The sequence below is a fragment of the Macaca nemestrina genome, chromosome 13, assembly GCF_043159975.1.
Source record: "Macaca nemestrina isolate mMacNem1 chromosome 13, mMacNem.hap1, whole genome shotgun sequence".
Classification (NCBI taxonomy): domain Eukaryota; kingdom Metazoa; phylum Chordata; class Mammalia; order Primates; family Cercopithecidae; genus Macaca; species Macaca nemestrina.
The window spans coordinates 5,764,235-5,836,323 of NC_092137.1; the positions used below are offsets into that span (position 1 = coordinate 5,764,235).

Here is a 72,089-nt window from a genome sequence, read left to right on the forward strand (position 1 = left end):
AGCAGGATTTCCACAATTGCTCAAAGGAAAAGGGCATTTCAGAAAGAGAGAAGAGCACATTCATGTGAGCCCAGGTAGGAGCACGGGGGACACGCATGAAACCTACTGATGGCAGAGTTCATGCGCACGGTGGACGCAGGCTTGGCAGCCCTCAAGGCAGAAGAGGAGACGGTGCAGGAACCGTGACTGCTCCAGGAAACTTGAGCTCCATTCTGCAGGCTCAAGGTTGAGATGGAGTAAGAGGAAGGATGCCCTGGGTGCATTGCTCATGGGAGGACAGATTAGAAAGGCTTTATCTCATGGCAAGAAGCCACTTCCAAGTAGGGAAGTTGGAGAACTTGTCAGGTGGCAGAAAAGAGAAGACCCTTGAAAAGCTATCCAGGAACGGGTGTGCGCACACATGGAGCGTATCCATCATGCTGTAATTCTGATCCAGGTCCTTGACTTAACTGCATTGCCATTAAGCTTGTGAAAGGAGGGCAAAGCCGGTACCAGACATTGGTTATATGTTCAATATGTGTTTGAATATTTGTTAGAGGTATTACCTACGTTATTTTATAATACTCTAAAAGCAATTCTATGAAGCCCATTGCTATTTTATAGAAATGAAATCTGAAAACGTAGAGGGTCAAGTGAACTAAGAAATCTAAACATAACTAAGAAGTGGGGCTGCCTGACCCTAATCCTGCACTCTTGGCTCTTTATGACTTCACTTGTGAGCACACTGAACTAAAAGTATGGACGTCTCCAGGTAGAGGGCACTAGGATGCAGATGAGTACCTGAGTCTGGAACTTAGGAGAGTTCCAAGCAGGGCTGTGGGTACGGGATGGGTGCATGGGAAGGAGGTAGTCAAAGCAAAGCAATTGGCAGCTGTTTGGGGAGGGGGCACAGGAGAGTGGCCTGGCCCTTCTTAGATCATTGTCAACTCAACTTGTCTAAATGGCTTTTATGACCTCAGTTATCACCTGTATTATTGCTGGCCTATGGTATTTTGCAGCTCTTCGGGAAATAGTGATCCTTTGCTTCTGACAAAGTTCATCTTAAAGGGTTTATTGTCTTATTTACTAGGAATCACCGGGGAATAGAGAGTTGCACAATGTAATTTTTTCCCTAATAAATAAAGCTTATTTTTATAAATTCCAGGGCTTTTAATTTGAATCATGCTTAACTATTTTTCTATATTTTGTTACATTGTTTGATTCCTCCCTAAAGACAGTATATTGTAGTATTTTCACAGAAAAATGAGAAGCCCTCATTATGAACATACCTGATTAAGTTGAGCATTTCCAAGTGATGTCCACATCATTGCTCAAGTGATATGAGGCCAGAGGATGAACTACTGCCCCCTGAATGAGGCTAGAATGCTGTGCCTTTATTTATTTCATTGGACAACTCATTCATTTTTATTCAACAAATATTTATCAAGTGACTCCTATAAGAGTGACTAAAATAGAATTTCCTGCTTTTGTAGACCTTACGCTATAGTGATTCCATAGTGTCTAGTGTTTCATGAAATTATACAAAATTCCACTAAATCTAAAATACCATTGATAATGACATACACTTTTAATGCATTCATATTAAATAATGTTGAAATTAAGTTATGCTTATCTAATGTAAGATACATTGCCATTTCAGATACTAAACTTTGAACAAGTAAACAAATGTTTCTCTTGAAATCAATGAAAGCTATATCTAAATCCCTTAGAATAGAGTTAGCATATAGTATTTTAGGAAAGCAAAGCTCTAACTGTTATTGTTGGATTGCACCCAGATTATGTTACTATTTAAATTTCTACTTTATGTAAAACACTTTTTCATATGGATATTCTTTATCCTAACAGTAGTCCATTTGTTACACCAGAAGTAACACCAGATATTTCTGAATAATAATGGCAGTTAAATCTGTGGTTTTGTGGAATTTTGCTTATATACGTCACTGTCGATTCAAACAATATAGTAGCTCTAAGAACATCTGTGCTTCCAGCCTCTGTGTTTCAACCATGCGAGCGTCATTTCTCTCCATGCTGCTTAAATTAAAAACCTAAATGTTTGGTAAATTTTACGCTTTTCTGGAATATGTTTTATTAATATTATATTCTAGTAAAAAAAGTAAATGTTCTTAGCCTGAGAAAGATTTTACAGAAAGGCTTTAGTAAACATTATACTTTATAATGTACCTGTACTACACTAAATATATAATGTACTTATACTAAAGAGTATAATATATTGTCTTTGAGTTTAGGGATAAGATGAGTAAATATGTAAACATAATAATGAGAAACTATTAAAATGCAGTAGTTTCAATATGATTATTTAAATAGAAAATCCAAAAATTTATACATGAATTACTTAAATTAATAAAAAAATTCAATGAGTTACTAGATACAAAATTCATTGTCCAATGGAATTGTATTTCTTTACACCAGCAATAATGTTAAAAATAATAATTTAAAAAATTAACTTCATATTTCACGAAAAGTATAAAATTTAAGAATAAATTTAAAAAGTGTACAAAGTCTTTATGTACAATAATATAAAACTTTTATACAATAATAACATCAAAATGAGGGGTGATATGTACTATGTTCATAGGCTAAATGTCTTGCTTTTTTAATAATGTTAATTCTCCTCAAACATATTTATATTATCTTTGAGTTTGACAAAATTAAACAGGTTTGACAAAATTCCAGTAAATTCCCAATATATTTTGTGGAACTTATAAACTATATAACAAAGGCCAAAACAGTCCTTAAGAAAAACAAGATGAGAAGACTTGACATATCATGAATGATTTGAAATATATAAATTTCAGAAATTTTCCCTTTATAATATAAGCATTATTACATTTCCCCAAATGGCTACTTTATGTGCATCCTACAAATTGTGATATATTCTGCTTTTGTTTTCATCTTTGTTCTCTTTGAAATACTTTCTAAGTTCATCTGTGACTTCCTCCTTGACTCAGGAATTTTTAGAAGTATGTCGTTTCATTTCAGAACATTTGGAAATAATTTATTTCTAGTTTCATTTAGTTGTGCTTAGAGATCATACTGTGTATGATTTCTGTCCTTTTCAATGTATTGAGACTTGTTTTTATAGCCCAGATTATCATCAGTTTTAGTGAATGTTTTAAATGTGCAGTTGATAACAATGTCTTTTATATTGCTGTTTGGTGGACTGTTTTAGAAAAGTCAACGAGGTAAATCTGATTAAGAGTATTGTTTGTCTTCTACCCTTTGACTGGTTTCTTATCTCATTCTATTAGTTACCGAAAAAAATGGGTTAGAATCTACAATCTCCAACAGTAACGGGATTTATCCATTTCTTTTTTCTGTTGTATATTTTTTCTTTATATATTTTAAAGCTCTATGGTTAGGCAATATTTAGTATTGTTGTGTCCTCTTGTTGAATTGACCCTTTTAACATCATGAAATGTTATGCAATTCTGGTAATATTTCTTATTGTAAAACTTACTATTTCTGTCCAAATCTATGCCCTGTCCCTTTATAAAATAATGATGATAACAAAGACTACATAATATTTATTGTTTTTTAATCTCCCATTTTTAAAAATTCTGGGGGTTTAGATTATTTAAATTTGTATAATTATTGGTAAAACTAAAATCAAATCCACTATCTTTCTATTTGTTTTCTACTTGCTCCATCTTACTTCTTAATTTTTTTATTTTTTAAATTTTTATTTCACCTGGAGTTTAGAATACACGTCTTTAACTTATCACAGTTCTATGTAGAGTATAAAAAATGTACAGCAGCAGAAGTCAGTTTTTCTCTTCTGTCTTTGCACTACTGTTATCATACATTTTACTTCAAATGCATACATTTAACATGTGCCACAAATCCTATAACATTTTATTGTTTTTGCTTTAAACAATCAATTATCTTTTAAGGAGATAAAACAATAAAAAATTTTTACATAATTTTTATATATTTTTGGGGCTCTTAATATCTTTTCTTTTACAGATCAAATTTTCCTTCTGGTATTATAATTCTTTTACTAAAGAAATTTTATTTAACACTTATGTGCAAGTGTACTAAACATGAATTAGCTCATTATTTGTTCTGAAAAGGCTGTTTGTTTTCGGAAGACGTTTTTGCTGGTTAAAGACTTCCAGGTTGGCAAAAAATGTTTTTAAGTACCTTAAAGAACAGCTCTTTATAGTTCCAGGCCATTTTTTTCGGACATAGATTTCAATGAGGAGTCTGCAGTATTCTTTCTTTGTATGTAGTGGATTTTCCCCTCATGAGCTGTTCTGCCCCTCTCTCTCAGTTGTCTTCTTGTGGCACTCCAATTACATGTACATTTAACTCCTTGACATTTTCCCAAGTGCAGTGCTGGAGACTGAAGATTTAACTGCAGTGAGCTTGGACTGTGAGAATTGAAGCAGAGCCAAAAACTGATAGACAGTTAGTAATCATTGCAGATGTTTGCCAAACAATTGCAATGTAGCAGGCACTATTCTCCTTTTTACTTGTATAATTTTGACTTATCCTTAAGATTTATCTTGAAATTTTCCAGAAATCCTTCCTATACCATTCTTTCTCACCCTAACCTCTGCCTCACCTGTCATACTAGGTTAGGTATCCCTCTTTTTCAGTTTTACCACATGCTGGGTTTCCAGTGTTTTAAAATCTATTACTCTTTATTCTATTATACCTTTTTATTTTTAATCTCCATGGCTAGGCTGTGAACTCCGTGAGGGCAAAGACTTTGACTATTATCTTGTGTCATAGTCAAATGACTGCTCCTTTGTCCAGGGTGCATTACATTCTCAATGGGTGTTTGATGAAAGAACGGATGAATAAATGGTGTCTCCCACTAGACTGTGAGTTCCTCAGAAGCAGAAATTATACTTTTTCCATTTTTTGGTAATCCTGGCCCAATATATAATGATTGATGAAAAAGAGTGTTTCAACAATTGCAGTTTTTGTTTGTTTTTTGTTTTTTGTTTTTTGTTGCGACAGGGTCTCACTCTGTCTCCCAGGCTGGAGTGTAGTGGCACGGTCTCAGCTCACTGCAACCTCTGCCTCCTGGGTTCAAGCGATTCTTGTGTCTCAGCCTCCCAAGTAGCTAGGATTACAGACACAAGTCACCATGCCTGGCTTATTTTTGTATTTTCAGTAGAGACGGGATTTCGCCATGTTGGCCAGGCTGGTCTCTGACTCCCAACCTCAAGTGATCTGCCCGCCTTGGCCTCCCACAGTTCCAGGATTACAGGCATGAACCACTACGCCTGGACCAATTGTGTTTTAAAGGCACCATTGAAACCTTGTGTGAACAAAAAACTTCACCACCACTCTTGACATTTCCTCCTTAACGTTAAAGGAATGATGGTAAAGCCCAGAAAAAGAGAAAAGCATATCTTTTATAATAATCTGGTTCCTCCTTTAGAAAGATTTCTGCATGAAAATCTGACATATTTGCCTTTAGTTTTCCAAACGTATCCCTGGCCTATGGCCTTGTTGTTAGGTGAGAAATATTCTTCACGGGTTAGCCATAAAACAAGAAATGAAGGAATTACTTGCTTCATGTCTTGATTCATAGCACTATTTCTGTCAACATTTATGCCCTATTCCCCTACAAATAACAAGGCTTTAAAAAAAAGTCATAACATGTATTTAGTGCCAATGGTGCCAGACACCACTATAGGAATTGTACAAAGATTATTCTTATCATTTCCCAGGCTGGGAAACCGAGACTTGGAGAGATTGTTTGACTTGTCCAAGGAAACATTAGCAGGTAGAGTAGCAGAATTTGAGTCCTTATTAGTTTGTCAATAAAGTCCATATTCTTTCCACTAAATAAAATGCATTCTACCAATTCATCTTATAATATAAAAAGTAAGAACAGCTCTATAGTTACTGGCCAATGCTATATTAGATGCATGAAACCTGAAGTAAGACCATACAGCTTCATGTTCAGGCTCTTCCCTGCTTTGGAAAAATTCTTGAATGCTCCAATCTTCAATGTCTTCATCTGGAAAACTGAGATAATAAAAATACATGTATTATAAGGTTTTACAAGACAAAATGAGATTATATGCATAAAAGATATTTTGTCCATTGGAAAACACTATATACATGCCAGTCATGATCTCAAATGTGAAGTAATTTTAGAAGCGGCAAGAAGAGTCCCCCTTTTATCCCAAAATATGTCTAACGGAAAAGTAATAATTTTTGACGTGTAAATACGCCTTGAAAGTGAAAATACCTTATTGGGATCTATTTGTCAAGTGCCTAGCCATCATTCATAAGCTGGAATGAATTATTTCTGTTCAATTGAAATCCTGACTACTAAATAATATGAGTTTCATCTAATGTTTGGGACATTTTCAAGTAAAGAAGAAGGCAGTTGATGAGCACCGCCTATCACAGGTCTCCTGACCATGTCGGGAGAAAGGGTGGCTAAGATGGAGAGGCCCTGCTGTGCTGGCACTGGGGCCAGGCAGCCCTAAGACACTAAACTCATGGCAGGCAGAGAAGCAACAACTGACAGAAGTGGGGAGGAGGCACTCTAACAATTACATTGAGGGCCATCTTTGTTTAACATCAGAAGAATACAAGACACAGTTATTTGTGATGTAGTGAGCCAGGGGTAGAAATCTTGTTTTGAAACTGATTATCTGTGGCTTCAGCAAATCACAGTATTGTCAGAGCAGTTACCCAAAGCTCCAGTGGAAAGGAAGAGGCAGTTGTGTTTGCACACTCGTCTGGCCCGGATTTTTTCATGGCCTTGCTGCCACCATGTTGCTGAAGAAATCTGCACTCCCTTTGCCTGTGTGTTTGCGGTGGGATTACTGAAGTCCTTCCTGAATTCTGCTTATGTGAAACATTACTCCATGTGGTTTTAATTCCATGAAGATATTTCCTCCAGTGTATGTGAGTTATATAGGTTGGGAATAATTAGAAAAAGAGATGACTGGGTTAGAAACAGGAAATAAAATACAACAAAACAAGGCACAAACCAGGGAGAACAGGCAGAGGTCCTGCAAAAGGGCTTTGGGCAATGGAGGGGAGTGCTGAGAGCCGGGCAATGCTGTCTCAGAAGGGAGCCTGGACATGCATTAGACAGGATGACTGCAGGTCTTTGGGAATCTTCCTCTGTCCCTGTAGTAACACTGTCCATCAAAGGTGGCAGACAGGCTGGGCGTGGTGGCTCATGCCTGTAATCCCAGCACTTTGGGAACCCAAGGAAAGCGGATCACCTGAGGTCAGGAGTTCAAGACCAGTCTGGTCATGGTGAAACCCCGTCTCTACTAAAAATATAAAAATTAGCCAGGCATGGTGGTGCATGCCTGTAATCCCACATACTAGGGAGGCTGAGGCATGAGAATTGCTTGAACCCAAGAGCCGGAGGTTGCAGTGAGCCAAGATGGCACCACTGCACTCTAGCCTGTGGGAAAGAGTGAGGCTCTGTCTCCAAATAAAAAAAACTGGGGGACAGACAGACCTTCACTCCATCAATTCAACCAGGAATCTTGTGGAGAAACCTTCTCGGAAGAAAGAAAACCAAAGGAACGTGTCTCTCAGTGGGTATATGACCCATGAGGAACCAAAATGAATGTACGAGCACCTGGTTGGAACAGACAGGAGAGGAGATCCTGAGAAGATTCTTCTGGCAAAAGATATTAACAGGAAAAGGGCTTCAGAGAACCCAGGACATGAAGATATGCAAAATGCCTTGTATAGCCTTTTTTAGCTTGCCCTTATTGTTGTATTGTAATAGATATTAAAATTGATATTTATGAGTGTCTTCAGGGTGAGTCCCAGCTCTTGTTTCCCAGCCCTCCCTTTCTCAAGTCTTCCATTCCTCCACTGCAAGTTCTCCAGCACAGATATTTTCTGAAGCCGGATTCCTGTGTTGGGGAAGTTGTTCTGCACTTTAATCACCGACTTGTACCTACACAAGGGAAGAAGTTGTAACTGGGGTAGCTAATGTAAAGAGAAGCTGTGCCACTCAACATGTGTATATGAATGTTGTCATTTTTACTTTACATGTATTTATTTGCTTACAGAAAATTGCATAGAGCATCAAACCTATAAAAGTCAAGCCTTATTGTCAAGAAGCTTAGAGTGACCAAGGACAAAGGGAAACCCATAATATGCTCATTACTGCTTACACTTTTAACTTGAGCTAATCATATTCTTATGTTCCCCACATGTACACATTAAAGAAAATGTCAGTAATTAGTGAAGAATTTAACATAATGAATCCATGTAAAAACAAGGTTTTAATTACAGCATTTACACAGGTTACAAACTCTAACTTGCCTTTGTATAAGAGACAATCAGTTCCATACTTTTTTGTTTTCTAAGCCATTTTGGGGAGAAAAAAAAAACAGCCTTTGATATTTGAGTCATGCTAATACACTCGGGTTCCAAGATAGTATTCTGGCATTTTTCAACAAGGTCTTTTTCCTCGCTATGGAGAAAGGGTCAGTCTCACAGTTCACAGTGTGTAGTCACATCACTGAGAAGTGTGCATGCTCTGACCTCACACTGGGATACTTCTCCCTGTGTGACACCAGTTCCAAAGACCTCTTCTCAGTTTAGTTCCAGGACAAGCTACATGTGAAACGCTGACTTTCAGTTTCATCAACTGCTGATGTTGACCACGCTCCAACGACGGAAAGAATTTGAGTTCATCAGTAGTTACTGGGCCATGGAGCCTGTTTTCCTCAGGAACCCCAAGAGAATCAAACCCTCAGTATGGCCCAAGAAGCAATATGGACTTATCTGATCTACAAGATCAAAAGTATTCAAAATGGGATTTATAAAATAGTCAACTTGGTTCTGGAAATAAATTGTGAGAATTTCTGTATCTATTTCTATTCTCTCAAAAAGTAGGCAAATATCTAAGTGTTACTAATAGTGAACACATAGCCTGACTCTGGACTCTCCACTCAGGCTGCATGTCCGAGATTTACATAGGAAATGAGGTCATTGGTTTCCTGAGAAATGTGGGCTCTGCAGAGGGCAAAGGAGTTCCCACAGCCCCACTCACAGGTTCTCTTGCAGCTATTGTTAAGTGGCACAGTCATCTTAACCATGGCAAGTGAATTCAAGGATGAAATTGTCTAATTTTAACTAAACTGACTTCACAAAAGGTTAAGTGGGTTAAAAAGTTTCCTACAAAGAAGTACCAAATTTAGATAATATGATAATTCAAGAACAATAAAATATCAGAGCTACATTTCTTCAATTAGTTGTATATACTCTTGTCAACCACATAACAAAGTTTAAAACAATGCAAGGAGTCAGCCAAAAATCTATATTATCATCAGGAAAGCATTTTGAAACATAGGTTATATCCACTGTCATCAATGCCAACTCACTCTAAGTGCATATTCTCACTCAAGATTTGAAGTTGATGATAGTATTCAGGAAACATATACGATTTGATTACTCATGCTCAAAGCTGTGTGATATTGAACCAGCTACTTTACAAAATTTAATTAAACTTAATGATGAAAATTAAAGTCTCTTTGAAAGATCTTATCAATGAGCAAAAGACAAAAGCCACTTCCTATTGGGGGAAATGTGTTCTTCATAATATGCGAGCTTATTTTTCCCGTCATTTTGATCAAAACAGAAGAAAAAATATATGAAAACATGTAATAACAAGCTTAATAAATAAAACATGCAAAAATATGATGTGTTACATATTTTAACATTAATTTCTATATATTTACACTTATCTGAAACAAATACAAAATAGTTTGGATCCTTGTGATCAGTCACAAACTTAGAAAGCTTGCCCTTTACATGCAGAAAACTTTCAAAATTCTTGCATATAACAAACTTTTAACTGATTAAAGAAATGGCACTCTAGTTATTTATCAAATATGTCAAAAAGTAGATGGTATTTTATTTGGATTGCTAGATTTATCATTTATAAACACATTTTTTATACTATTCATTTTGTCCATAAAGTGCAAAGACTCTAAATCATATACAAACCTTGCCAGGTACTTGATCCAAGTGAGCTGATTTTTGTTTTCTAACTATGTAGAAAGTTAAATTTATCAGTTGCTTTTCTAGATGGACCCATTTCGGGTCCCTTGACTACCATCGCTTATGTGATCAGATGGATTCAGGGGATCCTTGGTGGACTGGTGAAGAATGAAGCATGTGCACCCAGTTTACTTCTACACTTTGACAGCTGTAGAACAGAGACAATGGTGGCGCATGATACATCCATGTGTCTGGGAGTTAATTCCTTTCTGAGGGTATACTACTGAGCTTTGTCATTAAATATACTGTCTTCAGTTTCCTAATCTTGCTAAATGGGAAAGATGTTAATATCTATGATTGTAGCACATCACAAGTAAAGATAAATGAGAAAATGTGTGCTTTGGCTGGGCGCGGTGGCTCATGCCTGTAATCTCAGCACTTTGGGAGGGCGAGGGAGGTGGACCATCAGGTCAAGCGATCGAGACCATTCTGGCCAACATGGTGAAACCCCGTCTCTACTAAAAGTACAAAAATTAGCTGGGCGTGGTGGTGCACACCTGTAGTCCCAGCTACTCAGGAGGCTGAGGCAAGATAATCACTTGAACCTGGGAAGTGGAGGTTGCAGTGAGCCGAGATCGCACCACTGCACTCCAGCCTGGCGACAGAGCAAGACTCCGTCTCAAAAAACAAAGGACAATGTATGCTTTGTAAACTTTAAGCCTGTCAGATGGCTAACATTATGGGGCAAGACTTGGCCAGGACAGCCCAGAAACCACAGGGTGAATAATACCACCCAGAACAGAAGGTCCACCATGAAGATAAGGACATAATCTATCAGGAAGGATTAAATGTAACCGTCAAGAACAGGCTTGATGGAGGAGGGTGACTCTGAATGGAGCCTTGAGCTACAGTGGGGTTTACAGCACAGGCAAATCCTGGTGACTGCATGCTAGATGAAAGGAATTGGACAAATGAAATAACTGAGGCAAGAGAGGTTGAGCATGTTCAAATTCATATCTGTATTACATAGATAACTTAAGAATGAAGTACAACCAGAAAAAGCATACTAGACTCAGATTATGGAACATGTTTAATGCTAGGCTAAGAACTGTATTCTATTATATATGCAAAAAAGGATCCCATGAGTGCTTTTTGAGCAGAAAAATAACCCAACTCATGTGATGTTTTAGGAAGATACTTGGGTAGCAATGTGGGAAGAGGCACTGAAGCAAGCAGATTGAAGGCAGATGCTAAGCATAAGACCACAAAGCTTTTGCACTGGATTTGATCAGTTGCAGTGAAGGCTTGAGTTTGGATGGTGGTCTTGGGAAAGTTTAAGAGAAAAAGGAGAGGAGGGGTCATAACTGACTTATCGTGACTAAGAAGTCAAACATGTTAATAACCTCAAGAGATATTGGAACAAGCAGAAAAAAATCCTCTTTTGTGCATCCATTCTTTTATTAAGAAAAGCTTAACTGAGCTTCAGATACGTATAGAAAAGGCAAGTACCATGAGGAAGGAGATGTGTTCATAAAACACATGTTTAAAATGATAGTGTTCTTTAATGTTAAAATATGACGGAGGATAGTTTTTGCAAAGTTACTAAAGTTTCCAAATTCTAAAACCACATAGTAGTCTGCCCACTACACATGGAGCAAATAACCTGCCCCGATTCTCCCCAGAGAAGAGCCGGCAAGCTCTGTCTCTCCATTCCCAAGGCTGTGTTCACAGACAGCACTGACCAAAACCAGCCAGTTCCCCCCCAACCCCTGCTGCACAGTATCTCACAGATATCAGTGATGGCTTATCTTCACTTACCTTTCAACCCCCTTTAATCTCTACCCCTCTCTATGCACCCCAAAACCGCCAATATCTCTATAAATAGCATGACTCGGATCCCTCTCTATGCACCTCAAAACTGCCAATACCTCTATAAATAGCATGACTCGGGTTTTCCTGGTCTTGGACTTCCATGCGGGTTTGACTGAGGAAGATCGGTGTAAGGTGATGGGATGCCCAGAGGACAGAGCGTTGGGGGTAATTCTCTCCCACTCCTTTTCTGCCTTAGTGCAGTAACGGCAACAGTATTCTCTCCATGAAAACACTCCCTGCCTCCTGCTATGGTTTCAGTGTTAGTGTCCCTCTAAAATTCATGTTGAAACTTCATCCTCAGTGTGACAGGATTAAGATGTGAGGCCTTGAGGAGGTGATTATATACCCTTATAACAGCACTCTGGGGGACTAGTTAGATCCTGTTTGCTTTTACACTCCTGCAATGTGAGGACACAGCCAGAGTTGCCATCTTGGAAGCAGAAAGCACCTCTCTCCAGACACCAAATCTGCTGGCACCTTGAACTCAGACCCCTCAGCCTCCACAACCGTGAGAAATATATACATATTTTTTTCCAGTAGATTACATAGCCTCCATGTCCACGTTCCGTGAACGCAGAGTAAACACATTAAGACATCCCACAGTTCGGGCATTGGCCAGTGCCCTCTTTGCCCACCTTTGCTGCTGGTAGCCTGTCTTGCAGATACCCACTGACTTTACAGAAGGGCAGGTGGCTTCTGGGAGGTTCTAGCACAGTGCGGGCTGAGAGACGGCACCCTGCAGGCCTGAAGCACTCCTCTCCAGCATGCAGAATGGCTTTGGAGCAATGACCAATGTATGACTCTGTCTCTTGTGTGACCATGTGCCCCAGTTTTCCCAGGACATCATAATAATAATTTCTAACGTAATTATTAACAACAACCCCTTTCACTGTCCAAAGTGACCTGACTTGCATAACTGAATTGTAAGTTCACTCTACCTTTTCCACAAAGCCGGAATACCAGAACACATGGTCAGAAAACAAAAGGGTGAAATTGGGTATGACCTCCCTCAGTCGCTCACTGATGGGATCTGTATTTTTCATTCTTACTTCCTTATACTCAGTGTGTTGTGAAGGCCAAGGGAAGAATTTTGCATCAAGAAACATAGTCCTGGTTTTATTCAATGAGAATCTGAGACTGTTCTATAATCGTATTGGGCTTTTCATGTTACCAGATAGAGAATTCCTGTTCTGAACTGGCATTTTACAGTGCCCAAAGGATGTTGGAGTGTTTGTACACAATGGGAGCAAAGAAGATTACATCTAACACATGGGCAATTTACTAGGGTTCCTTAATTCAGTAGTGTCCGAAGATAATGGTTAGTGGAAACTGTAGCTGTAAAGGATTTGCATTCTATTGGAATGAAAATTTTGGTCATACTACCAGTTTAAAATTTCTGATAGGGCAAGGTGTTGGGAGAAGGTAAAGGGAGCATCGATAGGTGATTTGAAAACAATAAAAAAGAGGAGCTATCAACATAGAACATAGACCAACAGCAGAGAGAGAAACCATATCAGCGATTGTATGCTTGTGCTGATTAACGTCTTCCCTCCCTTTATCATGCTGCTTGATCCGAAGAGTACTGGTGGAACTAACATTACAACCTAGGTTCCAAGTAGGGGTATGACTGAGTTGATACCACCCCATCACCATACAGTGGCAGGTGCCCTTTGTAAGTAAGGAGGATAGTAAAAGTTATCCTCCTTACTTTACCATTGCACTGCTAAGTAGGCTTTTATTTCTTTTTTTTTTTTTTTTTTTTTTTTTTTTTTTTTTTTTTTGAGACGGAGTCTCGCTCTGTCGCCCAGGCTGGAGTGCAATGACCGGATCTCAGCTCACTGCAAGCCCCGCCTCCCGGGTTCACGCCATTCTCCTGCCTCAGCCTCCCGAGTAGCTGGGAGTACAGGCGCCCGCCACCTCGCCCGGCTAATTTTTTTTGTATTTTAGTAGAGACGGGGTTTCACCGTGTTAGCCAGGATGGTCTCGATCTCCTGAACTCGTGATCCGCCCGTCTCGGCCTCCCAAAGTGCTGGGATTACAGGCTTGAGCCACCGCGCCCGGCCGGCTTTTATTTCTTTTGCTAGATTTGCCACCTTTAAAATTTATCCTTCACATCATAGTCACAAGTGAGGTAATTAATGAGGCTTTCTTACCTTCACTATCTTTCTTCATCTTTGACATTGTAAAATGTATTATTTCTACATTATTGGGGCAAATGACATTTCCAGCCTATTCGTAACCCTCATCCACATTTGGTTTTAGTCTACAGCAAAGTGCATTCAATACTCACAACTTTCTTTTTGCTGTATTCTGCCAAGGCATCTTCCTTTAATCGGTTGTTATCGTTTTCCTTCCTTCTGTAACCAAATGTGTTGCCCTTTTTCTACACATAGCCATGTTTTTGTTCTCTCAAAAACACTAATGAAAATATTATTTCCTGAATTCCTGCTTGATAAAAACTGCAACAAATTGTAATATATCATGCCTACATAGTGAGACTACCTTGGCTGCACATAAAAATCCTTGGGAGCATTGAGAATCTTGTTGGTCTTCCCTCATTACCATCCAGCGTCACTACTGCTGGGGGAGCCAGGAGGATCAGAACCGCTTTCTTCATTTCTCCCATGAGTGACTTACTCTGTTTTTCTGGCTGCCCAGTAGATATTTTATTTTTTAAGTCTAATACTTTTTTAAAGATGTGGTTCACTCTTTGCCTATCATGAATGGATATGCCTTGCTTCTGATGTGCCCTTTTGAAAGGTAGATTCAAGTCTTCATGCATTGCACAGAAGTGTTTTGAATTATAATTTTGCAGTATTGGTTCTGTCTCTTTTGGTTTCTTTTTTGGATGTTCCAGTTATGTATGTGTTCAGTTCATTTGTCAGTCTTCCATAATTCTCATTGTCTCTCTAATACTTGAGTTTTGCTTTTAAAATATTTCTTTAGATAATTTTTGTATAAATGGGTATCTATTTCCTTTAATTTTTGTAATATATTACTAAATGGTTTGGGTTTTCCTGGATAAGCTCTTTATAGAAACTACAGAGTTTCAGAGACAGAATCAAGACAACCTTCTGGGTCTCACACCACAATAGCTCTTGCCTACTTGGCTGTCACAGGGACACACTGCTTCCTGCAACTATGGCTCCTCTGGTGATTCTCTGTGTGGTTGAATCTCCCTTGTTCCTCCCTTGAACAAAATTGGGTCCAGGAGGGGACTTTCTGGTAGCCTAGGTACACTTGTTCCCACTCCTGTGGTTAGAAAAAAGGGGGTATAGGTTTTGAACATGGAGGCGAATTTCCCACATTTTCAGGTAGTACCTTTTTGTTGGTGTTTTCTGAGATTATTGGCCATTGGCCTCACCACCTCCATACTTCATTTACTCCCGTGTGGCTTGTGCCTGATTCCAACTAGATTTAGTCATCTCTACATACATTTTGAAATCTTCGGATTCTAACTGTTTCTAGCTTCACTGAGGATATATTTGGTTCTTCCCCATCTCCCCATTTTCCTTGTTGCTTTTTTATGTGTTCTGGAATAATATGAGGAAAAAATGCTGACTTTTACAGCCTGTGTATACAACTATCTCTACAGAAAATTTTAAGATATATATTAGTTCTTTATATTCACACAATAACTTTGCAAATAGTCCTAGTGTACAAAGCTTATTCTGATATCTTGCTGTGTTTTTATACAAATATATATATATATATATATACACACACACACATGCTGGGATAGTTAATATTGAGTGTCAACTTGATTGGATTGAAGGATGCAAAGTATTGATCCTGTGTGTGTCTGTGAGGGTGTTGCCAAGGGAGATTAACATTTAAGTCCGTGGGCTGGGGGAGGCAGACCCACCCTCTGTCTGGGTGGGCACCATCTAATCATCCTCCAGCATGGCTAGGACAAAGCAGGCAGAAGAAGATGGAAGAACAGACTTGCTGAGTCTTCCGGCCTTCATCTTTTTCCTGTGCTGGAAGCATCCTGGTCTCAAACATCAGACTCCAAGTTCTTCAGCTTTTGGACACTTGGACTTCCACCAGTGACTTTCCAGGGGCTCTTGGGCCTTTGACCACAGACTAAAGACTGCATTGTTGACTTCCCAGCTTCTGAGGTTTTGGGACTTGGACTGATCCTACTGGCTTTGTTGCTCCTCAGTGTGCAGATGGCCTATCGTGGGACTTTATCTTGTAATCATGTGAATTGATTCTCCTTAGTAAACTCCCTTTCATATGTACATCTATTCTATTAGTTCTGTCCCTCTAGAGAACTCTAATACACATGCATACACATATGTGGTCATGCAGACATGTATACATGCATGCACACATATGTGACCACACAAACATGTATACATACGTGTGTACACATATGTGATCTTTGCCATTGTGGATGCCTAGGATGATTTTTCTCAGGAAAGGTATCTGTGTTATTAGAAAAATAGCCCTGGTTCTCATCCTAAAGTCATAAAAATCAGGAGGTAACTCAGTGAAAGGAGACACACACACACACACACACATATGATGCTATATGCATAAGGGATTTAATATTTTATATATATAATCAAATCCTTGAAATTGCCCTTTGTATTAATCAGGGTTCTTTATAGAAACAGAATCAATAGTATGTGTGTGGGTGCGTGTGTGTGTGTGTATATATATATATATATACACATATAAATAATACATGTGTGTGTATATATAGAGAGAGAGAGAGGGAGAGGGAGTTTATTATAAGAAATTGGCTCTCATGATTATGGGGGCTGAAAGTCTCGTGATCTGCCATCTGCAGCTGGAGACCCAGGAAAGGCAGTGATGTAGCTGCGAAAACCAAAGGGTCGGTGGTGAAAGACCCAGTCAAGAACAGCACAGGGGGCTGATGTGTCAGCTCAAGCAGTGAGGCAGAGGGTGAAGTTACCCTTTCTCTGCTTTCTGTTCTATTCTGGTCTCAATGAATCGGATGACGCCCACTCACACGGTGGAGGGCCACCTGCTTTGCTCAGTCTGCTGATTCAAATGCTAATCTCCTACAGAAACAGCCTCACAGGTACAGCCAGGACCCATGTTTACTTTGGGCACCTCATGTCTAAGTGAATTTGACGCAAAAGTTATCCATCACACCCAGAGTTCTTAATCAGAGTTTTGATGACTGAGGCCAATCCCGGGCCGCTAATGTTCATCCAATATTGCATCTAGTTTTACCATCCCTTCTGTTTGCCAGAAATAGAAACAGAAAATGTTTTACATGTTTGCACCACCAAATCATGAATAAGTAATCAAATTCCATTTTGATTATTGACCTTCTAGCTTTTACAAAACACAAAACTTCACAACTAAGGATACTACTGGAAGCCAAGGAATCTAGAGACACACGCAAATTTTCACTAGAGCACCAGCCTCGGTGTCATCTTTTGCTCGCTGCAATCTGGAGTTGGAATGCTGGACCCACAGAAACTGATGTAGAGGCAGGAGACCTCCATGGTGCAACAAGTCCATGACCATGACCAGGACTTCACCTCCCCTCGATGCATAAAGTATTCATATTTAAGAGTAAATTTCCTCTTGTTTCAGGGAAAGATATTGGCAACTGATATTTTTACCTTCAGCCAACACATACACAGTGAAAGTTATCCCAAACATTGCCATTTTCAATGTCCAAAGGAGCTTCCGCTAATCTCAGAGGCATCTCTATGGTTTATTTGTGTATTTAATATAGAAGGCAGGTCCTAATATCTCCAATTTACAGAAGAAGAAACTGAAGTTCAAAAGATCAACAAGCTTACCTGAAGTCACAGGGCGGGAGAGTAAAGGAGCAGAATTTTCAGCCTAAGTTTATATGATTCTGAAGTTTCCACTACCTTGCTGCTAAAAGAAATTAATCAACTAGTTCTTCCTGTTCAGGTAAGTCAGTTCAGACTTTGATAATTCTGAATAAAGAAGACAGAAGTGATGATACTGTAACGATTTGACAGGGACTGTGTTAGATTAGAGATGAGAGGCAAAAATATGACCCTAGTATATTTGTTTTCATTGATCTCAATGTCATCTTTAGGTTTTTGTATATTTCTTTCTGATTTTAACATCTAATATGATCCTTTTATTTATTTTCTTCTTACTTTCCTCTGCTTCCACCTTTCTCTGTCAAATTGTTTTTCTCTTCCTCCCCATTTTAAAAATTCTCAAAATTTGACTATAAATTGCTTTTTCTTCTTTGCTCCTTTTCACAGCTCTTTCATTGCCACAAGGCATTCAGGTAGGAAAAAAGGCCAAGGTTGTCTGCAGTGTGCTAGCTATTTACCCAATTGACCCACCATATCTTTTATCTAAAAAAATAAATTAACAAGTTATGTAAATAATTTATATTCAAATATTCAGAAGTGTCTTAGACATGTTTAATATGCTACCAGTAAACTCCTTTTAGGAGGAGACCACATGCAACTTTAGAATAGAAAATAGAAGAAAGGAAAAAAATAAACAAATGAAGGTTTTTCTCTGCTCTCTTTATGCCAACAACGACATATTTCTTGAACTCTTCCCTTTGTGGCTATCACTCAAAGACAATAAAGAAGAAAAGCTACTGGCTTTCTAGTTTAAATCACAGTCTCATTATTCTGTGGGTGAATGGGGAGGGGCTTGGAACTATAGATCCAAGTGGGCAGTAACTTGAAGTCAATAGAGATACATACAAAACAGAAGCACAATTATGATCCAGCAGTTCTGGAGCTGCTTTTTCTGCCTTTTTCTAAATGTCCAATAATAAGGTTCTAATGGAGACTGAAGATCCATCACCTGCTCCACATCTCCAGGGGACCCATGTGTGGATCACAGTGCCAGTCGTACATGCTTCCTTCCTCTCCCATGGCAAGGGTGACATTGAATGACGACAACTCACATGTGTAACCCAAGGGTTTTGCTACAGTTTACTGAGGACTAGTGCACAATACATTCTTTGAGTGTTGTAATAACATTAAGTCAATGCATGGATTATAATCCCTATTTCACAAGTAGAAAAAACATACTCAAAGAAATTAAATTCCTTGCTCACCAAATAATTATTGACAAAAAATACAATATTTGTGTTTCTTTTGAAAAATATTATAAAGATTCTCAAATTGTCTAACCAATCATATTATCTCTATTTGTCTCTTCTCAAGCTGCTCTTAAAGACATATCCAATACTGGGAAATTTATAAAGGAAAAAGGTTTAATTGACTCGCCTCGGCATGGCTGTGAGGCCTCAGGAAACTTACAATCATGGCAGAAAGAGGAGAAAATATGTCCTTCTTCACGTGGCGGCAGAAAAGAGAGGTGGGAAAAAGGAGGGAAATGCCCCTTATAAAGCCATCAGATCTCATGAAAACTCACTATTACGAGAACAGCATGGAGGTAACTACTGCCATGATAAAATCACCTTCCACCGGGTCCCTCCCATGTCAGGTGGGGATTACGGGAACTACTGTTCAAGACGAGATTTGTGTGGAGACATAGCCAAACCATATCATTATCTTGATAAGATATTGCTTTGGACTGAATTGTGTCCCTGCAAAAATCTTATGTATAAAAGTTCTGATCCCTGATGTGACTGTTTTTGAAGACAGGCAGGGTCTTTAGTAGGCACTTAAGGTCAAATTAGGTCATAGGGTGGGACCTCAGTCTACTAGGACTGGTGACTTTATAAGGAAAGAAAGAGATGTGTCTCCCCTTGACCTCACTTGTACAAAGGCCACATGAGGGAAAAGCAGCCCAAGCCAGTAAGAGGCCCGCAACAAACACCAAAGCCTTCCAACCCTATGATCTTGGACTTCCCTGCCCCCAAAACTGTAACAAAATGAAATTCTACTGTTGATGCCATCCAGTCTGTGGCATTTTGCTATGCCAGCCTGCACTGGCTAATGCAGATATTCAGAATCAAATGAGTCACCCCAAGCAATTTCTCAGTATACACAGCACAGATATCACCTTCTAAACTCATCCTTGTCTTTGTCATGTTTTTTTTCTTTTTTTTTTTTTTTGAGATGGAGTCTCGCCCTGTTGCCCAGGTTGGAGTGCAGTGGTGCAATCTCTGCTCACTGCAGACTCTGCCTCCCAAGTTCACGCCATTCTCCTGCCTCAGCCTCCCAAGTAGCTGGCACTACAGGCGCCCACCACCATGCCTGACTAGTTGCTTTTTTTGTGTGTGTGTGTGGTATTTTTAGTAGAGATGGGGTTTCACCATGTTAACCAGGATGGTCTCGATCTCCTGACCTCGTGATGTGTCTGCCTCGGCCTCCCAAAGTGCTGCTGGGATTACAGGCATGAGCCACCTCACCCTGCCAGTTTTTCTTAATTATTAAATAATCTTTCATTGATTTAAGAAATATTTTCATGAGGTTCCTATTTGGGCCCAGGCACTATGTGTGTGTGTGTGTGTGTGTGTGTGTGTGCTGGAGATAATGTGTTGATAAAAGCTGCTTAGCCTTATTTGTACACCATGATATTTATATTTGACAAATCCTCTACTTACATGTGTATCACCTCCATAATTTTTTGGAACACATAAATTTTTTGAACAAAATGGAATAGATAAAGAGCTAGATATATACATATAATAAATATATTTGAAACTTTGTACTTTGTTTTACAATTTACAAAAGAACATCATATACAGTGTTCTATTTGAGTCTCTCTTAATCCCTATTAAGAAGAAATTTTTCTGTTTCTGTTGTTCAGTGAAGAAAATGGGCAACAAAAATGTGCAGCAACTTCCCAATATCCCATATTTACTAACATAAAGGAGTAGGACTTTAATGTAGATGCTTGGTGCCCAAGTTTGTGCTCTTTATGCTTCATGGCACCAGGTAAAGTGCAGTGAGCACAGCAAATGTGCCCCCTCAGGAGCCAGCTAAGACTTTCCTGGGGGCTTCTCCTGGAAGTACAGAGCCTGAGACCCCCATCCTAAATACACAAGCATTGGCATCACTGACTCACAGTGAAAAAAAAAACAACAAAAAAACAACAAACAAACAAAAATAAATAAAAACAAACGGGGGCAAAAAAAAAAAAACAAATAAAATCTGTTCAACAGAGAATTTTACATAACACAAAAGAACTTCTGGGAAAAACACAGACTGCATATTGAAACCAGAGGCTCAGTCATGTGAAAATAAAAGGTGTTGTTGGGCGCCTAAGTCTTGTTGTTGCTAACAGCTGTTTTTGTGCAATACCAGTAAACCCAACCAAAGGCATTCTAGTGAGCGACTACAGGAAGACTCCGATACACTTCAATTTTCCAGCAATCCATAAAATTGAAACATAAAAATAGGATTCTATTTCCCTTGGTCATTCTATATCTTACCAGTTCTTATAATATATTTGCATCAGTATAGAAACTCAAGGTTTACAAAGCACATTCATGGTCTTTATTTTATTTGATGCTCCACAAAATGTTGCGAGGGACTCTGATGAAGTCCTGTTTGTACTACGTTACAGGTGAGAATGTTGACATGTAGATTGGCAAGTACTTACCTGATCATGTTGTCTTGGCATGATGAAGCCTCACTTAAACCCATGATCTCGTGTCTTCCCTTAAACTGATGCTCTGAAATACAGTCAAAGTAAAGAGTTAGGGGCACATTTTAAAATGCATTTAAGATGCATCAAATATTTAACCCAATCACGTGTAAGATCTCTATTTGTCAAACTGATTGGTGATCACTGGCATTAGAGGGACCCAGGACAATTGCAAGATTCTAAATAATTTTCGAGCCATAGTAGAGGATACTTTGTTTACTGTTATTTATGTCGTAAATCTCTTTTAATATACTATAGCTTTATAAGAACAGATAATCCATTTTTGGAAAAAATTTGTGTTTTAACCGGCCAAAGAGTTAAATCCATTTTTCTAGATCCTGTGGATAATTAGGAATTAGTAGTAAAAAACAATTGCACTTTTCCAATAAAATAATATGCTCAGTTGTTCAAACCCACATTCTTGATAAAAACAACTAGAAATTCTGGATAAGACAGAAGAAAAAGAAGATTTTTAAGCAACAAAGAGGATACAAGATGGTAAGGAATTATAAGACCAAAATCTAAGTGATGTCTTGATCCCAGAAAAGTAAGCTAAATGTTGAATTCCCTTTGGACCTTGGAGAGTACATGAAAGCAGTGAATTTGGGCTTCAGTTTTTTAGGCTCTATGGAGTGATATGGAAGAAGGAAAATCTCAAGTCCCCACCAACATGAATGTTATAATAGAAGACTTTCCCCCTATAAAATAAGACCTCCAAAGAGCTATAATTTCACAATAAGCATAAACCAAAAGTAAACCCACACTACCCCACTCCTGTTTCCATGTGTCAACAAGGAAGTGTTCACTGGTGCTGAACAAAGCATGGGGAAAATGCTGCTGTTTTATAAATTACAATCTCAAAAGCTCAAGTTATAAATTTAGTTGAAAACAGTTCACAATACTGATGGAAACGAATGTGCAGTTCTTCCTCATCCTGAAAGAATTCTCACAATAATATTCCAAAGAAAATAATGCAGTCACATTATATGTATGTATCACCTATATGTATACGTATATAGCTGATACTTATGTATATATCTCACCATTACAGAGAACTAGAAGAAATAGTGGAGAAAGAAAGAGTTCTACAATGAGCCTAGATTTAAAAATAATCAGAGAAAAATTTTGTAAAACAACTCTTCTCATAATATACACAGCTAGAGTAAACTTGAAACAATCTCAGCAAAAGAAAGCTGTTAAAAATGCCCAGCATGGAATCTCTCTTCCCCACTGTCAGACAACATTTCAGTGGTCGCTGTAACTACTGCTCTGATCCTGAATAAAATATTTCTCACCATGCTTGAAAAAAAAAAAGAATTGCAAAATATGCCTCCAACAAAGGACTAATATCAAGAATCTACAAGGACCTCAAATAATTCAAGAAGAAGAAAACAAACAACCCCATTAAAAACTCGGCAAAGGACATGAACAGACATTTAAAAAAAATTCAAGCAGCCAATGAACACATGAGAAAATGCTCAGAATCACTAGTCATTAGAGAAATGCCCATTAAAACCACAATGAGATATCATCTTATATCAGTCAGAATGGCTGTTATTAAAAAGTCAAAAAAAAAAAAACCAAATAGATGTTGACTTGGATGCAGAGTGTGCAGAGCAGAGAGAAGGCTTATAGACTTTTGGCGGGAACATAAATTAGTTCAACTTCTATGGAAAACAGTATGACGATTTCTCAAAGAACTGAAAACAGAACTACCATTTGCCCAGAAATATTCATAACTGGACACCTACCCAAAGGAAAACAAATCATTATATGATAATATCACGACAATAGCAAAGTCATGGAACCAACCTAAGTCCAACCTATGTGTCCATCAATAATTGATTGGATAAAGAAAATGTGATATGTATACACAACATGTAATACTACACCACTATAAAAAAGAATGAAATCATGTTCATTGAGGCAATATGGATGGAGGTGGAGACCATTATTCTAAGTGAATTAACTCAGAAACAGAAAATAAAATACTGCAAGTTCTCACCTACAAGTGGGAGATAAATAATTGGTACCCATGTGCATAAAAATGGAAATAATAGACACTGAGGTTTCCCAAAGGGGAGAGGATGTGAGGGTTGAAAAACTACCTATTAGGTACCATATTCATTACTTGGGTAATGGGTGAACCAGAAGCCCAGTCCTCACCAGTATGCAATATACCCATGTAACGAACATTCACATGTACCCTTGGATCTAAAACAAAATAAATATTTTTTAAATGACTGGAATGTGTGAAAAAGGAAACAAAGAACATTTCTAAAGAAAGATGCAAAAAATAAATTTTTAAATGCCATAGCTGTTCACTGTTTTGAAATAGCTAAAGTAGGTATTAGTGAATCCAAAGATCAGTCAGAAGAAATTATGCAGAATGCATCACAGCAAAATACATAGGCAGTGAGACATTTTACCATATTTTTACTTGGATTCCTAACCAAAGAGGAGAAAGAATATAGAACAGAGACAATATTTGTAAGTAATATTTTAAGATAATGACTGATTCCCTACATCAAGGGAAAGCCAGTGGGAAGTTCCTAAATCTACAGAGGTTAAACAAACATAAAACTACACTTGAACATGTCAGGATGAGTTGGATGAACCAAAAATAAAGGTAAAACCAAAGAAACAACCACACACATGCATAAATCCATAAGGTAGTGAATAAAACATCTTACTTTCAAGGTGGCAGAATGACATTGACCACTAGGTTCTCAACAGAAATGATGAAAGACGGATGGCAGAAGAATGAGATCTCCAAAGTGCTATTAAAAAATAATTGCCAACCTAGAAGTTCTAGGACCCACTTTTTTTTTTTTTTTTTTTTTTTTTTTTTTTTTTTTTTGAGACGGAGTCTGGCTCTGTCACCCAGGCTGGAGTGCAGTGGCGCGATCTCGGCTCACTGCAAGCTCCGCCTCCCGGGTTCATGCCATTCTCCTGCCTCAGCCTCCCGAGTAGCTGGGACTACAGGCGCCCGCCACCTCGCCCGGCTAGTTTTTTGTATTTTTTAGTAGAGACGGGGTTTCACCGTGTTAGCCAGGATGGTCTCGATCTCCTGACCTCGTGATCCGCCCGTCTCGGCCTCCCAAAGTGCTGGGATTACAGGCTTGAGCCACCGCGCCTGGCCTAGGACCCACTTTTTAAGGGTAGGATGAAATGGAGACATTCTTGGGCAAACAAAAAAAGAGAGTTTATCTGTAGCATAACTTCAGAAAAGATATAATTAAATCAGAGAAAAAGATGAGGATCAAGAAGGTAGGAAACATGCAAAAATCATGACAAATACTTTTTGCCATTAAGAAAAAAATGAAACTAACCAATTCCACAAAGCAAGTCAAGAATAACTCGTGAATTAGAGGGAGCAGAAATGGAGTCGCCATCTTCAAAGGTACTTGTTTTCAGGAAATGTATACAAATTTTGGAAAAACTTGTATTTGAAAAGTTAAGTATGCATTTCGCAATTTTCAGAGAATAAAAGAATAGCAGCAAAATACTTATAAACTAGGAAAGGAAGAATATTGAATAAGAAAATAATCTGTACAAAAAAAGCCACATTTAAGTACTGTTTATTTTGTTAAATTAATTTAAATTTTAAAAATTTATCTTCACTCTATGCAATAATATTTGTGAAATTTTGACTCTGGTGTGTAAATTAACTTGTTTACTCCATTGAGTCCTTTGTCATTTTTGTAATACTTTGATTATCTTCATCTAAATATTCAAACATCACCTCTTAACACAACCGGTGGTACAGTCTCCATGATTTAGATACGGTGATCTGACTGGGGTTGAAACTTAAGAGAAACTAGCCTCAATAACAGGACCCAGGGATAACCATCTAGTTCTTCAGAGAAGGGCCTTAAGCCCTCTGGGGGTCCACCCTGTTGGCTGCTCACTAATCAAAGATGTGCCCTGCCCCTAGTTTTCTCCTCCCTGACTCAAGTTCATGTCATTCAACTCACTGCCCGGTTCACGGACTTATGGTGTTCTGCCCTGCTCGTGCTGCTTGGCGGTCCACCAGTTACCAAAAGCTGAAGTTGATTCAACCACGTGAAATTTCTACAGACTCTCCCCCTCTTTGGGTTCCCATCACATTGTCACTACCACCAGAGGTCATCAGCTTGAGAGAATCAGTGGTGGTCCACAGGAGCATCTTGTTGTCCCTTCCTAAATGACACCAGGGCCACCCTCCTCCCAAAATCAGTGCTCCCAACCACATTACCCACCTTGGCTTCACTTGTGTTCCTAGCAAGCCATCAAAACTAGCACCAAGGCTCTCTCTCGGAAGCTATAAATATATATGTTTTCCTTTTTTTCTGTCTTTAAAGGGTGAGTTCACACAAACAGACCTACGTACACTGGACCCCAAGGTATCAATCTGGATCCCTTCACAGGATCCTTTGGAATTTTCCATTCATAGTACTGAGGGGAAAAAAGCAAACTCTGAAGCCCAGCCCTTCCCTCCTCTATTCTGGAGCAGGCAGCTGATGGGCTGCAAACGGGGCTGCTGAGCTTCAGGGTGGAAATGAAAGCCAGTGCCTTGTGCTCCTTGTGATGTGAAACCTGTTGAAGTTGCACAGAGAAATGAGAGTTTTCACTGGACACAGGGCAAAGAGCAAGCAGGATGCCTTTCATGGACAGAAGCAGCGTCTGTCTAAACTTCAGCCATTCAATTAACAAACATTTCATGATCATCAGTTATTGCTAGTAGATGCTGAGGGTTAAACAAGGAACAAGATGAGAATGCCCCACTCCCGTATGGCACATATAAAAGCATAAAAGTCTTTATGAATCGTTTTTGAAACAGAAGGCCCGTGACATTGTCTGCTGAGTCCACATTGCCCCTCGTTTGTGGATACCAGCACATGTTAAAATTATCTGAAATGTTCAGTTGTGAGCCCCCTCCCCCTGATGTGGTTAGGCTTTGTGTCCCCACCCAAATCTCATCTTGAATTGTAATCCCTATAATCCCTATAATCCCTATTTGTCAAAGGAGAGACCAGGTGGAGGTAGTTGAATCATGGGAGTAGTTTCCCCCATGCTGTTCTCATGATAGTGAGTGAGTTCTCACAAGATCTGATGGTTTTATAAGGAGCTCCTTCCCCTTTGCTTGGCACTTCTCCTTCCTGCCGCCTTGTGAAGAACGTGCCTTGCTTCCCCTTCCCCTTCCACCATGATTGTAAGTTTCCTGAGGCCTCCCCAGCCATGTTGAACTGTGAGTCAATTGAAACCGTTTCTCTTATAAATTACCCTGTCTCAGGCAGTTCTTTATTGCAGTATGAAAATGGACTAATACAGTGAGAAAAAATAGCTCTGGAGGGCTGGGTTACATCCAGGACATGTACTAAATATTTTAATGCACTTTTTTAGCAAGCATGGAAAATGTCTCCCCCAAGGCTTTAAGCTGTCTTTCTACTTCCCTAGAAGTTTCCCCATCAAAAGAGGAAATAAATATTGAAGCTAGAAAAGGGTTGTCCCCTTCAAAGTAAGTAAGGGCATGCTTCATGACAGGCATATCTTTCTTTAGACAGTGGGGGAGGACACATAATTCTTTCACCTAAGGAAAAAAAGTTACAAAACAGCAACCTATGGAACAAAAACATGGAATTAATGCATCTCCTGAAATAACTTCTCTGTAGTCCTGAGGGTGGTGTTTTGTTTGGCTTGTTGTCCTTTGAACCTTTTTATACCCTCCAAGGATCCTCCTCATTCTGTCATACCCAGGGATCCTAGAGAAGGCTGTCAACATTGAAGGGCCCAGATCCCTTCTACCACTTTTTCTTGTGCTTCCCATGTGTTTGTAACTGTGAATCTCTTGCTTTTCAAATAACTCTTCTGCCTTTTGTATGGGTATACAATCAAAGGGGAAAATCAGGGCCTCTTCACACTACTCTGGCAAAATCAACCTGAGCTGCTAGATTATAGGTCTTGGCATCTGGAGCTGCCTGCTTGAGCCCTGGCAGGTCTGGAGGCTTGGGGCTGTTTCTTTGACTCAGGAAGTATTTCTGCTTTCCACCCAGGACCTCGGTTGTCTCCTCCCCACTCCTCCTCCCCTGATCTCAGGACTCTTAGATGTAGCTCAGGTTTGCTTCCACACAACTGACATTGGCAGTGCACGGTCTTCTCCCCTCTAAGCCCTCAGATCTCCACGCCTGTGCCTATGACAGGTGCCACCTACACCTGTGTTGCCAAGCCTGACTCCTCCTCCATGGCCTCTCCTGCCCCTGCAACCTGTCGGTTCTGCCTCCTTTTTGCCTGCCTCCTGCCTATCTTTACTTCACTGATTTCTTTGGCTGGAAAATATTTCTACAGCTTCCCCTCCCACACTCACCTGGGGCTATGACATCATTGTGGGCACTGGTTGGGCTTCGCCCCTGCCTCCTAACAAGGACAACCTACAGGCCCGGGAGGCCATTATCTGTGGTTTTGAATTTCTAGTGTCTCGCACTGTACTGGCCCAGAGAGGACCTCAAATATTGAATACTGAAGTGATTGCTTTCTGCATGTGTTATCTATGCACCCATGCATAAGTCAGTCAAACTTACTGAATCTTCATTTACTCTTCTGTAAGAGGGGAAGTAATCAAAGAAATGCACCTTTATTAACAACAAGAGGATAGCATAGTTTATCTTTTAAACTGATAAAGATATTCTGAAATAAAAATAATAATCTATGTTTTCAAGGGTACAGGACCTGAGTAGTTACACCAAGACAGTAAAGATGCATATTTTAGGAACTTAGTGGAGGATAATTTGACAATACACATCTAAATGTTTACATTGTACATACCCTTTGACTGACACTCTACTGTTAGAAATTTGTACCAAGGAAATAATCAGACATACAACATAAGCATTTAGCTATAGGAATACTGGTCAAAGAATTGTTGGTCATACTCAAAAATTAGAAACAATCTAAATATGCAATAAGAAAATATTTAAAATAAATTATATTGCATTCATCTGATGTAATATTATACAGACATTTAGAAAACTCTTGTAGTCAAAGGATAAGTAGGTTACCTTTGGCATATTAAATGAGTAAGACTAATACTAAGTTGATATACCAATTGTGATATAATTTTCTTTGGTTTTTAAACATTTTTATATACATAAGGAAAAAGATTAAAAACTTATGAAACCAAAATACTCAGTTTGGTTATCACAGTCTAGTGTGATTATGGGTATTTTTTGTTGTTTTAATTTCATATTTTTCTGTTCAAAATTCCATTGCTTATTTAATTAAAAAAAAACTTTAAAATCATATGACCAGCACAGAAAAAAATATCATTAGGCAAAATTGCCATGAGTATAGACCTTTCTCCCTACAACTGTTGTTTCTAAATGCCATGAAGGAATTTAGACTCTCAAGCTATTTCTGGCCTGGGCAGTGCCGGGCTATATCTTACTCTCTGTGGGAGGACGAGTGTGTGAGTTCCATGGTATTTAGGAACCCAGATATCATTCATTTGCAGCCTCTCCATCAGCACGAAGGCCACGTTTGCGCTGTGACAGGAATTTGAAATATGAGTTATTTCTTATTACTTGTGTATTGGGTTTCAAAAATGCACAAGCTCCACATCGCATGCATTTAAAGAACCTCTTTCAAGATATCTTGCACCCAAAAAACATCAGGAGCTCAAAATGCCCATTAAGAAAGAGAAACTATCCATATCCATGACATTTTCAGGTTTCAAATACTTTTCACATGAATGTAAAGACAAAATTAAAAATTAATGTCTATTCAAATTGAATGGAGTAACTCTGTTGACAGAAGAAACTGGTCAGGCCACACTAAGAAGAGGCTGAGTTCTCCAGTGGGACATGGAGCTCCCAGTCTCAGTGACTCCACAGGCCATGGGCTCCTCTGTGTGGCACATATGTCCCACGCCAACTCCCTGTTTTCCTGACAAAGAAGCTAAACTTTCGATGAGTCCAAAATCACATAGAGAGGAATCAGGAGGATGTCCCTCTGTCTCCAAAACCATGCTCACTCTAAAGATGGGGAAATTAAATTAGAGCATGCATAAGTAAAATGTATTGAATATTACTGGCAATAATTACAGATTTCCATCCCTCAAAGGAAGCCATGTCTCATCCATATGCAAAACTGACATCATTAGGAGAAGAACGTGATTAAGCCAAATTATACTATGGGAAGATTGTCACGATGCATAACCAAGTACCTCTGCATGATCAATGCCAATCTTAGGTCAGGGAGCCGTGAGGCTACACACAGGGCAAGTCACACCATGGAAACCCCCTCGATAACCCCTGTCATTGGATCCCACCCGGACCTGCTTCTGCAAGACTCTGCTTGCCTCCTGTGCCTCTACCCACCTCCAAACTCTTCCCATCGCCCTGACCAACACTGAGCTTCTTTGCAGTTCTTCCTCTGCCCTGCACCCTTCAGACTGGATCGTTCCTTCATCTCCTTATTTCCTGCCTGATGCTCCAAAGAGCCCTTGTTACAATATTAGATACTAACAGCAATGTCTCACGGAAGTCGCATACATGGCATGCCAAAATAGAGAAAATAAATTGAGATAATAAAGTCAGGCCAGGCATGGTGGCTCATACCTGTAATCCCAGCACTTTGGGAGGCCGAGGCGGTGGATCACGAGATCAGGAGACGGAGACCATCCTGACTAAAACGTGAAACCCCGTCTCTACTAAAAATTGAAAAAATTAGCCGGGCGTGGTGGCGGGCGCCTGTAGTCCCAGCTACTCGGGAGGCTGAGGCGGGAGAATGGCGTGAACCCGGGAGGCGGAGCTTCCAATGAACCGAGATCGCGCCACTGCACTCCAGCCTGGGTGACAGAGTGAGTCTCCATCTCAAAATACTACTACTACTACTACTACTACTAATAAAGTTAAAACAACAGAAATCTCTAACTACCCTTTAAAATATCGTAAAATCAGTGCACTAAGCTTCGTATTTTGCTTTTTAGGAAGCGCCTCAAACCCTTATTCAGAAACTATATATTTTTACTTTAAATGCAATGTTTTAGGTCCTCATTTTCCCCTTTAATGTTTAACATAATTGCGTTGAACCTTATAGTCTTGTGGAAAAAACAAGCAATTCTTTACCTTTCTTTTGTCTATAATACATTTGATGTGTATATGAATTTTTATAGATAGCTGGATCTGAAATTTTGTGAAGCAATACTATTTAAATATTTGTGCTAAAATCTTTCTACAGATTTCCTTTCTTTATAAATTTTACTTCAGTTAATTCTCATAGTATTTCATACTATATAAGAAATCATATGCATATAGCTCATATTACATATTCGAGTACACATATGTATATGCTTTTGGGTAGTGTGAGTAAAAGAAAAAATAAAAATAATTACTCCCAGTATTATTTCTTATTTAATAGCATATATAAATGCATTTTTTCCGATTTATATTTCTTGTTTATATTTAAATTATATTTTTTTGGTGCTGAGATAACTGGCTACCCATATACAGATTAAAACTGAACCCCTTCAGGCTGGGCGTGGTAGTTCAAGCCTGTAATCCCATCACTTTGGGAGGCTGAGGTCAGTGGATCATGAGGTCAGGAGATCGAGACCATCCTGGCTACCATGGTAAAACCCTGTCTCTACTAAAAATACAAAAAATTAGCCAGGCGTGGTGGCAAGTACCTGTAGTCCCAGCTACTCGGGAGGCTGAGGCAGGAGAATGTCATGAACCTGGGACACGGAGCTTGCAGTGAGCCGAGATCATGCCACTGCACTCCAGCCTGGGCAACAGAGCGAGACTGTGTCTCAAAAACAAACAAACAAACAAACAAAACAAAAAAACTGAACCCCTTCCTTACATCATATACAAAAACTAATTCAAGATGAATTAAAGACTTAAATGTAAAACCCAAAACTATGAATAAACTAGAAGACAATCTAGGCAATACCATTCAGGACACAGGCACGAGTAAATATTTCATCATGATGACACCAAAAGCAATCGCGACAAAGGAAAAATTTGACAAATGGGACCTAATTAAACTAAAGAGCTCCTGCACAGCAAAAGAAGCTATCGACAGAGAAACAGACAACCTACAGAATGGGAGAAAATATTTATAAACCATGTATCCAACAAAAATCTATTATCCAGCATCCGTAAAGAACTTAAACAAATTTACAAGAAATCAAACAACCTCATTAAAAAGTGAGCAAAGGACATTAAAAGACACTTTTCAAAAAAAGACATACATGCGGCCAGCAATCATATGACAAAAAGCTCAATATCACTGATCGTTAGAGACCTGCAAGTCAAAACCACAGTGAGATATGCCATCTTACACCAGTCAGAATGGCTATTACTAAAAAGTCAAAAAAATCACAGATGCTGGCAAGGTTGTGGAGAAAAATGAATGCTTATATACTGTTGGTAGGAGTGTTAATTAGTTCAACGATTGTGGAAGACAATGTGGCAATTCCTCAAAGACCTAAAGACAGAACTACCATTGTACCCAGCAATTCCATTACTGGGTATATACCCAAAGGAATAGAAATCATTTTATTACGAAGACACATGCACGTGTATGTTCATTACAGCACTATTCACAATGACAAAGACATGGAATCAACCTAAATGCCCATCAATGATAGCCTGGATAAAGAAAATGTGGCACATACACACCATGGAATAGTATGCAGCCATTAAAAAGAAGAAGATCATGTCCTTTGCAGGGACATGGATGAAGCTGGAGGCCATCATCCTCAGCAAACTAACACAGGAACCGAATACCAAACACCACATGTTCTCACTTACAACTGGGAGCTAAATGATGAGAACACATGGAGACCTGGGGGGAAACAACACACACTGGGGTCTGTCGGAGGATGGAGGGTGGGAGGAGGGAGAGAATCACACAAAATAACTACTAAGTAATTGGCTTAATACCTGGGTGATGAAATAATCTGTACAACAAACCCCCATGACACAAATTTACCTATGTAACAAACCTGCAGATGTACCCCGAATTTAAGTAACACTACATTAAAAAGTTAATAACAATTTTAAAATTATATGAACTAAAATATTATCAATTATTTCAATGATAGTTTTCTTAAATCCTGTATATATCCCAGGGAGTCAGAGCTATATGGTAGCTACAATAGGGTGGGAAGCATTTCTTCCTCAGACAAAAATAACAAAAATCTCTTTCTTGGCTACTGGTAGTTGCATTTATTATAATTAGGGGAATACTAAGAAGAGTTCATGCACCATCCACACCACCCACTCTCCTTCCTGCACAGATTCTTCAGGGCTCCATGTTTCTGAAACAGGAACAATGCCTTCCATGCACAGTAGGGGACAGGGCTCAAGGGCAGTAACCACAGTCGCTGAATGCAAGAGGCACAAATACTGCCAGTGCAAATACTGCCAGCAGCTCTTCTCTCGAAAACAGTTGTAGTGGAGAAGAGAGAGGAGAAAACAAAAGCCTCCCTGTTGCAAGGGCAGAGGAGAAGGACACAGTTATTTCTGCTTTAAAGACTGGTGACTCATGCCTGTAATCTCAGCACTTTCGAGACCAAAGCGGGCAGATCACTTGAGGTCAAGAGTTCAAGACCAGCCTTGGCCAACATGGTGAAACCCTGTCTCTACTAAAAACACAAACATTACCCAGGCATGGCGGTAGGAATGCAAATTAATTCAACCATTGTGGAAGACAATGTGTCAATTCCTCAAAGACCTAAAGACAGAACTACAAATGGACCCAGCAATCCCATTACTGCATATACACCCAAAGGAATGGAAATCATTTTATTATGAAGACACATGGACACATACGTACATGCCTGTAGTCCCAGCTACTCAAAAGGCTGAGGCAGGAGAATCACTTACACTCGAGAGGCAGAGATTGCAGTGAGTCAAGATCGTGCCACTGTACTTCAGCCTAGCTGACAGAGCAATATTCCATCTAAAAGGAGAGAGAGAGAGAGAAAAGAAAGAAGAAATGATGAAAGAAAGAAAAAAAAGAAAGAAATTAGTTCCCATTCAGCTATATTTCCTTACTAGAAATTCAAGAATTAACTAGAATAAGCATACTGAGGTTGAGGTTGCAAAAAGCAAACAACAAAAAAAGAACAGCCTAAATCGACCTTCAGTACACCCTGAGGGTTTCTTTCTAATTAATGAGTGCATTTCCTCACCCTCTTTTTTAGAGACAGAGTCTTGCTCTGTGGCCCAGGCTAGAGTGCAGTGGCATAATCTTGGCTCACTGCAACCTCCACTTCCTGTGTTCAAGGGATCTTCCCACCTCAGCCTCTGGAGTAGCTGGAACCTCAGGTATGCACCACCACAATTGGATAGTTTTTGTAATTTTTGTTGGGATAGTGTTTTGCCATGTTGCCCAGGGTGGTCTCGAACTCCTGGGCTCAAGCGATTCACCCATCTTGGCCTCCCGAAGTGCTGGGATTACAGGCGTGAGCCACTATGACCAGCCTCTATTATTGTTAACAATTAAACATGCAACTGATAGCCTTCTGCTAGACCTGGAAATTTTACCATAGTCTGTTTTTCCACTCCAAACAAAAACCCTCCAAATTCTACATTTCTACAACCATGAAACGCTGGAAGTTTCTTTTTTTTTTTGACGTGTAGCCAAACAGGCAGACGGTTATTATGAACATTGCTTTTAAGCTGCTCCTGCTCCCTTATACAAATCATTTATCCTAATTTTATTATAAACCACTATATGATATATAGCTTGTTTGCCACAAAACATGCATTTTTCATACACATACACCTTTTCTGTAAATATAGCCCTACAATTTAAAGCACTCTATAAGTCCTGGAGTTAATGATATTAGGGGCCAATTATGTGTCTATTTCTTATTTTGATCCAAAATTCATACCAGTCATGTCTTGCTAAATCCTTCCTAAAAGTTAAAAGAAAATCACCTCTTTCCTCCCCATTTTTATAAGTCACACTACAATCTTCTCGGTTGTCAGTAATCAAAACCTTGGGTCCTCCTATGGTCACTCATGTCCTTCCCCTGCACACCAGTTTTCTCAAAAGTCTGTGCACTTCAGTCTTGCATCTGGTGTCCCATTCCTGGCACAGGTCTTGATCATCTCTCAATGGAAATAGCATGGTGACTTCCTATTTTCCTTACACCGCTTTTTAAATTTTTTATTGAAGCATAATAGTTGTACATAGTTTGGGGGTGCATGCGATAATTTGAACATCGATATAATTTGCAAAGATCAAATCAGTGTACCTGTTATATCCATCACCTTAAATATTTGTCCTTTCTTTATGCTAGATATGTTCAAATTATTCTCTTGTATTTTGAAATGTATGTTTGATTACTGTAAACTCTACTTATCCTACTGATCTATCTAATGCTAGGTCTTACTTCTTCTCTCAAACTATACATTTTTACCCATTAATCAGCTGATCTTCTTCCTCCTTCCCCTCTACCCTTCCTGGTCTCTGATAACCACCAATCTACTCTCTGTCTTCATGAAATCTACCATTTTAGCTTCTACATATGAGTGAGAACATGAAGTATTTGTCCTTTCATGTCTAGCTTATCTCACTTAACATGACCTCCTGTTCCATCCAACTTGCTACAAATTATAAAATTTTATTCTTTTTATGGCTGAATAATATTCCATTGTGCATATTTACCACATTTTCTCTATTCATTTGTCCACTGATGGGCACTTAATTTGATTTCATATTTTGGCTGTTGTGAATAGTACTGCAATAAACATGGGATTGCAGGCATCTCTGCCACATATTGATTTCCTTTCTTTTGAATATATATTCAGTAACAGAAATGCTGGGTCATATGGTAGTTTTTTTTTTTTTTTTTTTAGTTTTTGGACGAACCTCCATACTGTTCTCCACAGTGGTTTTACTCATTTACATTTTCACCAACAGTGCTCAAGCGATCCCCTTTCTCTGCATTCTCACCAGTGTCTGTTATTGCCTGTCTTTTTTGATAAAAGCTATTCTAATTGGGCTGAGATCATATCTCATTGTGGTTTTGATTTGCATTTCTCTGATAACTAGTGATGTTGAACATTACTTCATATACCCTTTGAATATTCGTATGTCTTCTTTGGAAAAATTCTATTCAGATTTTCCCCCATTTTTTAATCTGATTTTCCTATTGAGTTTTGAGTTTTTATATTAAATATATTCTGGTTATTAATCCCTTGTCAGATGGGTAATTTGCAAATACTTTCTCCCATTCTGAGGGTTGCCTCTTCACCTTGTTTATCATTTTCTTTGTTCTGCAAAAGTTTTTCAGCTTCATGTAATCCCATTTGTCTAGTTTTGCTTTGGTTGTCTGTACATTTGAGGTCTTACATAGAAAAATCTTTGCCCAGACCAATGTTCTGGAGCATTTCCCCAAAGTTTTATTCTACTAGTTTCACAGTTTAGCCTCCTAGAAGTAAGGGTTAAATACATTTTGATTTTATTTTTGTATATGGTGAGAGATAGGGTTTCATTCTCCTGCATATAGTGATCCAGTTTTCCCAGCACCGTTTGGTGAAGACCGTCCTTTCCCACTGTGTGTTTTTGGTGGGTTCATCCAAGATGAGTTGGCTGTAAATTCCTGGATTTATATCTGGGTTCAAAGTCATCCACAAAGGTTAGAATTAACTTCTTCCAAATTTCTGTTAGTGTGGATATTTTAACTTACTCTTATGAATTACCAACATTTTTAATGGCAATTGGAATGAGGAATCCTTTCCAGAAGGTTTTCAACTGACTTTACCCAGGTCCATCAGAGGAATCCCTATGCACAGCAGCTATAGCCTGACAAAATGTGTTCCTTAAATAGCAAGACTTCGATGCCAACATTCTGTCTTGTTACCTGGGCCACAGAGTAAATGTTGTGTTAGCAGGCAGGAAAACAACATCAGGGACCTTGCACATCTATGTTGTAGACCTTAAGTGACCAGGTGCACTACCAGTGAGCAGTAATGTCTTGAAAGGAATCTATATCCCAGAGCAGCAGGTCTCAACAGTGGGCTTATAATATTCACTAAACCATGCTGTAAAGAGATGTGCTGATATATAAGCCTTTTGTTCTATTTCCAGAGGACAAGAGGGTTGATTTAGCATAATTCTTAAGGAACCCTAGGGTTTTCAGAATGTTAAATGAGCCTCGGTTACAACTTATAGTCACCAGATGCATTAGCCTCTAACAAAAGAGTCAGCCTGTCCTTTGAAGACTTGAAGCCAGGTATTGACTTCTCCTCTCTAGCTACTAAAGTCTTAGATGTTATCTTCTCCCAAAAGGAGGCTGTTTCATCGACACCAAAAATCAGTGATTTATGTAGCCACCTTCACCAATTATCTTAAGTAGGTCTTCTGGATAACTTGCCACAGCTTCTACACTAGCACTTGCTGTTTCACCTTGCACTTTTATGTCCTGGAAACAGATTCATTCCTTAAACCTCATGAACCAACCTCTGCTAGCTTCAAACATTTCTTCTGTGGCTTCCTCACCTCTCTCAGCCTTCATAGAATTGAAGAAAGTTAGGGCCTTGCTCTGGATTAGGCTTTGGTTTAAGGGACATGTATTAGGCCATTACTATAAAGAAATACCTGATGATGGGAAATGTACAAAGAAAAGAGATTTAATTGGCTCGTGGTTCTGCAGGCTGTACAGGAAGCATAGCACTGGCACCTGCTTCTAGGGAGGTCTCAGGAAGCTTATCATTATGGCAGAAGGTGAATGGGGAATAGGCTGATCACACAGAGCAGAAGCAAGAGCGTGGCATGGGAGGTGTCATATACTTTTTTTTTTTTTTTTTGAGACGGAGTCTCACTCTGTCGCCCAGGCTGGAGTGCAGTGGCCGGATCTCAGCTCACTGCAAGCTACGCCTCCTGGGTTCACGCCATTCTCCTGCCTCAGCCTCCCGAGCAGCTGGGACTACAGGCGCCCGCCACCTCGCCCGGCTAGTTTTTTTGTATTTTTTTAGTAGAGACGGGGTTTCACCGGGTTCGCCAGGATGGTCTCGATCTCCTGACCTCGTGATCCACCCGCCTTGGCCTCCCAAAGTGCTAGGATTACAGGCTTGAGCCAGCGCGCCCGGCGCCATATACTTTTAAACAACCAGATCTTATAAGAAGTTGCTATCACAAGGAGAGCACCAAGGGGGTGGTGCTGAACCATTCATGAGAAATCTGCTCCCATGATCCAGTCACCTCCTACCAGGCCCCACCTCCAATACTGGGGATTATAATATTCAACGTGAGACTGCATCTTCAGCATGAAACTGGGGCAGGACACACACCCAAACTATAATACGAAGGCTGAGGCTTGTTTGATCTTCCATCCAGGCCACTAGAACTTGCTTCATGTCAGCAATGAGGCTGTTTCACTTTCTTATCTTTCCTGTGTTCACTGGAGTAGCATTTTTAATTTCCCCCAAGAATTTTTTTCCTTTGCAGCCAGGTGCCAAAGCACATGCCTATAGTCCAGGCTACTTGGGAGGCTGAGGAGGGAGGATCCCTTGAGCCCAGGAATTTGAGGCCAGCCTGGACAACATAGCAATACTCCATCTCAAAAACAAAAGCAAAACAACAACAACAAAAAAACTTTTTCTTTTTATTCAAAACTTGGCCGTTTGTCACAAGAGGCCTAGCCTTTGCTCTCTCTTGGTTTTCAACATGCCTTCCTTACTAAGCTAATCATTTCTAGCTTTTGATTTAAAGTGAGACACATGCAACTCTGCCTTTCACTCGAAGACCTAGAGGCAACTATAGAATATCAATTGACCTGATTTTAATATCGTTGTGTTTCAACGAATAGAGAGGCCCAAGGGAAGGGAGGGAAATGGGGGAGCAGCCTGTAAGTGGACCACTCACAATGTACAGATGTATCAATTACATTGCCGAATGATACAGGCACAGTTTGTTGTGCCCCAGAACAATAACAATAATAACATCAAAGATCATTGATCACAGATGTGATATGACAGACATGATACTAATAAAAAAGCTTGAAATATTGCAAGAATTACCAAAATGTGACACAGAGACAAGTGAGTCCATGCTTTTAGAAAACTGGTGAGGATAGATTTGCTCAAAACAGGGTTGCCACAAACCTCCAATTTGTAAAAAGAAAAAAATATATAGCATCTGCAATGCACAATAAAGTGAGGCACACTAGAACAAGGTATTCCTGTAAGAACTGAAATCTGTAGTTCACATGAGGGTTAACTCTTTCTGTATTACATTCCATGGATTTTGACAAATAGATAATGTCCACCGTTATAGTACCATTGAGATGACTTACTGCCCCACAAACCTTCTGCGCTCCAACTCTTCATCCCTCCTTCTCCCCTACTCCCTGGTAACCACACATCTTTTTAGTGTCTCTAGCCTCTTCCAGAATATCACATAGTTGGAATCAGACTGGGTAGCCTTTTCAGACTGGTTTCTTTCGCTTAGTACAATGCATTTAAGGTTTCCCATGTCTTTCGGTGGTTTGCTAGTTCATTTATTTTCATCACTGAATACTATTCCATGGTGTGGATGTACCACAGTTTGTCTATCAATTCACCTATTGGAGGGCATCGTGGTTGTTTTCAATTTGGGGCAATTATAAATAAAGCTCCTATAAACATGCATGCACAGGTTTTTGTATGAACAAAATAATTCAGCTCATTTGGGTAAATACCCAGGAGTGATGAGAAGGTAGAGCGTAAGGGATTTTTAGTACAGTGAAACTATTGTATCATATTGTAATGGTGCATACATGACATTTTGCATTTGTCAAAACCCACAGAAAGTACTGTACAACACAGAGTGAATCCTATCAGAAACTGGGTTACATTAATAATAATGTGTTGATATTGGTTTATCAATTGCAACAAATGTGCCACACCAATGCAAGGAGAAACCATGTCTTGAGAAGGATATGGGAACTCTCTGTACTACCTATTCCATTTTTCTATAAGTTCTATAAACTTAAAGCTGCTCTAAAAATAAGTCTATTAATTTTAGAAATGAGTATGTGAAGTTGGTAGTCCAAGAAACTCAAATATGCGATCTTTTCTTGTAACTGATGCCAATAATAGATTCTGTCCATCCTCATCATTAATGATTCCCGAAATATACACCTGCTAGAAGAATCAGGCTCAAGCAAAACCATGAGAAACCTTTTCTGAGATGCTCTCTTCCTTTTGACAGTTCCTTAGTTACAAAAACTTTGGTGACTTTGATAATGTCCCTCCTGTCTCTTTTACTGCAGTTTGATTTAATTGCTAAAAATACCAAATACCAAAGACTGTTTATAAAAAACCTACCAAATACCAAAGACTGTTAGGTGGTTTGCGTATGTTATCTCCGACTCTTATGACAACATTTCGAATTCGGTAGCATTACCACCACTTGACAGGTTGAGAAACTGAGCCAAAGAAATTAAGGAACTTGCCCAGGATTATGCTGCTAGCAGAAGACAATTCAAGAAAGTAAACCCAACTATGATTTCAAAACCTTCCTAATATCTCCACAAAACCTAAGGACCCAATGCCTTTCAACATTATCTCAAATGATATTATTTGATTTAGGAGCCAGTGAACACATAAATATGAAAAATATCACAAAGCTAGCATGTCTTGCTCATAATGTCATAGAAACTAGAGAGCAAACTTCTCATGTTATACTTACGGAAAACGCAGAAATATTAGTTAACTGGATTGTCCAACACTCCGAAGGTGCCTGGAAGGAGAAGCAAGATGGGAGCTCAGTTTCCTTGATACTAAACCCATTGTTTTTCCCATGAAGTCAATGTCCTCTCTAGAGACCTCATCATCACCGCAATCATCTTTCAGGTTTACAGTGAGCTACCTAGTCAGGCTTGAACTTTCATTTGTTTCCACATTTAAAAATAATATTTTACATCCCTCTAAAGCAACCACCTCTTCTGAAAGAACAGAAAAAGAAAAAGGATTTGCAGACCATTCTTCAGAGACTATAAATTTCCCTTGAAGTATTAACACAATCTATTAGGCCATATTACAGTCAATTGTGCAGAAGAAGAAAACCTATTCAACAACATTATTTAACGGCATTTTGATGTGCTATTTGCTAGACACAATGATGAATGCAAGGGTTGAGCAATAAAGTGGTATGGAAAGCAAACAGCTCTCCTGTGATGTTTACTTCCCAGGCTTAAATGAGCTCAGTGCTCACAAATGATTTGCCTTGACATTGGAATCCAAATGGAGTCTGGAATTACTGTAACTGTTTTCGGCTTGGGTGATTTAATCAGCAAATCTTCAATAGTGTACTATGCATGTACTGAACTGATTCCAGACTGAGCAGCCTGATTTATATACACTACTTGCAGACGACCATTTGTGGGAGGCTCACTAGCATCTGTTCGCCAGCATCTTTATAAGGCAGATGCCCGTGGTAATGTGTCAGAACAATTGAAGTCTATGCTTTGTATCAGTAAACCCAGACAAAGAGACGTACACAGGAGATGCTTCAAGGGACAGGATTTTTGTTGATGGTGGTGTTTTATGAGTTTTAAATAAATCTAAAATCATTCATTCACTTATTTAACTAATAGTTCTGTGCACTTGCACTATGATCAAGCATTGTGCTAGACCCAGAGAAGTAAGGGCAGAAGGCAGAGAAAATGAGAGGGAGTTAAGAAGTGGCTCCTCCAAGCATAGAATAAAACTGTCAGGTCATATCAATCAGTTGAACACAATCTAAAAAAGAGAAGCCTCAAAACATTAGGACCCCTGATCACCATTGGAATGTGGGATTCCCACATCTGTGTGGTGGAAGGAGCCATTCAAAATACTCGCAGAGATTTATCTTTTTCTGGTCGCTGTGTTTTATTTTATTTTATTTTACTTTGAGTTCTTGGATATATGTGCAGAGTGTGCAGGTTTGTTACATAGGGATACATGTGCCATGGTGGTTTGCTGCACCTATGAGGGTCGTTGTGTTTTATAGTCACTACTCCCACCCCTGCTTTTCATGCTATTTGGTGGATGAAATGCCCCACTCCTAGCCTCCTAGAAGAGAGATATCAGGGTCCAAAAAAAGACACAGCCTACCAGGCCCCTCCTGGCTTTGAGTTCTGAGGTCCTAATGCCTTGGAGAAACACGGGAGACAGGAGACAAAATGTTCAGGAAACGGGGTGTGACAAGAGTGGCTTTCTCTTTTCTCCTGATCATGCCACATCCCCACTGTTAGGAAGATTCTCTAAGGTTTAGAAAGGGAAGAGAAAAGGTGGGAGCAGAGTTATGGATGATGGAGGATCCTGTGCCCCGATTTCTAGCAGAAACCCCACAGATGCACCAAAGCCAGGACAAGGATTAACTCGAAATTGGATCGCGGGAGACGGGGCTTCGGATAGCGCTGACAAGATGTTTGTGCTTTGGTGTTGCACAGAGAGGCGGGAAGATCCCACTTGTGTGGGAGAGAGTGACCATCCCTGGGGGCATAAGGGAAAACACAGAGGCAATCTCGGGTGGCTGACAGCAGGACTGAGTGTAATCATGACGGTCTCAGCAGACATGACTTGTCAGCTTGAGTGACTTCAGGACTGGATACATCTTCCCCCAATGTCTTACAACATTTGTCCATAGACTTCTAGTCCAGCCATAGGGAGAAAGAGGATCCTAAATATCTGAGATTAAGTTTATGCCAGCTTAGCTAAATGGAAACTCAAAAAAAAAAAATTACCTTGAATTACGGAAAAGCAAGAAGAAATTTGTATTTCTTGGAGCATCTCTGTTATGGAGTGAGACAAAAAGCTATTACACCTGATGGGTAAGTTTTAAGGAACTCCAAAAAACTAAAGTTTCAAGTCCTTTTTCCATCTCACCACCCCACCCCCCCAAAAAGAGATGTCATTAAAAAAATTCCTTGTGTAAAAAATTTTGAGAAGTATCCTCCCTATTCCTTTAAACAGCTCAAAAAAGGAAAGCAGCAGTGGAAACAATTTCAGATAGAATTAGAGTTTTGGAAGAGGATGTCATCCTGAAAAGTGCTTGGCTTTGCAGACTCCGATCGATAGAGCCAGCCCCAGGCCTTTCCCTGACCAGCTGCCCACATAACCCGCTGCAGGTGGCTGTGTCCTCACTGTGACGCAGCTGGGCAGTGAGCTCTGCCCTGAAAAGGTCCCTGTGTGGACCCAGACCCCCTCCACGTGCTCCACCCACTCCTCTGAGGACACTTGTGGGCAGAGGCTTACAGGAGTCGGGGCCTCTCTCTGTGCAGGAACTCCAGCATCACTTAGGATTCTTAGAGAAACAGAACCAGTGGGATAATAGAGACAGATGTGGTAGGGGAACTTATTTTTAAAGGAATTGGCTCACATGACTGGGGACAGCCAGTCTGAAAAGTACAGGGCAGCCTGGAGATCCAGGGAAGAGCTGATGTCATCAAGGGCACCTGAAGGCAGAGTCCCCTCTTCTCCAGGGACCTCAGTCTCTTTTCCTTTCAACGCTTTCAACTGATGGGAGGCTCATCTGCTTTACCCAGAGTCCACTGATTTAAATGTTAATTACATCTGAAAAATGCCTTCCCATCCACATTTAGTCTGGTGTTTGACCAAACATCTGGGAACCATGGCCTAGCCAAGTCGAAGCCATGCAATGAGCCACTGTGACGTGGAGACAGAGCTGGAGACCCTGCTGCTGCTCTTGGTCACAGCCAGAGCAACACTCACTATCCTCATGTTCTGTTTCCTCTCTAGACCCTCCCCCTGCTCAGTCCTGCCTGCTGGCCTCAGTGACTCACCTTCCTCCTCACGCCCTCATCAGCCTCTAGCCACGCACCTTCTCAGACCAGGGTTACTGTCTGTCTGCAGTTAGGATCCCATTCAGCCAAGAAGCATCAAAAGGTGCCCAGGTAGATCCCTGGGGTACAAGGGTCTCCTCTTGTCCCCACCCTAAAGCTCTGTGAACCACATCTGCAAGAGACCCTTCAACCATCAACCCTGGACTACGGAGGACAGATTCCCCCACACTTGTAGTGATGCTAGCGCCACTCGCTCCTGGAAACCGATGGGTCCTGGGCCTTCCCATGGAGCAGAAGTATGCACATCCTTCCTGCTATGCAGTCCAGTGTCATGCTCCCAAAGGTTAATTCTAAATGACAATAATGGTGGTAGTGGTCATAACGATGATAATGGGGGTGATGCAGAATAAAGAAATTAGTTCCCATTCAGCTGAGGCATGGTGACTCATGCCTGTAATACCAGCTCTTTAAGAGGCCAAGAAGGAAGATCACTTGAGGTCAGGAGTTGGAGACCAGCCTGACCAAAATGGAGAAACCCCGTCTCCACTAAAAATACAAAAATTGGCTGGACATGGTGGCGTGTTCCTGTAGTCCTAGCTACTTGGGAGGCTGAGGCAGGGGAATCACTTAAACCTGGGAAGTGGAGGTTGCAGTGAGCTAAGATTGTACCACTGCATCCAGTTTGGGTGACAAACTAAGAGTTCATTTCAAGAGAAAGAAGGAAAGAAAGAAAGAGAGAAAGAGAGAGGAAGAAAGAGAGAAAGAGAGAGAAGAAAGAAAGAAAGAAAGAAAGAAAGAAAGAAAGAAAGAAAGAAAGAAAAGAAAGAAAGAAAGAAAGAAAGAAAGAAAGAAAGAAAGAAAGAAAGTGGGAGAGAAGGGAAGGAAGGAGGAAGGAAAGGAAAGGAAGGGAAGGGAAAGGAGGAAAGGAGGGAGGGAGGGAGGGAAGAAGGGAGGGAAGGGAGGGAGGGAGGAAGGAAGGAAGGAAGAGAGAGAGAGAGAAAGAAAGAAAGAAAGAAAGAAAGAAAGAAAGAAAGAAAGAAAGAAAGAAAGAAAGAAAGGAAGAAGGAAGGAAGGAAGGAAGGAAGGAAGGAAGGAAGGAAGGAAGGAAGGAAGGAAGGAAGGAAGGAAGGAAGGAAGGGAGGGAGGGAGGAAGAAAGAAAGAGGTTCCCATTCAGATATATTTGCTTGCTTCTAAAATTCAAGAATTAACTAGAATAAGCATACTGAGGCCTGGCACAGATGGTCACCCTTTCACTTGGAAGGAAAGTAAGTTATTTTCATTAAATCCAGTTTATCAGATAACCTCAGGTATGTGAAATTTAACTCCAGTTTACTCACCAAAAAAGAGAAGTCAAGTAAATGCAATAGAAACAATCTAAAATGACGGTGACCTCTTTCTGCAAGATTGTATGTTAACATGTAGACAATTTTATCCAGCAACTTTGATATTCTTTAAACTTAAATGTTTCTTTATGAAGAGAGCCTTGACACAGATCTGGAGCTATCCGGGGAGCACACAGAACCCTCAAGAACTGACAGCAGTCAGCATAAGCTACGCAATGACGTTGTTATAAAACCCGTGGTAAATTTTGGTAGCTATGATAAAAGATTACTCCAAATCTTCTACCCTCACGTAGTAATTAGTATTAAAGGGTTTCCTAGGTTGGCAGATTTTTTTCCTGTGGTAGATTTAATTTACAGATGGTTTGCTAAAACGAAAAGCAGACATACATTGAAAATCTATAAATGCATTTGTATGTAATGAATTGAAGCTGCTGCTAATTAGTAGAGGAAGAAAAATGCAGAAGGCGGAAGGATTTCTTTGGCCTTGGACAAAAGCATCTGAATCCTTCTTACTTCCTTTAATATGCATGTGCCATGCTTGCAGAGCTCCATGCAAGGGTTGATATCAGAGCTGTGGATTGGAGGTTTTGCACCTCCCCGGGATGATACCTGTTTGTGTCCTTGACAGCTACTGGAAAATCATACAGTCCTGCAAATCCCATGAAAGAGGAATTTAAACACGTGTGCTATTACGAGTAGCCGTTTTGTAAGAACACCACCAAGAAAATCTTTTTTGTTTCTTCCTGTGTCCCCATTTACAAAGAGGCAAATGATTAAATTTGCTTCACCGAATTAAACTTATCCAGCTTCCTGCTGGGTGCCGGGGAGCATTTCTGGAATGCCACCTGCAGGGCAGCTGCTCTTTTCTACATGGCCTGAATATCATTAAATGGCATTAGGCTCCTGACATGCTGGTGGAAATTTTGACTTGCCACAGGGCTACTCTGGGTTGTGGGGAAGTGGCAAAGGCGTAACAGCCACTTTCTGGGCAGACACAAACACCCCCAGTGGTTCGGTAGAAAAGCCAGTGAGGAATCCAGTGAAAAACCTGACATGAGGATGACTCTGAAAGGAAAGAGAGAGAGAGCGTGAGGGAGGGAGAGAGGGAGGAAAGAAGAGAGAGAGGTGAAGGAAGGAGGAAAGGAAGAAGGAAAGGAGGGAAAAGGGGAGGGAAAAAGGCAGGAAGGGAGGGACGGAGGGAAGGATGAGAAATAGACCCATCCTTCTCTTGCTCTGAAGGTCACACGAAGTGGTAGTCCCTATTTACATGTGAATATAGCTGATTTCATCATTTTTGTTTTGTTTTGTTTTTTGAGACGAGTCTCTCTTTGTAGACCAGGCTGGAGTGCAGTGGCGGGATCTCGGCTCACTGCAACCTCTACCTCCCGGCTTCACGCCATTCTCCTGCCTCAGCCTCCCGAGTAGCTGGGACTACAGGCGCCGCCACCTCGCCCGGCTAATTTTTTTGTATTTTTAGTAGAGACGGAGTTTCGCCGTGTTAGCCAGGATGGTCTCCATCTCCTGACCTTGTGATCCGCCGGCCTCAGCCTCCCAAAGGGCTGGGATTACAGGCGTGAGCAACTGCCTCCGGCCTTGATTTCATCTTAAGGTAACGCTTCCAGATGCCATCAGAGTATCCAATGAGTGGGAAAATGTGTTGTAAATATCCCATTTGTGTTTATCTTCATTCAATATTCAGCTCCCCTACGAGTCCTGTGTGTATTTCAGCATCCCAGCCTCACTGGCTATCTAGGCCTATGTTTCTATGGGAACGGGGGCCTTGGTTTTAAGTCCAAGGCAAATCTCCAGCATGATGGTGGGCCACGAGCTCCCTGCCCACAGAATGCTGTGATTTTAGCTTAGCCTAATGTTGACCACACACATTTACAGCCGAGAGTATAGAAGAAGACCACACATCAGAATCTTAACAGAATCTCATAACATGCTACAATTATCCCCTCTTCATTGTTTGCTCTCTCATAATCTCAGTTAATGAAGATCCTTGTTACTAAGACCTTCAAATTACCAGGGAGAGAAGTGACTGCACCTGAACTTTAATAGAACAGAAGGGCCATAAATAAGCAGGTGCATGCTAGGACTTGGTAAGAAAAAAAAAAAAAAAGCAAACCAATCGAAGACAAGAAAATCATCTATGTTCTCCGTGCTATAGTACAACTGCATTCACACTGAAATTGTCGACAGTGTGATTGATGGTTAAAATTCCAGACTCTTAGGATATTAAAATGCACTCAATCATTAAGAACAGAAAAACGTGTACTTACATTCACTGTGCTATAATTATCAACAAAATACACTAAATATGCAATATCTAAAATGTATGTAATAAGAGGATTGTTCAGGTCCTGCTAATTTTTAGTTTTATTAACATTTATATTTCATTCATTGTGGTAGTCAAAAACCACATTCCATAAATGTGAAATGATCGAGGGATAAGAGGGTAATTGCACCAGGAACTAATGCAGGAAAACCAGGGCAAAGTCATTACTGTCTAAGAATTTACTCTAGACCAGGAGACAAATTTAAATATTTACTGATATTTGACAACACGACTCCTTTGATTTTGTATAAATATTAAGTACAGATGATTCTTACCTAGTACTGAATAAAGAGCACCCAGGGGCCTCCTTAAATTGAAAATAATACTCTTCCCACCTTCCCCATCTGTTGAAATCCTACTCATCATTCAAACTCAGGATCAAATATCATTTGTTTTTTGAAGCTTTTCTTGGCTTCCTAGTCAGCACTAATCATTGCCTTCCTTGTCTTCCCCAGTAGGTGGTTATGAACCTTCCTATGCAAACACTCCCACCACAGGACAGATACACTTAGCCATCTGTATCCCTGACTCTCCTAGATTGTGAAATCCTTGCAGATGGGAACCAAACTTATTGAAAATGCTGCTGTTCCCTCATCTACTAGACAGCATCCTGAACTTGGTAGATATTCAATAAACCTTTGTTAAAATGAGTTTTCATATGGGCTCTAGAGCCAGGAAAATTTGAAATTGAGTCAGGCTCTACCACATGTTAGCTGTGTGACATTAGTAAACTGACTCAACTCCTCCGAGCCTTAGTTTCCTTATCTTTAAAGTAGAATTTCTAATCCTGACTCTATTAGGTTGCCATGAGGACTAAGGGAGGTAAATGAAAAAAGCCTCGTGTGTATTGGGCTTAAGAACTTCTTCCTTTTCCTTTCTCTTTACTCTTGTCCCAAGGTAGTACAGTTTAGGAAGATCTCCATGTCCATTGACACCTGCTACCATGAAGAAATCAACAGGTTCATCTTCTAAAGGAATTGCAGTCTTTCTCTTTCTCTCTTTCTTTCTCCTCCCTCCCTCCCTGCCTGCCTCCCTCCCTCCCTCCCTCCGTCCCTCCCTCCTCCCTCCCTCCCTCCCTCCCTCCTTTCCTTCCTTCCTTCCTTCCTTCCTTCCTTCCTTCCTTCCTTCCTTCCTTCCTTCCTTCCCTCCTTCCTTCTTTCCTTCCTTCATACCTTCCTTTTATGACAGGGTCTCACTTTGTTCCCCAGGCTGGAGTGCAGTGGCGCAATCACAATCCCAGCTGACTGCAGCCTCAATCTCACGAGTTCAAGCAATCTTTCCACCTTAGCCTCTTAAGTAGCTGCGACCACAAGCATTCACACCACCACACAGGGATAATTCTTTTCTTTTCTTTCTTTTCTTCTTCTTTTTTTTTTTTTTTTTTTTTTTTTGTAGAAACAGGATTTCACCATGTCACTCAGGTTAATCTCAGACTTCTGGGCTCAAGCAATATGCTCACCTCAGCTTCCCAAGGTGCTAAGTTGATAGGTGTGAGCCGCTGCCCCTGGACTGTTTTTTTGTTTGTTTGTTTGATTGTTTGTGTTTTTTAATGGAAGTTTTTCTTTTCTATAAAGTCAGGGAAGTTGAAAAGAGTTTAAATTGTCATAAAAGAAATTTCTCGTCCAGTTTTAAGGAATCACTCATCTTCCATGATGATTCTCACCTGTGACAAAATATAGACAGGCGCAGTCGATCTTAAGAATATTGGACTTCTCAGTAGAGACGCAGTGGTCTAAAACAAACGTCTAAATAGTCCTGATTGTAACAAAAAGGGAAGACTGGATGGGCAAGTGAGGTCTGAAAGGTGATGTAATGAGTAATGAGGCTAACTTTCTCTGTTCTCCACTGACCCAGCAGATTTGCCCAGAATCACCAATATAGAAACTCTGCATTTCTGTTCCTTTCTAGAGAGTTCGACCTAAACTCTGCTTATGTAAAAATAGTGCAAGGTACACTCTCCACCGAGGACTGCCTATAACTTTTGTTCCTCAGACTTGGTTCAAACCAGACCACTGGGGAGCAGCACCCTACATGCCACTGCCTTGACCTCTTGGATTTCGTTTCTCTGTTGTGCAAGAGAATTATCCCATGGACTCACCACACTGGAATATTAGGAGAAACAGACACGCTTGACCTTGGATTTATTTTTTCGAGCTAGCATGGCAGCTGCTCTTAGCAAAAGTGTTTTGTCATTAACAGATTTCCCAGGGAAAACAATTCTCCCGTGTCAGTAGCAAGAATCACTCTTCTGCAGGAGCGCTGGTTTATTTGATATTCTGGTTGCCGGGCAATCGAGGAGCAGGTAGTGCCCCCCTTTCCTTCTCTGGCTCCTGGCTAATTCTGAGCCACACGTTTGGCCTCCTGCTAATCCTAGGCCTCAGAGAACACGTTTTAGGGACCACACTTAAGTTAGATTGTTTTATGGTCTTCTTCTAACCTTACTTTTTCTTTGCCCAGAATTTCTCGCTTTTTTATTTTCATCTATTATTAATTCCATTTTGATGATACGGAAACGTATCTTTTCCTTTAGCCACCAGTGTTTAGGTGGAGCTCCCGCCGGCAGGCTAGGGGCTCACCTGGGAGGGCAGCTCTGGAAGCAGCCTGGAAAGAAGGCCCAGTTCTTCGGGGGCCTGGGTTGAATTGTGTCCTCAATTCTGGGGACAGTGGGAATCTAGGAGTGGTGTTGGAGCAGGGCAATGTCTCCCGGGAGATCTTTGGTTTCAGGAAGGGCAGCTTGGGTTGCTCCTCAGTAGTGAACACGCACAGGAGCCCCCGGGGAGCGGTGGGACGCGCGCACCTCCTGATTCAGCGGGTGAGAGCGAGGCCAGGCCCTCTGCATTTCTGGGAAGCTGCCAGATGGTGTCAACGCTGCGGGGGGCCGAATCCTATTTGAAGAGCAAGGGCGAAGCCTGAGTGAGGAAGAGACTGGCGGCAAACAGATTGGACAGAAGCGCCTTCAGGACACGGGGCAGCCACAGCTTGATCAGCTGCCCCTGTAGCCGGGTGGGGTATCCCCGCCCTCAGCTGCCCTGGAAGGAGCCCTCGGCTAGGTCAGGGCCGTGGGAGCCCTGGCCGGGAGCCACCTCCGCCAGGCGCGGTCCCTCCCGGGGGCTCCTCCTGCGTCTCCAGCGCCCACGCCCCGCCCCGCCCCACCTGGCTCCGCGGCACCTGCAGCCGCCGCGCCGGCCCGGGACACCTGCCCCTCCACGGCCGCGCAGGCGGAGGATGGCACTGCAGGTGGCGAGGCTGCTGCACTGGGCGTCCGAGGAGGTCTGGGGAAGGAGGCAGCTGGCAGAAGGAAAGCCAGACGGCAGCGGCAGCAGCTTAATAAAGGGGGTCTCCAGAAAACTGTGGTCCAGGCAGGTGGCTGGGAGCCGGGTGAGCCCTTTCCGAGAAGGGGGAGCGCTGCTCTCTTAAAGAGCAGCTGAGCCAAAAACAGAGGCCGGGAGTGGGGGACAGAGGGATCACCACTGCCTGGACAGTGCTGCGTCCTGCGCAGGACCGGCTGCCCGAGGCGGAGACGAAGGCGGCCAGCAGGGACTCCTGGTCTTGCGTCTTGAGAGAGCGCACTTTGGCCTGCATCTACACACACACAGGTTACAGTTGAACTGAAAAAGAGTCGGCTTTTCTGTACAGAAGATAAAATGACTGTAGTGTGTGTGTTTTTTGAAAGAGCTGTTAGAAAGCTAAGTTTTTCTCATTTCAGTGAGAGTTCCCCCTTGGATGGTTTTTGTGTGTATTCAGTTCAGCCACTGAAATCTCTGTGGTTTTTAAAGCCCATTCGCTCCAAAATGAGTCATCCTGAATGATATGTGGATTAGCATAAAGATCTATACTTGAGTAGTAAGTTACAGTAGTAGATCCTTCCTTCCTTTCCTCCCTTCTTTCTCTTTCTTGTTTTCTTTCTTGTTTTTCTTTCTTTCTTTCCTTTCCTTTCTTTTCTTTTCTTTTCTTTCTTTTTCTTTCTTCTTCCTTTTTTCTTTGTCTTTCTTTTTCTTTCTTTCCTCTTTCTTTCTTTCTTCCTTCCTTCCTTTCAAAAATTTGTTACTAAAGTTCTTCTTTCCATTCCTTTTCTGTTTCTCTGTCTCTCCTTTTCTTTCTTTCTTGTGTGAAAGGCATAGGGGCAACTAGCTAAGACTGAAATTCAAATCTTTCTTTCTCTTCTTTCTTTCTCTTCTTCCTTCCTTCCTTCCTTCTTTCCTTCTTTCCTTCCTTCCTCCCTTCCTCCCTTCCTTCTTTTCTTCCTTTTTTATTCCTTTCTTTCTTTCTCAAGTATTGCCCAAACATTAAATGCCAGTTATGTATCCCATGGAGATCTCCTTTGAGATTTAACCTCAACAGCTACTCTCATTTTCCATGAGCTGTTGGGTCATGCAGCCCTAGTTGAAGGACTGCATGAGTCTCATTCCTAGGAAATAATTACCTGGGATTTACTGTTACATGAACACCAACACACTAGTAAGTATTAATTCTTTAACCTTTCTATTTAAAGAAAACATTACTCAAATGCCAGAAAAGGAGGTTTAGTTTTATTGATTTGGATTAGAGAGCTGGTGAAAACATTGAGATTCCTCTGGACATGCATGTAGTATATGGCTGTGGGAATAGGACAGATTAATGACACTGCAAAAAAGCAAACCACTGCCAAACTTGGAATGTAGCTACACCAAACATGGGAAAATAAGTGTAACAGTCCTGGACACAGTGTCTACCTAGTAATTTAAATGATCTGCAAAATGTATTCACTTTCCCAGACCTCTCTCCCACCTAATCCTACTCCAATCTGTCCTACCTCAGGAAATCTTTAATTTGGGATAACTCTACTGAATTCGACTTAGACATTACTGTTAAAAACATCAAGAAAGAGCAAAAAATCTCCCCACCACGCCTGCCACTGTATCAAAATGAAACAAAGTAATTGTCTTACTTATGCAAAAGCTGGCCTGGGCAGGATTCCTTGAGCCCAGGAGTTCAAAACCAGCCTGCATAACATGGCAAGAGCCTATCTCTACAAAAATATATACATAGATACATAATATATATATTTACATATTATATATATTATATATATGTATAAAAATTAGCTTGGCACAGTGGCATACACTTGTGGTCCCAGCTACATAGGAGGCTGAGGCAGTAGGATTGCTTGAGTCCAGGAGGTTGAGGCTGCAAGTGGTGTGTGTCCGTGCCACTGCACTCCAGTCTAAGTGACAGAGTGACACTCTCTCTCAAAAAAAGGAGTCTGGGGGGTGTGGGGCAGTGCTGATAGACTCAAATTCATTAAGTTGCTCTGAGAATTCATCGTGATTTTTAAAAGCATATGTATAGGTATGGAATCTGTACACAAACATTTCCCAACCTGGATCTTAAACCCTCTTGTTGCCCATTTAAAAACATGCAGACACATGCATGCTGATCCTATATATTTAAGCATAAATGAAGGTCTTTTGAAAATTAAGGAACAAATAGTAATTCCTTGCATTTTCTATATTCTGCTGTACTTTACAATACTCTTATAAGCAGTTTTCACCTAGGTCTTTATGCAAATCTAGAGAAAGACAAGGAAGATTTTATCCCTCCAATTTTATAGCTAAAGAGTCTCAAAGCAATTATATCACCTTCCTAAGTCAACTGTCATAAAAAGCAATGACACGATTGGATGTGACTTTGTTTTGGGTGCACTTTTCTCACTTCATGATTCTTGGACACAGGCTGTAAGAAAAGACATTAAGGACAAATAGTGTCTGGAGTCGAGCTGAGGTTTGTTTTTTTTTTTCTTCAAGGAAGAAAAAGGGGCTGTGCAGGTGCAGCGGTGCATGCCTGTAGCCCAGCTACTCGGGAGGCTGAGGCTGGAGGATGGCTTGAGCTCAGGAGTTTGAGGTCAGCCTGGGCAACATAGTGAGACTCCATCTCTACAAAACCATTTTTTTTAAAGAAAACAAAAAGGTGGGAAAGTAAAAACTATCAAGTACATTTCCTTTCAAAATAAGCATATCTCTTTGCCCAGCCATAGCAGAAAGTACTGTAAAGTAATTCTTAAATGAAGTTATTATCTAAAATATCCTATAGTGTTTCTTTTTAATATCTATATTCATATTTAACATGTTCTACATGTGTGTGTGTTTCACCCAACAGAATTATGAGTTCTGTGAGGCAAGAATTCTGAGTTTTCCCCTGTATGTCCCCAGCACTGAAACCAATGTCTGTCACATAATATGTGCCACTGCATATAGGTTGAACTGAAGTAGAAACCATGTTTTTTCATTAATTATCTAAACATGGTGGCTGGGACAGAACACACATTTAATAAGCATTTATTTAACAAATAAATAAGTGAATGAATGGTTAAAGGATATTGATACTCCCTGTCAGAAAATACCAAGACACATAGTGATCCGAAATAATATACAGATAAATGGTTCTCTTTTCTTATTTAATGTGGAATATGCTGTAAATAATCAAAATATCCTAGATTCTTGAACAAATCCAATTGGAATGACATTAGCAAGGATTGAACCCATTCCAAACAAGACTGATTCTTAATGGAATTACAAAAATCAGTAGGAACTATATTTCTTAAGCAAAAGCGGTCATTTTGTCCTAGTGGCATGAGCAGGAGTCCTCCACGTGCACAATACCCAGCAGGAAGTCCAAGCCTGCAGTGAGCATCTAATTTTGGATCTGCACTGCGGTCTTCTCATCATCACATGTTTTATGGACAGAAACAAGTATGACATCAAATATACTGACTGAGTCCCTGGAGACAGCAATGCGACAGAACTCCCTCAGCTGGCATGCAGGTGAAGGAGAGCATCATGTTTGAGATGGAAATACTGTGAAGTTTGGAGTCACATTGCCTTTCTTCCAATACCAACTTTAGTTAAAAGTGGAAGTGACCACAGATGCTGAAGGACAAAATTCATCATCTGTGAGATATTCTGTATTTACTGTATCATTTATTGATGATCCTGTATTTTCTGTCAACTCTCCATATAGCTGAAATTGCAGAACTTTACAAATAACATAAACAAGACAGAGAGTAAAACGGGCATGGTGTAGGGATCATGTGTAGCGTGGCAGTCCAGCATAGTTAGTCATGCCAAGACTGTTCCCTGCTGGCCTTGCCTTGACCCCTGCCACTCCCTGCATAGCGAGGGGCCCCACTCTTTGCAGTTATTGCTACTGGAATTCCATGCTGTTGGAATTTCGTGTCTGATTTTCAACTAGGCCTGTAGCCTATCCAGAAAACATTTCCAAAGTGGTAGTAGCATTGAATTTTTTTCTCCTTCCTTTCCACCTCTTGCTTCCAGAAAATTCAAAGATCTCTACATAATAAAAACAAAATATTCATGTCTCTAGAAGAGATAGCTAAAGTGCTTCCTTTCCTGGGTTCTACCACAATTAGCAAAGTGTCTTGGTCCATTTTTGTAAACATGGTTTATAATCACACAGAAGCTTCATAAAATATTTTTGTATCCTATTTTCAACCTCACAGTCTCTTTAAATGTAAGTAGGAGGTATGGAGCCATTTTCTCAATGATAAATGAAGGTTCTGAGCCATAAACTCCTGATGGAAAATTCAGTGTACTAAATACTCTGTAATATTACCCATATGTAATACCCACATGTTTCAGAGTGCAGGGTGTGTGAAAATAAGTACCTACAATTTGGTTAGTATCAAACCCCCCAAAACAGTGTTTATGTTCTCTAATTTTGTCCTACTGGTTAATAAAGAATATTATAAGAAGATTATGTGGTCTGTTTCCTTTTTAAATAAGCAACCTAGTTACCATACATTGCCTTTGGATTTGAGGCAGCTTAGCTCTTTGTATGAGGGCAGTTTGCGTCGTTCTCATACTTGCGTTTCGGGAAAGTATGATCAAATGTAGACTTGTATCCGTGGAGCAGGAGTGTTTCTACTTATCATAAGCTTGGTCTCCAATACGTAGTAGAGAACAGCTCTCTAACCGTTTTTGTATGGGGCATAATATTATTCTACAGAGTTGTGGCAATCAGCATTAACAGAGTCAACAAGCTTCGGCTGAGGTAGTTGTGCAAGTAAATGTATGACCAGGAAATACTATAAATATCTTTCCTTTTATACTTCAGATCCTATTCTTCACAGTTAGAACCAAAAATAGACGCACTAGTGTTTTACTCCTGTTCTCATTTATTTACCCAGGTTACTATTAGCTATCCCCTTGCCCTCTGGTTACAAGAGGTGAAATAGAAGTATGCTACATGGTATTAGGACAGGCAGGGATAAACTGTGGGAAGAACATCAAATATGCATGAACAAATGATACAACTCCTCCAAGAGCTAGAATGAGAGAAATGAAGGAAAAACATGTACCTGGCTTTGGAGAATCCTAAAAGATACTTAAAAACTGAGAAGAAATTGGAACTATTGCCTCTCCAAGGTAAGGAATGCCACCCTGCAGTAGATCAGACATCTGTTCATTCCCTGGCTCTGGGGAACATATTGAGGTGGAGGGTGGAGGATGTCAGCCTGCCCTACCTCCCTCTCGAGCCTATTCACAGACTCATCTGGGATGCATCTGCCTGTCACAGAGTCATACTTGCTGTGAGATGTCCTCAAACTGGCCACTATCAAGGTTCCAGAAATTCTTTCGAATTCTATAATTACATGTTTCAATACATACATTTGTATATATTCTTATGGTTTTAGGGACTCCCAGGAATGTTGTTTCCTAAGTGATGGAGAAACCTCCTTGGAAAACTCATTCTAAGGGAAAGAGATTCAAGTGCTGAAGCTCAGTTGTTGGAAAATACACTATGACTGGAGTAAACTACTGCATCTAAGTACAATACATTTTGTGTTACACTAGATTTTCTTCTGGGCCAACCCCTATAGACCCATGCAAGAGGGAAAAAAAGCCTGAAAGAGTGAATGTTGATTCACTAAAATGTTGATATGATATTGAAAGCATCACACTGCATTATGTGGGAAAATAACAACTAAATTCTAGGTGAAGAGTAGTATAGAGATATCCAGTACAGTGGCCTGGGTAGTGGGTGCAGTCACCATATAAGGTAGGAAGAGAATTGTGAGACAGAGAAGGAGGAGAGCCTATGTTCCTTTCTTTTTCTTAACTATTCTTTTTTCCTTTTCTTCCCATTCGTTCAAAGTGACTTTAACCTTGAGTTTCCTTCTTCATGTCTTCATGACTTCATTTGTTCATTTAGCCAAGCACTAGTGAATACCTGCACAGTACCCAGCACTTAGCTAACCTCAGGGTAGATGCAGATGAACGAAGCACGCCTTTACCTTTAGGAAAACTCACAGTCAATAGCAAAGGCTTCCTTTCAGCCCTAATATCATTTTATAATTCTACATAAAACACCCACAGTAATGGTGACAGCAATGTCGGTGAACTAAAATACACATTGTCTTGTGTTTGTCAGCTTTTCCTGCCTGCAAAATACACCAGGGAATGGGCTAGAGGAATTTCACTGTGTCACACCATCTTAGCACTAAAGCAAGTCTTGTTTTTTGGAACTTTTATTTTAAGTTCAGGACTGCATGTGCAGGTTTGTTACATAGGTAAACTGTCATGGGGTTTGTTGTACACATTATTTTATCACCCAGGTATTAAACCTAGTACTTATTAATTACTTTTCCTGATTCTCTCCCTCCTCCCATCCCACATCCTCTAATAGGCCCCACTGTGTGTTGTTCCCCTCTGTGAGTTCATGTGTTCTCCTCATTCAGCTCCCACTTATGAGTGACAGCATGCAGTCTTTGGCTTTTTATTCCTGCATTTGCTTGCTAAAGATGATGGCCTCCAGCTCCATCCATGTCCTTCACATTTTTATGACTGTATAGTGTTCCATGGTGTGTATGTACCACATTATCTTTATCCAGTCTATCATTGATGCCTTTGCATTCAGAACAGTGCTGCAGTGAATATACACACTCACGTATCTTTATAATAGAATGATTTACATTGCTTTGGATATATACACAGTAATGGGATTGATGGGTCAAACAGTATTTCTGTCATTAGGTCTTCGAGGAATCGCCACACTGTCTTCCACAATGGCTGAACTAATTTACACTCCCACCAACAATTTATTAGCACGAATTTTTCTCTGCAACCTTGTCCGCATATGTTATTTTTTTGTTTTGACTCTTTAGTAATAGCCATTCTGATTGGTGTGAGATAGTATTTCATTGCAGTTTTGATTTGCATTTCTCTAATGATCAGTGATGTTGAGCTTTTTTTCATATTACTGTTGGTTGCATGTATGTCTTCTTTTGAAACATGTCTGTTTGTGTCCTTTGCCCACTTTTTAACGGGGTTTTTTTTTTTTTTTTTCCCTGTAAATTTGTTTAAGTTTCCTATAGATGCTGGATACTAGACCTTGTTGGATACATAGTTTCTGAGATTTTTCTCCCAATCTGTAGGTTGTCTGTTTACTCTGTTGATAGACTCTTTTGCTGTGTAAAGTTCTTTCATTTAATTAGATCCTGTTTGTCAATTTTTTCTTTTGTTGCAATTGCTTTTGTCGACTTTGTCACGAAATCTTTGCCTGTTCCTATGTTCAGGATGGCATTGCTTAGGTTGTCCTCCAGGGTTTTTACAGTTTTGGGTTTTTCATTTGAGTCTTTAATTCATCTTGAGTTAATTTTTGTATAGGGTGTAAGGAAGTGGTCCAGCTTCAATCTTCTGCATATAGCTAGCCAGTTATGCCAACACCATTATTTGAATAGGGAACCCTTTCCCCGTGACCTGTTTTTGTCAGGTTTGTTGAAAATCAGATGGTTGTAGGTTTGCAGCCTTATTTGTGGGTTCTCTATTTTGTTCCATTGGTCTATGTGTATGTTTTTGTACCAGCCCCATGCTGTTTTAGTTATTGTAGCCCCGTAGTATAGTTTGAAGTCAGGCGGCATGATGCCTTCGGTTTTGTTCTTTTTTATAGCAAGTATTTATAAATTACCTGGAAGAATCACTTGCACTGGTTGGGAATGTGCTTTATGATATTCTTCAGTCCCCCTAATGCTTCTGTAGGATCTTCCATAAGGCCTACACATGTCAAAGTGAATAGATTTGGTCCCTGGGGAACATGGGGTATAAATACGATAAATGCTATAATAAAGGCATGCATACAGTGCTACAGGGGTTGAAGTGATGAAGCAACAACTCTGCCTGAAATAGGAGGCTTGGTCAGAAAATGTAACTTTAAGAATGTTGTATGTGTGCACTCTCAAAGCACTGTACCTCGCTGATCTTTCCCTTACTGTAGCACAAAGAGAAGAGAGTGAGACATTATCCCCTCTACCCACACGTTACAGCCCCGCCTTACTTAAGTTAATGAGGTTATTGCCTTCGACTTGAATAAGTTGTTAAATTGTACTCTTCAATTTCTCACAGAATGTTGCCTGAGACCCAAAGCCAAGAGGGACAATGCAGTGTGCCTATGCATTTTGAAGCTGTGACCACTATGCACAGTAATGAAATCCTGCTATGTATGTGCTCCCTGGACCTTCCCTCATCCACATCTATCATTGACTTAATGCCTGTAAAACAGGGACTATTCATAAGAGCCTATATTTGAAATCAACTTAAGTGTCCATCAACAGATAAATGGGTAAAGAAAATGTGGTACATATACACCATGGAATACTATGCAGCCACAAAAAAGAAAGGAATCATGTCCTTTGCAGCAACATGGGTGGAACTGGAGAACATTACGTTAAGTGAAATAAGCCCAGCACAACCAGCACAAAAAGACCAATTCCACATGTTCTCACTCATTTGTGGGAACTAAAAATTAAAACAATTGAACTCATGGAGCTAGAGAATAGAAGGTTACCAGAGGCTGAGAAGGGTAGCAGGGGTAGGGAACAGTGGAGATGGTTAATGAGCGCAAAAATATAGTTAGATAGAAGTAATAAGAGCCAGTGTTTGATAGCACAATAGGGTGACTACAGCCAACAATAACTTATTGTACATTTTAAAATAACTAAAAGAGTGGAATTGGAATATTCTTAGCCCAAAGAAATGATCTTTCCTTAGGTGATGGACACTCTATTTACCCTGATGTGATTATTATGCATTGTGTGCCTGTATCAAAACATCTTATGTACCTCATAAATTATACACCTACGATGTACCCACCAAAATTAAAAAATAAAAAAACATTAAAAAGTATGTAAAAACAAGAGGGGTCTATGGTTTGGGGGCTTCTTTTCTGTATTAGTTTGCTAGGGCTGCAGTAATAAATTAACACACACTGGGTGGTTTAAGCAAAATAAATGTATTCTTTTGCGGTTCTGGAGTATGAGATTGCAGTGTTGCCAGGGTGGGTTCCTCCTGGGCTGTGAGGGAGGATCCCCACCAGGTGTCTCCTGGGCTTATTAATGGCCATCTTCTATCTCTTTATCATCCTTCCACGCATGGTTCTCTGTGTCTACATTTCCACTTTTTTTTTTTTTAATTGCGACAGTGTCTTGCTCTGTTGCCCAGGCTGGAGTGCAGTGGTGTGATCTCAGCTAACTGCAACCCCTATCTCCTGGGTTCCAGCAATCCTCCCATTTCAGCTCCCTGAATAGCGGAGATGACAAGCCCATGTCACCACATTTAACTAATTTGTGTGTGTGTGAGTGTGTGTGTGTGTGTATTTTTAGTAGAAATGGGTTTTCACAATGCTGCCCAGGCTGGTCTCTAACTCCTGAGCTCGAGTGATCCTCCTACCTCAGCCTCCCAAAGTGCTGGGATTACAGGTGTGCACCACTGCACCAGGCCCATTTTCAATTTTTATATTGGGTTTGGACCTACGCCACTGGCCTGGTTTTAACTCGATCACCTGCAAAGGACCTATCTCCAAATAAGGTCCCACTCTGAGGTACTCAGGGGTTAGTTACACTTCAAAGTATTTATTTTGAGAAATATAATTCAACTCATAGCAGCCCATTCTCTGACACTTAAATATTCCTGCCCTTCTCATATGAAAAATAGATTTACCATATGCCAACATCTCCAAAAGCCCGAATGCAGTTCAGCGTCAAGCCTAAGTCCAAAACCTCATCTAAATATCTCATCAAATATGGGTGCAACTCAGGCTTTGATTCACCCTTTAGCAAAATTCTCTTTTGGCTGTGGATCCATGAAAGCAGACAACATATCTACCTCTAAAATACAATGATGGAACAGGCATAGAATAGACATTTCCATTCCATAAGGGGGAGATCAGAAGAGAAAAAAAAAAAAAAAGGTCACAAATCCCAAACAAGTCCAAAACCTATCAGGGAAAATTCCCTTCAATTCCAGACTTCAGAAGAATCTTCTCTGGCTAGATTCTCTGCCCTCCGGTCCTCTGACCCTTTCATTGTCCCCTCACCCACTCTTGGGGACTTTGTGTGGGAGTCAAGACTCGTCAGCGCCGAGCTGTGGGTTTTCAACTTTGTGGGGAGTGCGGAGGAGACTGGGGTGCACAGAGACTGGAGTAAAACTCTCACCTGAATACGCAATGCTGGGGCCTGGCTAGAGCTGCCCTGGAAGGAGAGAGAGCAGTGGCCTCTCCCACAGTCAGGTGGTTCAAACCCTCTGGATATGTCCCTGAAGCAGAGGCATGTGGTGGAAGGAGGTGGAACACAGTCACCTTGGAATGACCCTGTCAGAGCAGGCCATGTTGCAAGTGATGATATCAAGGGCGTTTATACCTGGGAAGGGCACCCAAAATGGAACCTCAAGGGGTCATCCAGAGATGCAGTTCCCCACAACAGAGAAGGCGGCCCTGCTGCGATGAGTTCATTCTTATAATGACCACCAAGGGGACCCAGCAGCTGGAATCCTGACATGTCAAGGGGCATTTAGCAGCCAAGTGAGAAGCACACAGCATCAGCTATGTGAAGAAAGACCTTTGCCCCTTTCTCTTCCAAGCCCTTCCCATCCCTCAGCAGCCAGAAGGCGGGATGGGGAGGCAGGAGTATGAAACATCAGAACTGCCACCTTGCCTCTAACTCACAGTCAGCCAAAGCTAGACCTGAGGGCGGATCTCTAGGCTGGTGGGAAGACAATCACAGAGCTGTGTCCTGATCACATCGCACTTCTTCCAGCCTGTCAAACGCACCATTGACACACCCAAGCACAGATCCAAACGGTGCTCGGGACCAAAGGAAAATCATGTTAATTTTTATTATAACATGGACTATCTGTTGCTGTGGGAGAAAAAAATAATGAGGAATCTGATACTAACCCAGGTTAAAAGAGCATTACTGGGTCTGAAGTAGACTGTGGATATCTGTAGGCAACTTGGATTGGTTTATGTGCTTTTCTTATATTCCACGTTTCTACAGGAAATATGTGCTGCCTTTAAATGGAGGATGAGAAAACAATAAATACCACGAAGTACCAAAGTCACAATGAAATAACTATACTTTAAAATATAATGAACCCACAGACTTAAGAGAATGAAGCCAAAATAATTTTCCCTAGTTTATGATTCTATAGCAGTGACATTTTTCATCCTGGTAAAATGACATAAGGTTAAGTGCAGAACTGACCTCGGAAGTCACCTAGTCCAAAATGTTCATGCTATAGGTGAGGATTTTAAGGGCCAAGGAGATCAGCCCCTGTTCCTAAGATCACATGGCTGATTTATGTTAGGATGGGGGCAGGAGACAGAGTCTCCCTGGCTCAGACCCCACTTCTCTCACAGGTGTGTCTCTCTAAGGCACTACTCACCTCTTAGTAGAAGCCTGGGTCCTCTTGCCATCCATCCTCCCCACCTCCCATTTGTCTGTAAATGCCCTTCGATTTTGCACGGCAGCTAATAGCTACTCTAATGATGACCACAGGTTGGTAGAATTTTTAGTGAATGTCCTCTCCAAGGAAAGGTCACTCTATTTCTTGTTGATGCTACGATTACTTAGAATTTAATAATTACCTGTGCTTCACACATCTCTGCCTATACCTTACATTATTTGGAATAACACAAGTAATGCAAGTGTTTTCAAACTTGACAGGCAGAGACAGAAAGAGCTATTGATGCCTCGAGGGCCAGAAAGAAAAACAACAGCAGATACCTAAGTTCAAGAGTCAATTACGGCAAAATTTAGTTGATTACAGGACTCATGGGTCGCGGGGAGTGGGTAAAGCAACCTGGCCACACAGCTTGGTGATTGAGAAAGAGTCCTGGCTAGGGCTTTCCCTCACCCTGTCAAGGTGGAGGGGAGACGCTGCACCTGACAAAACCAGTGATTCCCTGTTCCCAGTGAGGCCTATCCACAGCCACCATCCTCCTGCACTTGCACTAATCAAGGGCCAGAAATCTACCCAACCCATGTTTGCCTGAGTTACCAGCTCTCCCTGTCCCCTCTTGTCTGTATCAATGAAAACAATGACACATTCATAGCTATTCACATGGATGTTTTCTCTAGCTAAGAAGTGATTAAGACAAACAAATCAGGATAATAGCCATGTTTTGAAGAAGTCCGATTTGGCAAATTTTAAAACTGTGCTTTCAAAATTGAGTATCCATTCTTTTTCATATTACACTTCCAAACACACACACATACACACTTACAATCACACATTTGGAACCATACACGTCTTCTTTGGTGTATAAGACAAAGATGCTGATACAGAGGGAACAATGTCTCCAGGAGACACTGGCTCCTCTCCCTTCATGTGTAGACTGCAACTCTAGGACTTGCACTCCAGCACTGGTGTAGGCTCTGCCTGTCTTTGATTTAGATGGGAGAGGGCAGGAGCCATCTCCCCACCCCAGCCCCTGAAGCCCCCCGCTGTCTATTTTGGAGCTGAGAAAGAACCACAGCAGCTGAGAGAGCAGGCCACACTGGGTGATGGTGCAGCTTGCTCAACAAGAAAAGTAACCGTTTGGGGGGAAATTATTTAACTTCATTTAAAAATTCTCCGCATTGTCTAGTTAAATGTCTTTTTTAAGAGCATATTCCTCCCACTGAAAAATGGTTGAATAAATATATTTTAATAAAAATAAGGTTTATTTAAACTGTAAAAGATAGGAAGTTCTAGCCAATGCCTGGTGAACAGGAACAGTGTGAACTTGTGAAACAGTGTGATCTGAAACCACAGACATCCCTCTTGGAGTTAGCTCCAATGTTGCATGTGTATATTCTGTGTGTGTATGTCTGTGTGTGTGTGTGTGTGTGTGTGTGTGTTCATTTGTGTGCTGGGTCATGATATAAAAATCCATTTCATGTGTCAAGTCATAGTCAAAATAAGTCTGGAAGCCCCTGCCCTGTGCTATCCTGCCCTATTGATCCTCTGTGTTTTCCTTAATTGTGACAAAGATGAAACTACAGATGCAGAAAAAGAAGAGTCATGCTTGTTTGCATTGCAAAGGGAAGAGGATTTTGTCCTAATGGTGAAGGGCATCCCGAGCAAACTTGACGTTGGCAAGTCCCATGGTCCCTGTTGCATGTTGGAATGAATAGTCTGTCTGCAGAGTGGAAACAGGGAGATCAGTTTGGTGTCCATAACTAAAAAGTGTGTAGAGCATAGAGGAAAGCTGAAACACACACTGATGGTCAAAGCATGCAGGAGGAAGTAAACTTAGGAGTAACTCGAGTGGGAGAATTGACTGAGCTTACTGGGGTATGTGAGCAAATATGAAACTCCCTTCATACAGTAATAATTTACACAATAGTGACAGTAGGCCAGGAACTCTTTCAGGCACAGAAGAAGAAATATTAAAATAATAGAAGACTCCATTTGTAAACATCCTATTGTGCGTAGCACTGTTCTAAGCACTTCATATGTATTTAATCATTATAGCAATTCTAACAAATCAAGCAGGACCTGGACTATGTCTCTGCATGCATGAGAGAGAGAGAGAGAGTGCACGCACATGATGGAATGGTTACTGGTATCCTATTTTACAGACTGGAAAATGAAGTCACAGGAAAAGTTAAATAACTTGTGTAAAAGACACTATCAAGAGAATGAGAAAACAAGCCACAGACTAGGGGAAGTTATTTGCAAAAGACACGTCTGAGAAAGGACTGTTACCCAAAATATACAAAGAAATCTTAAAGCTTCACAATAAGCACATGAAAAACCTGACTAAAAGATGGGTGGAAAACCTGAAGAGACATATTACTAAAGAAGATATACAGAGGGCAAGTAAACATCTGAAAAGATAGTCCATCTCATATGCCACTAGGGAAATGTAAATTACAACGAAAATGTGATAGCACTTCACACCGAGTAGAATGGCTAAAATCTAAAATAGTGATGACACCAAATTCTGGAATAGATGTAGAACAGTAGAAACTCCCATTCATCGCTGTTGGGAATGCAAAATGGCATAGTCACTTTGGAAGACAGTTTGAAAGTTTGTTATGAAATTATACAACCTCTTACCACACGATAGAGCAGTCTAACTCTTTGGTATTTACCCAAGCAAGTTGAACACTTACATCTACACACAAACCTGCACAAGGATGCTTGTAACAGATTTTATTCATCATTGCCAAAACATGGAAGCAGCCATGATGTCCTTCTGTAGGAGGATGGATAAACTGTGGTATGTTCAGACAATGGAATGTTATTTATTGCCAAAAAGAAATTAGCTATGAAGCCATAAAAAGACATGGAAGAACATAAAATGCATATTGTTAAGTTAAGGAAGCCAATCTGAAAAAGCTACATACTGTATGGTTCCATATATTTGACATTCTGGAAAAGGCAAAACTATTGCCATGGTAAAATAATCAGTTGTTGCCAAGGGCTGGGAGGGGTGAAGGATGAATCGCTGGGTGGAGCACAGACAATTAGGGCCATGAAAATAATCTGCATGACACTATAATGATGGATACCTGCCATTATACACTTATCCAAATCCACAGAATGTACAACACCAAGAGTGAGCCTAATGTGAACTATGCACATTGGATGATTATGATGTGTCAATGTGGATGCACTGATCATAAGAAACGTACCACTGTAGTGGGGCATATTGACAGCGGGGGTGGTTGTGTATGTGTGGGGATAGAGACTATGTGGAAGGCTCTGTACTTTCCATGCATGTTTGCTGTGAACCTCAAACTGCTCTAGAAAATAAAGTCTATTTAAAAAACAGAATATACATCTCATATGAATAGTTTGAAAAGACATGAATTTTGGAGGCAGTACGTTTGTGGAATTCTCTGGGCATTGATAACTAAAAGTCAAGCGCTACATGATGAGAGCCACCAGGGGAAAAAGAAAAGAGATTGGAACCAGAATTTTCAATCCGAGGCAGAATGCTTCAGAGCCATAACTCTGAACACCTAAGCCAGTGTTTCTCAAATTTCAGTGGTGCCTCATGAATAGTGCAATTCAGTGGGTTTTAACTAGCATTTAAAGAAATGGAATGGCATAGAATAGAATAAAAAACAGTGCGAATTGCACATAAAAGAGAGATATTGATTTGTGACACTTTGGTTTCTGCTTTATATGTGTATAGCATGAGCACTGGGTCATGATGTAAAAAGGTGTTTTATAAAATAGGTCATGATCAAAATAAATTTCAAAGCTGCTGCCCTGTGCTGTACTGCCCAACTGCTCTGGCTTTAATGGATCACACTCTCTAGTGGGTAATTCAGAGAATAAATGAGTGAAAAGATTAACAACATTATTTTAGCTACTGAAGCATGTTCTGATGAACCAAACAGGGTAACAATATCCACTGGTTCATTGTGTGTGTGTGTGTGTGTGTGTATTCAAGGTAGGATTGTTCTATCTATACTAATTACCAGGTCTAAGGAACACTTAAGAAGGAATGTCCGGTAGACAGAAGATACCCAGATCCAAATTCAGGATTTAGGGCTGAAGCTGAGATAAATAGATATAGCTAACAATAAGGAGTGAACTCGTTTCAGGAGAATAGGTAAAGGGAGAAAAAAGGAAAGGATCCTACCTTATAACTTCATTTCAGAGATGGGGAATGCATGTGGTTGGAATGCTTCTAAAAATGGTGTTCAATCAATCAAATAAGTCAAATATTTACCCAGTGATATTTTTAGCATATTATTTGCTTAGAAAAATGCTTCTTACCTAAGAAAAAGGGACAATTCTTACTCTGGCTGTGTTATAATTTTAAGAGATATCATGAAATATCTCTTTATGTTATAGACCTTTTACGTGAAGTTTTCTTTATAAAGATGGAATTATGAAAAGATAAAAATCTCAGTAAAAATAGAGTCATTTGTGACTCTAATCGATGTGACTCTTAAGACTCTGAACATTATGTATCCAACATGTTTATGGTTAATAAACAAACTACATATCTTGCTTATAAATAAGTACATAGACAGATAGACACACAACAATGAAGTGAATATTGGCTCTAAAAAGATAACAAATGATCCTAGTTATGATATACATTCAGTGGTTTAAAAAGCAGTAGACATATTTCCATTTTACTAAATTTGATTTTCAAGAGGTGCATTATTAAAGGCCATATTTTCTATTTGGTAGCCTAAAATTCCTCTAAATAGTTGGTTACTGTTAACGTGGCAAACACCTGTTTTCAGAAGTAACTATTATTCCTGTAAGAAGCATGTATACTCTCAGACATGTTCCCATATTTTTTTAAAATGTTATATTTACTTAAAAATTTTCCCTTAGGGAGCAAAAAATAAAGTATACAGATTATAATTTTTTTCATTCCTCGCTCGACTAAGTCTAACAACATTAAATATTTGGGGTGAGTCCATGCTACAAAATAGCAATCTAGTTAATCTTTTGTGAAAATTGCCTGGCCTCTCCTATATTACAGGGGGATTCAGCTGTAGTACCCGCCTGTGCCGCCTTCAGTGCCTGCTTTAGCAACCCCAATCTTTGCTTTATCTTCTTCAACAAATGGCTCATGTTGCCTTGAACAGAAATTACGTTTCTTGTTCGAAAGAGCAGATTTTAACTTTTATTTCCTCTAAAAAGATCGCAGCACTATGAGAATAAAATCTTTTATTTTCACTCCCACTCTATTCAGATCATTCTCATTTTAAAGCTAAGCATGATTTTTGCTATAGCATAAAGATAGCAAATAAATATGGAATTTGCCAAAGATTTTCGAATGCATTCTCTTTCCGAGGCCAAAATGGTAGGTGCCCTCACACTTTGCAAGCAAATAATGAAGCTGAACTGAAACATTTCAATCCCTTTTAGAGTGTGGATTTGCCCTGCAGTTGTGGGGAGGTGGGTGTAGATTCACCTTGTGCTCCACCCCACCCTCCCTCCCGTGGTGTTCCCAATAGCTGAAAAACGTGTGAGGTAAGAGAAAAACAAGACCTAGTGCTCGCCGTGCGGGAGTGAAGATGAATTTTCACACACTGCCTTGGATTTTAGACATCTCCAGACTTTAAGTCACCCAGTATGAATGACTGTAAATTCTTTTGATTCCTATGGCCCTGAAAAGAATAAATTGCCAGCATTACCAAGATTTAAATTGGTCTGAATATTCCAAGTATTGAATGCAGTGTCTTTCTTTAGGATAAAGAGTAGGGGAAGTGGGGGACGGGGGCAGGAATGAGTTATCGCGATGGCGGTAATTTTTTCAAATAATGAAAACATGGTATTATTTTATGATATTAGGGTCCTCAGAGAAGATCCAATACTTAAGGAATGTAGTATTATTTGCAGGAGGGCACCTGAAAGGAAGAAAATTTGGATAGTTTTCCCAGTCCTACACGGCTGATTTATCTGGTGAAGGGATCCGGGCAGTGTCTTAAGAACTGCTCAAAGTTCCCAGATACCCAGCGCTGGGGGGTGTGGAGAAGGCGAGGATGGCGACAGACAATACCTAGGAAGCGGCGGTTTTCTTTAATTGCCCCCCGAATATCCGTAGAGGTAGCAGGGACTCAATAAAGAAACACAAAGGAGACGAACACGGCGCGATCGCCGGGGTCCGCGGCTGCTCTGTGGGGCCCAGCGCGCCCCCGGTCGCGGCTCCCCGGCCGCCAGCGCACCTTTCCACCTCCAGGGGAAATATTTAGACTGGAAACTCGAGTGCACCTTATTTTTCTCTTTGGTTTGTGAGTGACCCAGACGGCTTCTAGCTCACAATCGCACGATTTCAGGACGAGGCTGCCGGAGAAGCGCTGGCGACCGAGGATGGGGGAAGGACAAAGAGGAAGAGGAGGCCTGGGAAGGAGAAAGGAGCGGCGGAGGGGCGGGGAGAGGAGGGGAGGAGGGGGCGGGGAGAGGAGGAGCGGGGAGCAGAGGGAGAAGGGAAGGAGGGCGCCGGGCCCCTCGCGGGGACGCCGGGCGGGGCGCGGGCGTGCCGGAGCCTGCGGGACCCAGACCCCGCTCCGGAGCCAGCCCTGGGAGTGGTCAGCTTGAACCCGAGGGCCCCGCAGACCGTTACTCCGGCCCCCGCCCGGGGCGGGGCTCGCGGGGGCGCGGCGCAACCCAACCCGCACAGCCGCGTCCCCAAACACCACCGAGGAGGGAAAACAGACGGAGAAAAAGGACAAAACAGAAAAATGCAAACGGGGGAGGGAGCTCACCGCCTCTCGAGCTTTAAATTGATTTCTTTGCCTTACAAAAAGGGAGAAAGGGAAAAGGAGAGCAGAACCCACGTGCCGGGAAGGTTGTTGTCTTCAAGCGCCACCTTCCGTCGGCCAGGGCCGCCGCGGGGCTACCGGGCGGGCTCGGGGCCGGGACGCCGGGGAGCGGCCGAGCCCCGCGGGGGACTCGCCGGGGAGCAGCTGCGCCCACCCCGGGGCAGGCCGGGCGCGGCGGACTCCGAGCCGGGCAGAGGCCGCAGTCTCAGGCTGGGCGCGTTCCCGAGTGTGTGCACACGGGGAGTGAGCGCGCGCCGTCCGCTGTCGCCGTCGGGCCTCCCGGGGACTGGGCACAAAGGCGCGCGGGGCCTCTCCCGGGACCCAGTCCTCGGTTCGCGCCGGCGCCCGGACCAGCCCGGTTCGCCCCTGGCCGCACGCTCCCCGTGGTGCCGCGCGCCGCTTCCGAGCATCCCGGGGAGAGGCGCATCTGTGCACACACGCGGATTTTTTAAAAATAACATATTTCTAGACATGCCTCCTCTCCCCCCCACCCCCATCTTTGCAAAAGCAGCCCGGAGGGCGGGGTGGAGGGGCGGGGCCTCCGAGTTAATAAAGGGAGATGGGCGGAGCCGGCCCCCAGCCATTGGCTAGCCGGGGGAGTGATGTCACCCATATGACACCGTGATAACTAGTTGAGAGAGAGACCTCAACTTTTTGCAGAAGGAGCGCGCGCGCCTGGGAGAGCTCGGGGTCCGGCTCTTGCGGTGGGAGACACGAGCCGGAGAGAGGGGTCCCGGGCTGCCTCGACCGCCGTCGCCACCGCCTCTCCTGTCGCGACCGCAGCTCCCAGCGCGCCGGCGGCCGTCGCCGCCGAAGCCACCGCAGCCGCTGTGTGCAGCCTGGAAGGGGGGGCGGGGGGGAGGGGGGGAGCCGCGAAAGCAGGGTGCCGAGGACTTTGCAACTTGCCCAGGAAGGTGGAGGGGTGGGAGGGGGAGGGGGACCTCCGCACGAGACCCAGTGGCCCGGGTTGGAGCGTCCAGCCCCGCAGCGGATCATGGTGCAGCAGGCGGAGAGCTTGGAAGCGGAGAGCAACCTGCCCCGGGAGGCGCTGGACACGGAGGAGGGCGAATTCATGGCTTGCAGCCCGGTGGCCCTGGACGAGAGCGACCCAGACTGGTGCAAGACGGCGTCGGGCCACATCAAGCGGCCGATGAACGCTTTCATGGTGTGGTCCAAGATCGAACGCAGGAAGATCATGGAGCAGTCTCCAGACATGCACAACGCCGAGATCTCCAAGAGGCTGGGCAAGCGCTGGAAAATGCTGAAGGACAGCGAGAAGATCCCGTTCATCCGGGAGGCGGAGCGGCTGCGACTCAAGCACATGGCCGACTACCCCGACTACAAGTACCGGCCCCGGAAAAAGCCCAAAATGGACCCCTCGGCCAAGCCCAGCGCCAGCCAGAGCCCGGAGAAGAGCGCGGCCGGCGGCGGCGGCGGGAGCGCGAGCGGCAGCGCGGGCGGTGCCAAGACCTCCAAGGGCTCCAGCAAGAAATGCGGCAAGCTCAAGGCCCCCGCGGCCGCCGGCGCCAAGGCCGGCGCGGGCAAGGCGGCCCAGGCCGGGGACTACAGGGGCGCGGGCGACGACTACGTGCTGGGCAGCCTGCGCGTGAGCGGCGCGGGCGGCGGCGGCGCGGGCAAGACGGTCAAGTGCGTGTTTCTGGATGAGGACGACGACGACGACGACGACGACGACGAGCTGCAGCTGCAGATCAAGCAGGAGCCGGACGAGGAGGACGAGGAGCCGCCGCACCAGCAGCTCCTGCAGCCGCCGGGGCAGCAGCCGTCGCAGCTGCTGAGACGCTACAACGTCGCCAAAGTGCCCGCCAGCCCCACGCTGAGCAGCTCCGCGGAGTCTCCCGAGGGCGCAAGCCTCTACGACGAGGTGCGGGCCGGCGCGACCTCGGGCGCCGGGGGCGGCAGCCGCCTCTACTACAGCTTCAAGAACATCACCAAGCAGCACCCGCCGCCGCTCGCGCAGCCCGCGCTGTCGCCCGGGTCCTCGCGCTCCGTGTCCACCTCCTCGTCCAGCAGCAGCGGCAGCAGCAGCGGCAGCAGCGGCGAGGACGCCGACGACCTGATGTTCGACCTGAGCTTGAATTTCTCCCAAAGCGCGCACAGCGCCAGCGAGCAGCAGCTGGGGGGCGGCGCGGCGGCCGGGAACCTGTCCCTGTCGCTGGTGGATAAGGATTTGGATTCGTTCAGCGAGGGCAGCCTAGGCTCCCACTTCGAGTTCCCCGACTACTGCACGCCGGAGCTGAGCGAGATGATCGCGGGGGACTGGCTGGAGGCGAACTTCTCCGACCTGGTGTTCACGTATTGAAAGGGGCGCCCGCTGCTCGCTCTTTCTCTCGGCGGGTGCAGAGCTGGGTTCCTTGGGAGGAAGTTGTAGTGGTGATGATGATGATGATGATGATGATAATGATGATGATGATGGTGGTGTTGATGGTGGCGGTGGTAGGGTGGAGGGGAGAGAAGATGCTGATGATATTGATAAGATGTCGTGACGCAAAGAAATTGGAAAACATGATGAAAATTTTGGTGGAGTTAAAGTGAAATGAGTAGTTTTTAAACATTTTTCCTGTCCTTTATTTGTCCCCCCTCCCTTCCTTTATCGTGTCTCAAGGTAGTTGCATACCTAGTCTGGAGTTGTGATTTTTTTCCCAAAAAATGTGTTTTTGTAATTACTATTTCTTTTTCCTGAAATTCGTGATTACAACAAAGGCAGAGGGGGCGGGGCGGGGGAGGGGAGGTAGGACCCGCTCCGGAAGGCGCTGTTTGAAGCTTGTCGGTCTTTGAAGTCTGGAAGACGTCTGCAGAGGACCCTTTTGGCAGCACAACTGTTACTCTAGGGAGTTGGTGGAGATTTTTTTTTTTTTTTTTTCTTAAGAGAACGTAAGGAACTGGTGATTTGTTTTAACAAAAAAAAAGGGACCATTGCAACTTTTGTTAATTTAATTTTTTTTTTTTTTTTTTTTTTTTTTTTTTTTTTTTTTGGAGGGAGAAAACTGATGTCTTCTATGCATCCGATTCTTAACAAAACTGCAGGGAGCTTGAAAAAATGCAGACTGTACAAACGCTTACAAAAAAAAAAAAAACTGTGAACTGACTTAAGATCAGAGTTTACTTTTCAGATCAAATTGTTTATGGTTTTACAAATGTGATTTCTACTTGCCAACTTTTTTTTTGTAACTTGTTCCCTTATACCTCCTTGATTGAATACCAGACAGCCTAGACCTCAGTACAAAAGGTATTGAAACATTTTTGATACATAACAGACCTCAGTCTTTTTTAAAAATTAATATATTTTCAGGCGTATTTTTGTACAGTGAAAAGGGAACATTCTTGCTGTGTTTTTTCAGTAAGACTTTCAGGCACTTCTTCCCTTTTGATTTCTTTTTTTTTTCCTCTGTTTTTTAGCATGCAAGTATGTTGGTACGTTATGTCCTGGTTTAAAAAGGATTAAAATTTTAAAATAATCCTTGCATCTAAAGGCCTTGTGGTTTAAAAAAAAAAGCAAACTTTTTTTTTGTACAGCTATAGTAGAGATTTGTTCAATATTTGTAGGTAAAGATTTATTGAAAATGGTGATATAGACCTCAGAGCTGTTAGTTTAAAGATTGTATATGTACTGTACTATAGTAGGACTTTATGTATCTCATACGCTGTGATGTGGATGGGGCCCC

General features: G+C 41.4%; 1 protein-coding gene and 1 long non-coding RNA gene across 3 annotated transcripts in view; one reads left to right on the forward strand and one right to left on the reverse strand.

Moving 5' to 3' along the window:
• Window positions 1–5,927: 5,927 nt before the first annotated feature.
• Window positions 5,928–40,130, reverse strand: LOC139358011 (uncharacterized). Of its 2 annotated transcripts, none has more exons than XR_011612195.1 (4): window positions 40,072–40,130; window positions 33,273–33,348; window positions 21,358–21,430; window positions 5,928–6,006 (listed from the first exon to the last, which is right to left on the reverse strand). It is a non-coding gene; the product is annotated as an uncharacterized lncRNA (long non-coding RNA). The 2 variants fall into 2 exon arrangements; XR_011612194.1 differs by having other exon boundaries at window positions 33,223–33,348.
• A 28,932-nt stretch (window positions 40,131–69,062) lies between these two features.
• The window catches only part of LOC105486559 (SRY-box transcription factor 11), a 9,008-nt gene continuing 5,981 nt past the window's right edge, over window positions 69,063–72,089 (forward strand). The window contains exon 1 of the mRNA XM_011749456.3: window positions 69,063–72,089. This exon is cut by the window's right edge and continues 5,981 nt beyond it. Within this exon, the coding sequence (XP_011747758.2) occupies window positions 69,401–70,726 (1,326 nt within the window). The 5' untranslated portion in view covers window positions 69,063–69,400 and the 3' untranslated portion in view covers window positions 70,727–72,089.